The 72,089-nt window shown below is 29.8% G+C and overlaps 2 protein-coding genes across 2 annotated transcripts; one reads left to right on the top strand and one right to left on the bottom strand.

The window, feature by feature from the left end:
• Positions 1-26,713: 26,713 nt before the first annotated feature.
• LOC136985477 (putative uncharacterized protein DDB_G0271982) lies at positions 26,714-27,221 on the bottom strand. Its single transcript, XM_067282766.1, has 2 exons — positions 27,030-27,221; positions 26,714-26,929 (listed from the first exon to the last, which is right to left on the bottom strand). The coding sequence occupies exons 1-2, from the start codon at positions 27,219-27,221 to the stop codon at positions 26,714-26,716; spliced, it is 408 nt and encodes a 135-aa protein (XP_067138867.1).
• A 12,861-nt stretch (positions 27,222-40,082) lies between these two features.
• LOC136985476 (calponin homology domain-containing protein DDB_G0272472-like) lies at positions 40,083-43,992 on the top strand. The gene is made up of 2 exons (XM_067282765.1): positions 40,083-41,958; positions 43,946-43,992. The coding sequence occupies exons 1-2, from the start codon at positions 40,083-40,085 to the stop codon at positions 43,990-43,992; spliced, it is 1,923 nt and encodes a 640-aa protein (XP_067138866.1).
• Positions 43,993-72,089: the final 28,097 nt, after the last annotated feature.

The raw sequence follows: 72,089 nt of genomic DNA, 5'->3' as shown, positions 1-72,089 counted from the left end.
ACTGAAAATTCATCAATCATTGACTTCGATACTTGGAAAAATTTTTATCAAAGATTCCCAAAAATTCATTCAAACTTACTACCAATAATAAACACTGATGTTTATAACGAATATTTAGACTCCGATTTTACTATTGAAGAACTGAATGAAGCAATTCAGAAAACAAAAAGTAACTCGACCCCAGGAAATGATAATCTTCCTACTAAATTTCTAAAAATGCTTCCAAATAGCTCCAGGTTAAAATTGTTAAATCCTTTTAACACCATGTACAAAGCCACTTCGTATCTTGATTTTTGGAATACAGTTATTCTTACTATGATCCATAAAAAGGGTGATCAACTTTCCCCTAGTAATTATAGACCTATAGCATTATTATCAACTATAAGAAAATGCTTCACCTCAATACTGGCAAATAAATTTCAACAATGGACTAAAGTTACTGATCTGGAAGCTAAATTTTAATATGCTTTTACCAAAAATAAAGGAACTGAATTAGCAATATTCATGTTACTAATTGTAAGGTATGGAATCGCCAAGACGCGCGATTCCCACCTGTTTGTTATAACGAACTGTCATAACGGAAAAGTCGTTAGGATCGGCCGTTGGAAACGACCGTTAGGAACTTCCGTGGGAAGAACCGTTAAGTTTCAAATCGTCGACCATCGGACGATTGGCCGGCGGGAAGTGACCGTTGGCGGCCGTTGCGGGAACATTCAAATTTGATTGGAGCAGTGTTCGAACGCCGTCGACTATTTAAGCTCGGATCGAGCTCGTATCGGGAGTTCGGATCGGCTGGCATCGTATCGGAGGTGATCGGATCGGATCGGATCGGATCGGATCAAGGGAGATCGTCGTTATCGAGGTGCTAACTAACTCTCTCGTTGGAGGTTACGTGTTTGTGTATGAACTTGTTCCTGACGCGGAGGTTTTGTTAATTACAAGTCTGTTTGTTCGTAAGGAGTTCTTTCGACGAATTTGTACGGGAATAGTCGGTTGTTGTTCAGACTAGTGGTTGTGCATAATTAATTGTAACTCTAATTTGGATTATTTTGTACATTTTACTGTAAATATAAATTTTGTGTTTCGTCAAACCGACTGAGAGTGGTTATTTTGAACATTACTCTAATAACACAACCTATTAACAATCTATAAAATCTATTAAAAAAATAGAAAAGTATATGCTATTTTCATTGATATACAAAAAGCTTTTGATTCAATCTATATCCCACTACTAGTAAATAATTTAAAAGCCTGCGGTGCAAGTACCCGATTCGTACCTACTATAAAACAGCTTTTCTCAAATTATAACATAAAGATCAAACAAGGCAAGATCCTTTCCCCCTGTCTAACTCTTTCTCGAGGTGTTCTTCAAGGTGATCCCCTTTCGCCATATTTATTTAATTTCTATCTACTCGGCATTGATCAACTTTTTCATAATTCTACCGATGGTATTGAAATAAATAACAGAATCTTTCACTACATACTATTCGCAGATGATCTAGTAATAATAGCTCCCACCAAAATATCATTACAAAGAAAAATTAACCAGTTAAGTCTTTATTTTAAATCAATTCACTTAGTAATAAATCCGGCTAAAACCAACATTATTATTTTTCGCAATAATAGCAAAATATCTGGAAAAGAAACCAAAATATATCGTGACAATACTCTACTACAAATAGTTAATGAAGTAAACTATCTGGGAGTCGTCTTTGGAACGTAACCTTCAAAGCTCAAATCTCAAGAATCAACATCAAAGTAAAGCAGGCTATCGACAACCTTCTATTCCTATGCTCAACCCTGAAAACCTCTAATTTGAATATCCATATAAAACTATACAATTCTATAATCAACCCTATTATTTACTATGCAAGCCCTATCTGGAGTCTGGATTATTTATATAAACTCGAGCCCTTTCGTATCTATTTCCTACGTAAATTATTCCATCTAGAAAGAACAATTCCCGATTATGCTCTCCGACATGAAACAAATCGTATCTGGTCATTTCCCCTGCTGTTAAAACGTATAATTAAATTTTATTATAGACTCAAATTCAAAAGTGACAATAATATAACTTTCCTACATCAAGAAATAATCAAGCAGAGTAAAAACGTAAATTACAAACAGCTATGGCAATACAAATTATGTAAAATTTTGAACTCATTTGGCGTATCAGAACTATTATTTAAAGATATCATTCAGGATTGGAAATACGGTTATACTCTTCTATTAAACTTTGCCATATCTCAATCTATAAATAAAGACCAACTCTCTTTAAACCATAGTAATTATCATTCCTGGTGCATCAACTTATTTGAAATCCCGTCTTTCCAGCCATATATGTGGCAACCAATTGATTTGAACGTGAAACGACTAATAATCTAGCTACGCCTTAACAAATATTCTCTCTTTGTCAATAATACCTACATAATACCTATAAAATTCCCCATTGTTGTTTATGTCAATCCGAAGACTTCTCAGCATTCCACCTTCTACAAAACTGTCAAGAATTTACAAATATGCGTGAACAATATGATATACGAATATGTAACTGTAGATCTCCTCTTGAACTCAAAATAAATTAAAATTTTCTCAATAAAAAGGATTTATATAAAATTTATAATTACTTTGTTAAAATCACAGAAAAATTTTAAATGATTGGACAGTTCTGTTAAATTACGATTGTTTTATTATCAATATAATACTTTTGTAAACTAAAATTGTTAACTAATGTCATCTATGTGTATCACCCCCTGTAACAGGGAAATCTCTCTCTTTTGCTAATTCATTTGAATTGAATTGAATTGAATTGAATTTATGTTTAATTTTCTATTTATTGAAAATAGCAAATATTAATTCGATATGGTTCTTCACAGAAATAAATTCTTAGCCGTAAATAATATAATGTATCCCGATCATGTCAGCCAAGAATAAACTCTTTATCAAGGATATATGGGATCAAGATATCTTCTAGCCTCAATCACCCTTGGCTTCACATTATCACAGAAGCAAAAAGAATACCGATAAGTGTATGTATGGATAATCACAGATTCCGTGAAGTCACCAGGAAGGTTCTCTTTCATATAAAGATATGAACTCTTACACAACAATACGATGAGAGAACGACTGACAAAGAATGGAATGGATGAAAGAAAGTATAATATGAGTTGTTGCTTTATTTATTATATACTTAGTGTTATATAAATCAATTCAAAACGTTTATATTTTCTACATTTTTAATTAAATTTAAGTTATGCTATTTTTCGAAATATTCCCTAAACGGTCAATATCGAGAGTCAGTTATGTCAAAGTACATTAACAAAAGAGGTCGTAGTAAATTAATTTGACATCGAATTGGGTTCAAAAGTGAAATCATTGCCGAACATTAAGTTAATTAAATTATTTTAATTAACTAAATCTTAATATGTTATTTCGAAAATGTACAAATAAAGATAAAACTCGTGATATACAAGTTTGAAAATAACTATTATTAGAATAATACATTAAAAATTGTTTTGAGACAAGATTATCGTCATTTATTAGCGTGCAATCATTAATAATAAAAACATGCATTTGTTTAAAATAATTTAATTAAATCAAGTTTATTAAAATATTAAGAAATTATAGTTTCGTTAAGAGAATATCTAATAGTAAATATACACAAACCCTGCAATTTAAAAAAACAGATTGTTTGATTTGTTGAGATATTGCATATGGTAGATTCAATTGAATTCGTTACAAGTCGGTCTCCTCCAGAAAGGTAATCTAGGTAATCGCTGTTCGTTTGATCATTTAAATGAATATCATTCTATAATACATTTCCTAACATAAAAGATAAAATAAATACAATATCAAAGTTTCTAGTTTCTAGCTGCATTAGGAGAGACATTTAAGTAAATGCAACCGCTACGTTAAGTGTGTCTTTAGATATGAATTATTGATTTCGAATTTGTAATTAAACACAAATTTTTGTAACTATAATAGACAGAAACAAACTTCAAAGAGATTAAGCTTATTATAAAGATAATTATATATACAGAAAAAAAATGCCATCTTAGCAAGTGTATAATACATAACGCTGTTTGATTCATCATAATTATGATAAACAACATTGTCTATCTATTCTACACTTTAGTTATGATTAAAGTATGATTATCTATTCTAATAAAAAGACAGAATAATAATTTTTTTTATTGAAATTAATATTCAAGAATACTTTACAGATCTCCGCATTCGAACTCTTTTATCCTCTTAAACTATTTTTATATTTTTGTCTCTGAATTAAATAAATTTTAATGTGTTTCTCTATATGCATTTTATATTGATTTTCTTCTGTTTTTTCGTTTTTATTATTTATTTACTATGGAAGTTCGACTTAGTGTAGTAAAAGCCGACAAGTTCCTTCACCATGTCAAAAATAATTCAATAATTAATCTTGAAAGTTATTTTGTGTGAAATATTTGAAAATTTATGTAAAATATAAATCTTGATTCTTTCAATAAAAATTAAGAAGAAAAGTTGTCTGATATTTTGCTAAACTAATTCACTTTTAAGCGAATTATTATTTAATTTTTCATAATAACTTAGACAATACGATTACAGTCTAGCGAATTTACATCAGTATTCTTGAGTAGTCATAAGTTTAGCTTTATAAAATAATTTTATTAATTCTCATTACTTAAATTATAAGAAAAATCTATTTTTTAAATCTAAAAGTTAAAAATTAATTTAAATTTTTAATCAAATCATTTTAGATTTTAACAAAAACAAATCATATATAGTTATAATATTATGAATTTAATATTTATATAAAAATTAAAATATTAAATACTTTTTATACTTTTCATTTTTTAATCCTTAAAGTAATTATATATTTATTATGTGAAAATACAAATTCTAGACTTTATAAATTTCAAATTAAAATTTTTATTTAAGATATTATTTCTGTTTCCAGCTGCATTCAATCAACAGGTTATTGTTGATATAATTAAAAAAAAGTAATTTTATCTAAGAAAATAATAAGTTTAACTTTTAATTTATAGTTAAAAATATATATAAAAGCCTATATTTTTTTATTATAGATTAATCAAAATCCGTTTAACATAAATGAGGAAATTAAAATTGATTTCGGTTCAGATAATTTTATTCTAAACAAAAATATATAATAAAAGACATTATCTACTACTAGTTTTTATTTTAAAAAAGCAACGATTATATATCAAAAAAACATTTAAATTTATAAAGAATTTATTTTTATTAATTGACTAGCAGCATGAAAGAATATAATAAAAGAGTGAATGAAAACAGTTGTAGTTCAGAAGTGAGATCAGATAACGAAAGCGAACACCCAAATAAAAATATAAATATTCAAATTCTAAAATAAAACAACAATATTGAGATTTAAAAATGAAATTACATCTATATCATAAATCATTACTCAGTTTTTAAATAGGAAAAACAAAAAAGAACAGTTCAATATCTGCTGTAGCGAATAATATTGCTACCAAATACGTATACTTGGATTCAATTTTAATATTATGTGAATGGTTTAGAGGAATGTTTCTCAACGAGTCGAAAATAGGTTTCTTGAGAAAGGAAAATTAGTTTTAGGTGCAAAAAAACATTAGGAATTACACCAGCCAGACGAGGAGGGGAGAGAGAAGGTAAGTAACGTTATCAGACAAAAGATAATGGACACAGCCTATATATATAAAACAAATAAGTTAATAAATTTTTAATTTTCAATATCATGAATAAATAACAATAATATATGTTCTCTTAAATTTATTAGGGGATAGTTTAAAAAAATAAATTGACTGAAACAATACCCTTTAAGAGACAATTTTTAAGGAAAGAGTGACAAACACTGATTTAAAGAAACATTTCTACACAATTCACACGTTATTAAAATTTCATGAAATATTTGATTATTAAAATTAAATTAATAAAATAATATATTTTTCCTGTATAGACACATTAGTCATTATCGTAAGCTTAATCTTTATATAAAATATTTAAATATACAAGATTTGGGATAAAATAAAGAATCTTAAATTACAACCTTTATTTATTTTTTAGAAGCAGATGAAAAATACTGTACTTTCTTTTTTATTATTAAATTTAATAAGAAAAAATAAATGAAACTTATTAATATTTATGATTTCTTTATATAGAAATACTATATAAAATTGTAAAAACCTATTTATATATTTCTTTTACAAAGAAAAGTGCTTATTAAGATTATATATTATTAAGCTTTATATATAGAATATGATAAAATAGAAGATGCTTTAAGTACTCCTTTATATATATAAACATACTTCGAAATTACCTTCTTATATTCCACTAATACATATGTATGTATATATGCATGTAACTTATTTATGTAACATACAAATATATAACTTATATGCATATATTTATATATAATAGTTATTTGTTGATGTAGGTATTTTCTTCAGATAAGAAGGATTATACATTAATATGAAGTAACAAGGATACAAGCAAATTCACTGATTAAAAATGTATAAGATAAAACATCTGTATACAATTTATATAAACAATCTCGCTTTATATGAACTTTAGTCTTTATTCGGAGAATACATTTATAATATATTATATTATCTCACTTATATTCAGATATAATCTTTCTTAATAGAGATAAATATCCGTATCAACAAATAAATATAATATATTATATTTATTTATTTATTTATCCCCTTCATAAATAGATGTATCGTAAACAAGAAGTGTCATGTTTTATACACTTATAACTTTATAAATAAATAAAAAATACATATATATTATATATACGAATGACAATAATCCATAAAGAAAATTTATTATGAAATGTAAGCATCTGAAAAAAATATAAAAAATATTAAAATCAATCTTAAATAAATTTAAAAATTAATAATAATTAAAATATCTTTTTATAAATGTCTTAATAAATACTATTTTTATTTTTTATTTATAAAAAATTATAAGAATAAAATCAATTAATGATTTTTTAATAACTATTTTTTTATTTTTTATGCAGTTAATTTAAATATTTTTGTCTTTAACTCGTTTTCTTTTATATAAAAAAGGCTAATTATATTTTTATATAATTTGTTTACAATTTTTTTTTAATATTAACGTGATTTTTTAAAGAAAAATAGTGAGTTGCATATGTTACATTAAACTCTGGCGCCTTTCAGATGTCCGATAAATCAAATTTAAACAAAACAAATTTCGTACGGTTGATTTATTGAGCTAGATAAGTTATTTTTCTTAAATAAAGTTTGCTAATATTGATTTAAAAAAATATAAAAAAATATATATATATATTACTCAAATTGCTTCTTAGAATACAATAAAAATAATATTTTACTTAATTTTTTAGAGTAAAATAAGAAAAATGATTGAGAAATTATTACTGGATAGTTAATCATAACTAGGATATTAACATAGAATTTTTTTTTTTTTTTGAAAAGATTAAAAAAAAAGGAAAATTAATAATAAAAATATAAATTTTTTAAATGTAAACTTCATATATTGAATAACACTTTCAGTTATATATAAATATTATGTTTTGTTGCTTAGATAAGATATTATTTTTGCTTGAATAAACAGAAGAAAAATTTTAATTGAAAATATTCACAAGTTGCCTGATTGATATTAACATAACAATATGTCAAAATTTTTCTCTAAGAGTTTCTTTTTTTAACTTACGTTGGGTTTGTAAATACGCGATAAATATTCATTTTTAATTAAGATAATGGATGATGTGCTGTCAGAATACGAAAGGTTTCTATCATGCTATTTATTTTTACATTTAATTTCTTTAATAAAGTTAAAAATTTTTCATTTGTTCTTCTAATCGAATGTAATAAGAAATTAAAAAAAAAAATTTTTTTACGTTAGACTCTAAGTATAAAATGTAAATATAGTGTATAAATTTAAATATATATATATATATATTTTTTTATCATTTTAATTAATTTTTTTTAAATTAAAATTCAAATATATTATAAATTCCTCGTTTATGTCATATTAAATATTACATATTACTCAATAAAATAAACATGAAGGATTTTATTTTTCTATCATTTAGCATTTTTTTCAAACTTTATGCAAATTTTTTTATATACATAAAATAATAGAATCATATAAATATTAAATTTTCCTTCTTATTTTTTAGATGGAACTCGATCATTTGTCATTGATTTATTTTTCTTTATTTAATGTAAAAACCTTTCTAGTGTTATTGCATTTTTATAAAGTTTCGAAGATTTAAAATTAAAATTGCTCTAGGTATTATAAATTTTATTCAGAGAAAATTGAGGTAAAAATCCAAACAGGAAAAAGTTTATAAAATGTCTGTTTATGCATTGATTTCCATAATAAGATTTTTGTTGAAGTTCTCAACTGACTTAATATTGTATTGGGAAAATAATTCCTATAAATAGTAAGCAAAGAGACTGCATATTATATATTTACCATACTGAAATTTTACTACTTATTTTTTATACAATAAAAACTGTTTTCAATTTATTAAAAGTTGTAAAGTTTATAATTTCAAATTTAAATCAAAGCTATAAATCTTCCTGAGCTGTTGATAAGATTCATTGTAATTACAGCATAATATAATTTTATTGTGTTTACAGATACTTAAAATATAATGTATACATATGTAAATAAAGGTATAATGTTTATATTTATTTTTGTATTTTTATTTTAATTAATTTACTAAAGTATACAAATTCTCAGAGTTATCTTCATTTAGTAATTATACAAGTACATGATATATTTTAAAGAAGCGCTTTAATTAAAATGTTATATTAATTATACCTTTTATTGATGTTTCCTTTAATAAATTATAAATTTTATCGAGTAAATCCATTAATTAAAATATTTCTATATATTTTATTATTTAAGAACAACTTAAACTGTAGGATATTGTAAAATCGATATCCAGTCTTTTACTAAGTTTCTAATGTGAATTGTTAGTTTGCCAAATGGCAGTATAGAAGAGAAGGATTTTGATTAGAAGAAATCTTTCTTCCCGAATGACCATCTTTGTACATGGAATAATGAAAAAGAATAAATTAAATTATTCTGTACCACGTCGTATAGTCGTAAGTGTAAGTACACTAGCGTAGGAAGCAGATCTTTGTATTACTTTGTACACTGTCTTGGAATTATGCCAATGTAATCGTTTATCATTTAGTATGCACATGACAATGTAAAGTAAGTTAGTAATACATTGATCAAAATATTTTTGAAACAACAAATACTTAGTGTAAACAGTTTCAACTGGTCGGATTCTTATCCTACTATAAATAATTGTTTAAGGAAATTGTAACAATAATTATATCTTGTTTAAAAAATTGAGCCTGGAGTGCATTTGTAATAAAGATGTCTTGAGTAAACTTGACTTCTGTACTTGAGTTTGATAAACGATTTTAGCTATTTGATTACATTTTTTCTTCTGAGGGTCACTTTCAATGTAATGTTTTGTTCTAATCTTTCCATTCGTAAATCATTCTTTGTATGTTTACACGTAGTATTTAACGCCTGAAATAAACCATAAAAATCATATTTGTATTCGCTTATTATATGATGAATTACAGTTGTATATATTTCCATTTTTAATGCGAAATTGGTAATTCAATTCCTTGTTATAGAGAATACCAATTCTATAATTTATATTGTATCGTAATTTTTCAATTAGATTAACGTTAATCTAATTACTGAATTATCTTACAGTCCAATAAGCATATCTAGAGCGGTTCCATTAAGCACGAAAATGTTTCCATTATGAAACTCTTTCCTTGATCAAATATCAGATCTTTAAATTTGGTCGTTTAGGCAATTTATCAATATTAATTACTATGTTAATAACAAATTTAATTTAATTATATCTGAGTCAACTAAACGGATTTTATAAAATACATTAATTCATTAAAATACATTAATATAACAAAATACATAAAGAAACATATTTACATTTTGTTTGGATTTTTATATGTAAACTCTATGGTCTTCACCTGTACACTGATTTTTTTCTAATGTAATAGAAAGCTTAGTGACAAAACATTGATTTATATGTCTAAATATTTTACTATTTCTTCTATTTAGTTTGGTTTATTTGTTCAAACATTTCTATAAAATCATAACTCTAAATTACCTTCTATTTTATTTAGTTCTGACTCGAGTGGGCTTCATTCTTCTATCCAAATATCATAAATTTGTTAAAATTCATCTTATTATATTATAATTTTAAGTTAATACAGCATAAAATCACTCGTTTATTTTATAATAGTATAAAGTTTTAAATAATTTTTATATTTAAAGTATATTTTAATATATTTTATAATCATTAGTTTCACTCTTTTTCTTAATTGTCTATAATTCAATAGCAATTTATTTCGATTGAAATAATTAGAAATTCTGATAAGTAAATGTTTTATATTAAAATATATTTTATTTAAATTCTCAAAATACAATATTTAACTTGGAAAATATATATATGAAAATTTATATCATCTGCAAACTTTTCTATTGAGATATCTTATGAGAAGAATCGATTCATCACTTTTATGTTACATTCAAAATTGCTAAGATTAGAAGTTTCAAAGAATCTTCATTTCATTCTCCTTAATCGAAGGGATGTTTAACACAAACAAAAAAGAAACGAGAATTCAGCACATTATCAGTTCTTGTTTGGATCACTGTTTCTTCCCCCTCTCACATCCAAACTGTTTTCTCAGTCCTTGATGTGTTTTAGTATACACTTTCTGATGTTTGTTGAAGCAAATCTTATGTATTATTTTGTTTATTTTATAAAAATGTGGCTAATGGATAGTAGCTTATATTTTGGGCACGTATATCATACAGATTAGACACTATTTTTATTTATTTCTCTTACTAATGGTAATGAAATATATATACAGTGCAACAGTACTAATAGCGAGATAAGTATTTCAGGATATAGAAATATATTTTTACTGTTTAAAAACTTTATACTATCTATATATATATATAAAACACTCTTCTAAAAAAGCATATACACGCTATCTTATGACAAACAGGAATTTTAGTGGATACTTTTCTGAGAAAGTAATTGCTAAAATTTCGATTTTGTTAAGTAATTTTGTTCAATATTTTTTAAGTGTTTAGTTATTTTATCAAAGAAATAATATAAAATTATAATTATAACATATAAAAACTTATATAACATTTGTGTAAATGAATATTATAAGATATTTACACTTTAATACTGTTAAAATTAATAATAAACGCCTCGAACACATACTAAATCTTATTCTACTAACAAAGCACTAAAATTTTTATTTATTAATTTAATTTGTGCATATTTAACGTTATTAAAACTTTATCACTTTATATGAATTTTAATACTTTAAACAATTTTGATTAAACAAAAAGAGAATTTTGTTTAAATAACTTAAGGAAGTTTGACATTTATTCTTAAACAGGGAAGAAACCTCTCCCTGTCATCTCAAGACTTTTATTATTTTTGATAATTTATGTGTGACAACTATTGTGATTTTACACATAATTTATAACTTCATACATTGTTCGTTAGTTTATACATTGTTCGAATTTTCGAATAATTAATTAAATTAATTTGAATCAAAGTTGCAAATCAATTAAGTGCAGGTTAAACTTGATTTTTAAAGGGTATGAGAGTTGGAAAAAAAATCCCACGTAACGATAATATTCGTTATTTTTATTTGTTAGATAAATAATAATTATCATTCAATATGATATTGTAAATATCCAAGAGATATTTAATATATTTGTTGACTTAATTGTTATTACGTTGTGGGCAATGTTATATTGAATAAATATGTACTGTACGTATGAATTTAAGATGATATTTACATACTGTTTTGAAATAAATTCTTTGGTAGATCAAAGAAAGATAATAATGCTATACAGCCTTAAAAAATGCTTCAGCTTAAGGCAGAATTTCAAACATCTACAAAGTTATTGCTTTTGGCAATGAAATACAGACCACTATGATATGATGACATTTTCATTTTGAGATAAAAATGAAATTCGACAATAGTAAAGGAGAAAAAACTGATCCACAACAAACAAAACCAAAATTCAATTTTGATATGATTCTTTTGCCCATTTATAGATAATTTGATTTTGATTCCTTTTTGTAAATAATTTATAGAAGCTATTTAATAATTTTTTTCCCTTTCGATTCGATCGATCCGTATAGAATTAATAAATTATGACTTTATTATTATTATATCTGATTTTACTGTATAAATATACAGTAAAATCAGATATAATATACCTTTATTATCGTTTTTTAATTACGTTATCAATTAAATAAATGAAAATTTTATAATGTTAAAAATTATTGGTGGCTGTTTTAAACAGTGTAAAGCTATGGGATGCTTTAATAAGAGAAGGGGGAAAAAAGAAAAAGAAAACAGGAAAGATTAATGCAGTTGACTCATGGTTAACTCAAGAACTATCGAATAAATGATCTTCTAATATAATTGTAAAGCGTTATAAAAAGTTTTTTGCCGGACAACTTTTTCTCTTTTATCCTTTTAAGAAGTATTGGACTCCACAGAATTATCTGCTTCACCGGTTTTTATTAAATAAAAGATGATTTTAACTTATTGAATGCTCTCCATCTTTTAATTTAATTTCAACATTTTAATTTTGAAGGTAATCATCCTTAACAGAAATTGTAATGTGTTTTTCACTCAATTCTACAAGATATGACTAATTAAAATAATATATATATATTTATAAAATAAAAAAAGGAATAAATTCTGTCGTGATTTTTTTTATATATAAAGATAACATATAATTCTGCAGTGATAATAAATGTATAAAAATGAATAAATGATAAGTATAATAAGTTACAGAAAGTACATTGTGACGTATCAGAGATAGTGATTGACCACTTCTGGTACAGAAAGATCCAATTAGTTATTATGTGTGCCATGTGTATTGGTGATTTATCATCACGAACGATCTAGATTTATTAGTATCTAATCCGAACAATAGGCGCGTTGAAAGAAAAAGGCAAGTTAATAATGCATTACCTGTTTGTCATACAGTTTCGGGAATTGCAAAGATTTATATCAATTTACGAGTTATCTTCAAGTTAAGTGAAAATATTCTCCAATAATACATTGGCAACTATGAGAATAATGTATATAGCTACAGTGTGTCACGTAATGAAAGGGGTTTCTATACTCATTCAGCTGGCGTGTAGTGGTATGAGCTATTCTTATCAGAAAGGTAAAATTGTTTCATCGATATCTGTCTGCAAACATCTTCAGACATGCTCAATTTTGATAACGTCAAGCACGAACAATAGTAGAATGAGGTTCATCAACTGTTCTCTCTCCGATAGCCTGAATGAACAATCTGATAGTATAGATTTCAGTTAAAGCTAAAAAGAAAAGTAAACACAAAATGGAAGTTCAAACTGATTATTTTTATACACGTTTAGTTTGTAACGGTCTTTTAAACATAGATTCTACAACCCAGCTTTTGTTTATGGGGGAAAAAACTACCTTTGTAGTGGAGAAATATATCAAATTATTCTAAATTATCTTCGGTTTTTTTTTTTACTATTTTTCTTCGTATTTGGTTATTGTTTCATATTTCAAAGTGTTTTCAACGATTCTAGTTTGAAAAGTTTTTATTGGAATCGATAAATCGTTGAGCATTCTGTTCGGATTATATTTATTCGAACCATTTATACTTTCAAAATAACAAGAATTTCTTGAATTAAATTACACACACTTTTAAAAAATTACAAGGATATATTAAAGCAAATCTTTTATTAAATTAAGCAAGCTAATGTAGAATTTTTCCTGTAATTTAACGTGTTTTTTTTCTTTTAAAGATAAAATACATTTAAAAATTTTTTATTGTAAATGCTTACAGCAATAAAAATTATCATTTAAATGTTCGATTATAATGTAAATAAATCTATAAAACAAAAAAAAAACATTTTTAAAGTATCAAATTATACTAAAATCCACATTTTAAATAAATAAAACCATAATAATAATAATTAATTATAATTCTAAACGTAGAAGCTGTTATAAAAATTGTCTTATTTAAACAGCATAATAAATTAGGTTTTAAATGTTAAATTATTTTACATTTTGATAGGATATATTACTGTTTTGATAAGGTAAAAATCTCTAATTTTAAAGAATTTTTATTATTCTTACTTCAACTCGAGTATTCAAGCCATCATAGCACTTAAATGAAACATTTGGTTGATGTTGAAAAATGTTAAAGGAGAAGCATTTCACTCTTCTCTTATTAAATTTTTCTAACGCTGTAGCTTTAGAGAATAATATATATATATAAAAGAAAAGTTAAAAAAAATAAATTTAAAAATTAAAAAAAGTTATATTTTTTCGGTTTGTTCTCGAAATAAAAAAAAGTGAATAAAACTTTGTTAAACTCCAGGGTATATTTAGTTAAACAAGTAGCAGGAATAAAATTAAAGAGGGTATTCTTCAGCACATAACGCCCCACTGAGAAAGGAAGAAAGTTTATCTGCTGATTGAATGATTAATTTACATATTTACATGGAGAAAAGTAGCGAAAAGCCAATAGAAGATCTTAAAAGAACAAACAAGTCAAAGGAATGGATGAAAAATTGAAAAGTTTCTTGAATAAACTCTAATTACTCTTTCATTCGAAATAAATTGCCTTAATTTATTTTATTTTAAGAATAGAATGATATATATAATTTCAAGAAATCTAATTTATTTATTTTTACTTTTTAAATTTTAATTTGTTTACGTATAAAAATCCACAAAAATAGCGTATCTCTTGATAATAAAAATCCAATTTTATACTAATCAAAAGTATATTAAATATATTAATTTAAAACTTGAAAATTAGATTTTTTTAAAAAAAAGTAAGAAAAGAATATTATAAATTAAATTCAACTTAAAACTTATTTTATTTTATTTATTATTATTATTTTTTTCTAGTTACGATACATCATTTTTATGTTTAAAAGTTTAGGAAATGTTGTGAAAGGATAGACGATGCCAACATTGTTACGCTCTATTCCCGAAAGTATTGATGTCAAAATTGAAGAGTTTCGATATTTTCCACGTTACATCAAAAATAACGAAAAAAAAAAAAACAAGGTTACGGTTACGCCCTGGTTAACTAGATGATTAGACCAGGGCGTAACCTTTCGATTATTAGCTACCTAAACTGATAATTTGTCTATGTTACTCTGATGTTGTTAACAGTTTTATAAAGTTTAAAAATAATTTTTATAAAAAGATTTATGGAAAAAAAATATATTAAAAAAATATTTCTTCTTCTACTATTAAGAAATATAATTTTTTATCGAAGAAATAAAAATATGAATAATGAAAGGGAGCAAATATATATCTTGCGCTCTGAAAGAAAACGTTTCTTTGGTTTCATATGCAAAAGAAATATTGAATATCTAATATCTTATATACGTATAGGTTACTATAGTGTAACAAACGATACCACTCATCTATAAAGATGTCCAAATTTGGAAAAAGAAGAGGAAATTCTGCAGAATTTTTTCTCTTAAGATATCTAACTCCCGCTGTTCTAATGTGGCATGTATATACCAATGTGATGTATATACTTTTAGGAATTTTGAACATTATGCTGATTATTACACATTAAACAACCGACATAAGAATTCATGAGTTACTGAATAACAATATTTCTTATAAACGAGAAGTTTACTATAACATAAAATATTTATTTTCAAAATTGATCGTATTAACTATGCTTTTTATTATTATGAATGAGTTGCTGAATTTGAATAAAATAATAATAAAATCTTTTAAAATGTATATAAAATTTATGCTATTAATTGTATTTATTGATTAAAAATATATTTAATGTTTATAAATATTATTTATTTTAATTAAATTTAAAGTATAAAGTGTGTTTTAATCTGTTACAGTAGGTGATTATTTTAATAAATTTCATTAAAAATCTCCATAGAACTGGTTTAGTATTCCTATAATATATCATGCTTAAGTGTTAATAAATTAGTTAATTTATTATAAATTTAGTAAAATTATCTTAAACTTATAAAAAATAATAATATTTAATACAAAAATAGTTTAATTTAGCATATTAAAATTCTATGCGCTTGTACATTATGGTTAAATGCTATTGTAAAGGCTGTGTCAGACATCTGTAAACATTAGATTTGTGTTTAATGCAAGTAAACAGAAATTTAATATTTATAAACTATGTTAAATTATCAATAAACTAACTTGATATTTATAAATTATGTTTATGTACATAAATTGTACTTGATACTTAATAGACTACATTACATTTCTTAGTAATATATGCATATACAATATATAATATTTATAAACTAATTTTAAAATAATAATAGTTTGAACACAGAATTATAATAATATAATAGGCTGTCTTCAAATGGCTTGTGCTTTTAGATTTTACCCATTTCTCCAGATATATATTTTTAAATTTGATTTATTAATTTGTTCATAGATTAGATATTATTAATTACATTTGGTATAAAGAGATTAAATATAAATCTTACGAACAGACATACAGAACATTTGATTATTATTTTAATTAAATTTTTTAAGAGCAACACAAATTATCACCAAGTTAACACCATTTTCTTCTAGCCGTATTTATAAATAAGACATATATATATATATAATTTTTAATAGTTTAGGTTATAATTTATAATAAAATTACATTTTATTCATATAGAGATGAATATAAAATTTAAAAATTCAAACTGTTCATGCTACCATCTGGTGTTGAAATATAAAACTATTATTTTGTCATTTAAATTATAAAAACAATATTTACGGTGATAATAGATAAATAAGAACATAAAATATTATATTAATATAATTATAAACATTTTAATGTTTTATTAATAAAGGCTTTTTATAATTTAATTTATTTTTAATAAGCGTATTACAGTATATAAATTCAAAGTATAATCTAATTTAAATTTATTTTACAATTTTGTATTTATTTTAACTATTGCAGTATTACTGTAAGTATATATAAGTAAATCTTGTTTGAAAAGAAAACTTAATAATGTAATACTGTAATAGTTAAAATAAATGCAAATATATATAGGCTTATATATAATTAAAAATAGTAAAAATATAAAAATATAGATTTAAATAATTTATCTTATTCCATAGAAAATTATTATATTTAACTTTTAAAATATTAAATTCATAAAAATTAAAATAGTTTAAAATTTCCTCAACAGATGGAGACATGGAAAAGTCGATTAAAAAAAAAATGCAGCAAGTTTCTATCCCGGAAATAAGGTACGTAATTTCTTTTTTGTTAGAAAATATTTACATTTTACGTACGAAGCAATTAGAGTAATGATATCTGTTCCAATATTAATAATTTTTTATTAAAATTTTTATAATATTAAAAATAATTGCTTTGTATTATTTTACAAAATAATGATGTTTGAGCTAATAAAGATTTTATTTTTAATAACAAATAAAGTAATATTTTATAATTATTTAGTGTATTTTTAACCGAAACATTATTTTTTGTATGCTATTATTTATAATTTCATTGATTCGTTTTAAAATTTCTTAGTTATTTTATAAATTTAAAATGTTAAATATTATATTATTATATATTAAAAGTATATGAAATTTAATTATATTTAGTAGATTATAATTAAATTATTTAAATTAAAGTAATTACTTTTAATAAATTAGTAAGTTAAATAGTATGGAATAATTCTATCAATAATATAATGCTGCTAATTTTATAAATTATAATAATAATTTATATATTAATATAAATTTTTAAACTATTAATATATTTAGTTTTTCACAAGGGATGTTTTAATCTGAATCACTTGAATAATGCACCCTTCTGCAGTTTGTTTTGTGTGGATGTTTAATAGTGCACAAATTTAAAAGAAAAATACTCTTACTGTCTCGAATCGTTAATTTTCGTGGAATAGTCTATGTAAAAAAAATTATATATTTCTGTTATTACTTTGTCTTATTTGAATACTATTGGCATAAATAATCTTAACCATTCTGTAAAAAGAAAGAAAAAATTCTTTAATGATAGCTCTCTTCAGTTCCTTTATTTACATTTAAGTGTAGTAGAAACCGACATAACACAAATCTAGTAAAAAGTTGGCATCGCCCATCGTTTTCTAGCTCTCATAGACATATATCGATCTCTATAATAAGTCTGGGTCCAAAACTGTTAGTGTCGTCCTTCCCTTTAGTCATGGTTTAAAGTTATTAGTATGGTTTAAATAGCTATGATTTAAAGCTGTTAGTGTGAAAATGCCATAGATTTTCACATTAACAGCTTTAAAACGGACCCGTTATAGAGATGTGCAAACATATATGAGAGATAGAGAACGATGCTCGATTTATAAGATGCTCAAGAATAAAAATCACGAATTTAATCTTGGATTCCTCACTAAAATATGCTCTATAGGGATCAATTGAAAAGTTTAATCTTATAAAAGAACAAGTGATTTCGAGTTATTCATTTGTCTGTACTAATTATCTTGTAAAAGGACATACAATATAATGAAAATATCCTTCCATTTATTATTACACTATAATTCAAAATTAATTAATGCGTGAATAATTATAAAACTGAAACGCGAGAACTTCAAATCTAAATATAACACTTGCATTTATTATGCACATATTGTGTTTAGATTTGAAGTTCCATGCTTTTAGAGTTTTAAGTTCTCGAGGCATATTACTAACGAGGGTAGTATTTTACTTATTGAAATTTTAAGAACAAAAGATTATTGAAATCTTCTTCAGCTCCAACTAATTTTATATCTAATTAATGAGAGAAATTCGCCTAAGAGAAAGAGAACACCATAGAGACTAGGAATTACGGCTACAACATCACTCATTTTCAAGATGAATCTCAAAATGAAAAATAAATTTAATTACATTTGGTCTTTTAATTACGTCAAGATGTTACGATAATTTTATTTCTGAGTGTTATAATTTACAGTAGTCTTAATTTAGTTTTCAAAAAATTAAGAAGGTAGAACATAATATCTACAAAGTTATTTTAAATAATTAATTTAGTATATATTATTTATCTTTATTCAATATCAATCAAAATCAAATGAATAAATGTAACGTAATGAACTTAGATTTAACCAAATTTAATTAAATTATATATAGGTGTCTTTTATAAATTTAATTAAAAACTTAAAATTTCAATCATTAATAATTGGAAAATTTATTGCTAAAATATTAGACAGTTAATTTATTTTTGCAAGTACATAACATCAAATTATAAAACTGGATTTAATCCTTGTTTTAAATCATTTTAAAATTATTTTTCTTAATGATTATATATATATATATATATAAATACAAACAATAGGTATTAAGAACAACTGAACAACTTTTCATGTTTATAATTGAAAGTGGGACTGGCATTAATTTTTTAAGATATTAAATGTTGATAAGTGATTCTATCTGTAAATATTTAAGCATTCTTCCATGTACTCTTCAAACTTGCAAATTTAATTGTGTATAAGGACTTACATGTATGCAGTACGTACAGAAGCTAGCTCATGACGAAGTTATCTGTTAACTTGTGAGGAGGATAGTGTTTTCGTTTTCTTTGAAAATCCTTTCCGGGAGCACTTGCAAACAAATCAATTCATAATTTACAATAAAAACTATACATTTTCTTACAATAAAAGTCCAGGAAACTTTAATAGGAAAAAAATAATAATTTAAAGAAAAAATATTTTGGAGTTAAACATTAAAATTTTTGATTTAATTACATTTTAAAAGCTTCCTTTAACTACTGAAAGAATGAATTCCCAATAGAAATTTTTAAAATCGATTATTGTACGCTATGTTTAGATTTTGTATGAAATTTTTACACGAATTTAAAGATTTCCAATGCTACAGTTGGGAATAGACCAACGACTACATTTCGTTCCATTGATTTTACTTATCGAACGTAGAAGATAAGTGAAATCAATAGTTCAATTTAAAGAGAAGAACCTTTGACCCTCTTCCTTCTTTTCAATCTGTCTCTAAACTGGCTGCATTACAGAAAAAATAGGATCGGTCGAACTCAGTTTAACTTCCATTTATCATTTTATCAATCTAGAAATAATTTATTATCGATAGAAAGTAGCAACATTTGTCCAAATCTGTAAATAAAATTGAATCTTAAAGGTAGGTTTATGTTTTCACTAAGTTGCAAGAAAACTTATTTCTCGTAGATGTTTCGGAAGTAATACAATATGTATCGTGTAATTCAACGAATATTGCACTTTATCCGGTAAATTTCTTCCACTCCATCTAACAAAAGAGCGGTATACCATATTGGTTTAATAACCTGATATATTATCTTCCATTTCTTCTTACTTGTTGATCCGTAGCATTGACTTCTTTTCAATTTTTGTAAAAAATATATAATATATAATTAATTAAACTGTCAATAATTACATTTAAATTATATATTGTAACGCAAAGTTTTCTATAAATAAGTTGTATGGTTAAAGTCTTTTCTAGATTTACGAAATGTTTCCTTTCCGATACGTTGAACTTCCTAAACCACAACTGAACAATCGTATGCCTTAATAATATATATACATATTCATATACTCGAATAAATTTATTTATTTGCTCTCTACACTTTTCAGGTATTTATGAATTAAAGATTCACGAAGCTAATAATTATTAATGATTTATATAATTACATAAACTGTTCTATCTTTTCTGTTTAAACTCCATTTCGAAATTCCAATTTGAAATGCTATGAATTACAATTCTTTTTTCGCTTATTATAAAGTTTAATTTTAAACTCTGATTTTTGGAATTTAATAATTTTTTCGCTGTTGGCTGTATGGTTGAGCTGTAAAATGTTATTCTATCGCCTGGAGGCTCGGATTTCGAATGCAAATCGAGTTCCATAATTTATAATGAATTGGACGAATCGTGATACTGTTTCTATTCTTCGTTTATGCTGATTGACTTCATTTCGGTTCAGGCTTCATTCTGATGGGCTTAATTATAGCCAGCCTTTACAGCCTTAAGGTATTTGTATCTTGCGTTGTCAAAATCAATTAGAAATTTCTTCAATGATTGAAGAATTTGTTAAACATATATGACACATAGCACGTGGCTTATGTAAATAACCAAAATTTAAAAAAAAAACAAAACAGGTAAATAATACTCGAATCGGAAGATAATGTCAAGTTGTACTGATAAATCTGAATTGATTTGCCAATTTTTTTCGGACTCTCCTAATCTCGATTAGACCAGTAAGTGTAACAATGAGACAGAGAGAGAAAGAATGAGAACTAGATAAGAGGTATGATCTTGAAAAAAAAAAAAACAATCTCTGTATAATCCCTGTAAACGTTCTATGTCAATTTGATGATCCAATGAGACAAGCGGAATCAACTGTCTACTAAAAAGAAAGTTTGTGGAGACGTTTAAATGGAGAATTGAAGAAAAATGTAGTAAATTTGCATGTCGAAAAGATCAGTCTTCATCGTTGCATCTAAACGGGATTAGTCCTTGTTGTTCGTTGAGTCGAAAAGAGTTTTTAACAAGTCTTTTAGAAGTAAACTTATCATAAATGGACTTAAGACGAGTTAATTTCTTATGATTTTCGCTTAGTCGAATCTATCGTCTCATTCCAAATTATGAAAATTCGTGAAGCGATTGCCATTCTTAGACATCCCAGTTCGTCTTTTCAGTTTTTGAAGTAACTAATTCAAGCATTGTAGTTTGAAATTCATATATTTATTGCTAGTACTTCGATCTACTGGTTATTCTATAATATACCCCTCCCTTTTTTTCTCTCTCGATTGTATGCGACAACCTGTCTTGTAGTACGATGCTACTCGTTTATAACATAAATGAAAATTGAATATTTACAAATAAACTGTGATTTAGACTAAAATGGTCTGCCTCTCGTCAGTTTTAAGAAATGAAATATATTAAATATCTATAGCATAAAATAAAAATAACTCAACTAAAATTTTGACATGAAATTTAAAAATATTTTATTCTTTCTTATGTGTGTAAACTACAAAATGTACACGAACAAAGCCAAATTAAAACGTAACATTTTCAGTTCTGTGGCTGAAGGATCATGAAAGCATGAAAATATATTATCATATATACCTATATATGGTAATGTTCCTATCATGGCTTTTTGAAAAGAACAGATAATGTCTTGATGAAACTATTATTTTTCTCATATATAAGATTTCATTTTGATATAACCTCAACTAGATTTAATATATATTATAGAATTATAAATGGTGTTTGCCATAATTATATTCTACAAAATTATTGTCGAGACTTCTGTAAGTTACTTCTGTACCTGTCACTAACCAAAAGTTCTCTAGGTTAGTTTCTTTGTCTATTTTTTGTATTCATTATTTGTGAATTCTAATGTATTGAAAACAGCAGAATTTCTGCAATAAATTTATCTCCACAAGTATCAATTATATCAGCTCTTCTTTCTTTCTGTCAATAACTTGATATTGGTATAGCCAAATAACTAGACAGTAGAGGCCGTAAAGACACCATCTTACTACTGTATGGGATCTGGTTCGATTCTAGGTCTGCTTATAAATTTTCATGGGCAGGTTGGTCCTGATAAAACATAGCCCGTTTTTCATCACTCGGATGTCTCTATTGTGGGTTTAGCCGAACTCACAGCCAGTAAGGAACAAAGTTCTTCTAATGCCTACAGAAAAATTATTATGAAAAAACTTTACATATGAACATTAAGGCTATGAATGATTTACGAATGACAATACATACACGATATTGCAAAAATCATAATATCTATTTGTAATGCATATAAGAGACATAATTTATACAGTAGAGAGTCGTTAATCGGAACGCCGGTAATCGGAACGATTTTCAGTCGGACTGTGTCATGCTGAATCGAACGTTTTTGATACTAGATTTACTTCTAAAGTATAATTTTCATGATTTTATATTCTTCAATATATTTATTTTGTGTGTACAAAATAAAGAAATAATTTTTAACGATACGATAGCCTCGATTATTATTATAAAAATTTTCGTTAGGCTTAAAATCGACGAAAATTCAACACGAAGCGACACGCAACGGAGAAAAATTCAACACGAAGCGACACGCAATGGAGAAAAATTTGAACATCGGACAGGTTAATGTATTTTTTCGTACATAATGGGTAATCGGAACAAATGACTAATCGGAACAACCCCAGTCCCCAATTGATTCCGATTTTCGACTCTCTACTGTACATTTTTCTATATTATTAGGTATGATATTTTTAGCTTAAAAATTGTTTTATGATTGCAAATTGATCACGTAACATGTAATTTATTTGTATCTAAATGTAAACTATTACTATATTTATTCTTTCGGCTGTCTCAGCTGCTAGATATATTGAACTAAAGCTGCAAATATATGTATAAATATGTAATAGCCATCGGCCTTTATGTTCAGTTATCGCTTAGATCCCCATTTACGTATTCTATTTATTTGAGTTTTAAAAATTTAGAATAATGCACGAATATTTTTATTTAAATTTATTCTGGTGTTTTAAAATATTTTATTCCGAGCGATCGTTGCTTTCAATATCCATGACCCTGTGAACATCATATAACTAAGACTTCTGGCCATGTTATTTGTGTATGTAATCAATGTAATCAATTTGACCCGATACAACTTTTCACCGCTGTAAAAAATCTGGTAAAAACTGTATTTACAGAAACATCGTAAAGGCATTGAAATTATCAATATATTTAACAAACCATCTTGAGGGATTACAAATTAGCAGCGTGCTTTTCGTAAATTAATCAATTAAATGATATTATTAACAAGATTACAAACGATCAAAACATAAGTGAAAGTTGATTATTAAACATGTTTTCTGCTGGTGTAAACATATAAAGGACTTAAATGATAAAATTTTGATTGCATAAACCTTGAGATTTATTAAAATTCCTAGAAAATTCCAAATATAATTCGAAGAGGAAATTCTTGACATATAAAAGTATTTGGTTAATATAACTTTGTTTACGTCAGTAATATAGTGTTTGTTTAATTCAAGAAAAGAAAATTATCGATGGTGTATATTCGTGGTGCCAAACAGCGGACAAGTTTGTAAAGTTTAGAAGGCTTCAAATGGAGTTGCCTGTATCTTTTAGATCCGTAATCAACACGGATATTATTTAAATCTTGCTAAATATTCATAATATGTTGAGAAGAGAAATATTTACAACCTACTAAGAAATAATGTGAGATAGTCACAAAACGTATTGATTTAATATAAAAATATGTTTTATTCAGAAGGTTAATAACACGGCGTGTCCATACAGTACGTGTCATCTTGCAAAAGTTTATGATTTGGAATTGTAAATTCTTTTCCAACTCCATACAATTTGGATTTAGTTTCTAGTAATTTTCATGTCTGCTCTGCTTTTCACAACAGATGAAAACATTCGCATACCTTCTGAAACAAAATTGAGGAGGATGGGTAGATTTTATTACATTTCTTGGCATTGATATTCCGATATTTTTAGTGTTTTAGTTTTGTTAAAACGCTTTTGTCTTCACGGATATTACGAGGGTTTTTTTATTCAATGCTCAATGCATATTCAGACTCGAATTCGAATTTTTCAGTAGGTTGCTTTTTCCGTCTCGGCTATATTGCACTTCGTCCAAATATATCCAAAACTATCTCAATATATAACTGGTCAAACCACCTTAATTTTCTAGGAATTATCACATTCACAGACGCCGTAATTATTAGCCAATTAACAACTTTATTGTACCTAGATGTATTTCAGAAATTACAATATTTCCCTCCTCAGTAATTACACAGAAATGCGTACTCTGTGTGATTATTCCGACAACGTCAATAGTGGGTGATAAGTCCTCCACAGCGTCAAAACTCAGTGCTCATAGATTCATATAGTATTATAAGGACAAAAAGAAAATCACCAATGTATGACAATGAAAAGTTTGAATAAACAAGGAAATATTCAAATGTTTAAAACTATTGCAATTGAAATGGCTCTATGACTACGACCTTACATAAAATATCTATTTTGATGTTATTCAAAACAGAAAAGAAAAATCAATTTCGTATACAAGCATTCTACAATCTTAATTTTATTAGGCCTACTTATATCAATAATAACAATAATTATAAGGAAAACAGTTGTAAAAAATTTTCAAATCTAGAGAAAGAATTCACTGTTCCGTGAAAATCAGTATTCTACAAAATGAAAAACCCGTTAATAGTTCCGACTGGAAATATCTCAACACTCGGTGTGAACTGTTCCTAGTAGTTCCGAATCCGAAACTGTTCCTTTGGAATGATTCAACCGGAACTATCCATTTCTGTGTCAGACGCCATTTCTTAATCTGATTTGTGTAAATATGCAGATCGCATCAAAACAACTGTTTTTTTTCTTATTCCGTCGTTCGTCTACTTTCTAACCACTTTTAGTTAAGAAATAATTCTATTTTTAAAATTATTTTCTATATAATTTGATGTAAAAACCTAAAAATAAACATTGACTTTCAACTCTACCTGCAGTGTTAAATTACACCTACATCAGTTTGTTATTGCAATGAAATCGAAGTATCATATTTAAAAGCCAGGGAAAGAAAAACTTTACTACTTTACATGAGAACAGAAATATGACCCATGCCACACCCCCTCATAAAGTAAACAAAAGGAGAGAAGATTTATGACCTGCAAAATAAGAGTGAATTCGTGGCTTCTAATTGCTTCCATTTGTAAAAATTTTGTGCTGTCATCTTTATAAAAAGGTTTTCTGTACTTATTAACAATTATTTTTATGAGACACCGTTCCTTAAATTTTAAAATTAACTTGTTAGCAATCAACCTTTTTTAACAAAAATCGCTTATCTTATTTGAAAACAGAGATTCTCAAACCATGTTCCACAAGAAAAAAAAGAAACAAAAACAAGATTTTAAAGTTTTTATTGCAAATTTATTTCAATGTACTAAAGCTTATTACTTTATTCATAGATAATTCCATGTTTATTGTTTTATTCGATATAATAAAGTTTATTAGTTTATTGCCTCGTTGTTTTGTGAGAATAATAAAGACGGAATTGTTTATCGATTTTTGAATGTATTGATGATAAGGCATCGCGTAATAAAAAGTATATAAATGTAGGAATAGTAATTGAGATAGAAATAGAGAGAACCAGAATTGACAACAGTCTTCCAGCGTCTTGCAACCGTCTTGATAGAACGATAATCTTCGTAACGTCTTTTGTCCTTTCTTCCTTTCGCGCCGTCACCAACTGTCGTCTTCCCCACTTCTCCCCACCCTCGTTCTCCTCGTCTCCCCCGCAACTCCTCGTAAATCCCTCGGTTTAGGAATGTCCAAACCCTACATTCGGTCATCCTGACAGCTGACTCCGATGTCCTCGTCTGACCGGTCGAATACTTCGTTAGTTAAACGGACTCACGCTTTTATGCTGTTCGCTTGCAGTTTCTTAATTAATTTAATGTTCTCCTTTGCCATTGCTCTAATTTCTGGAGATCTTCTAGACTGTCTTTGATATTTTGAATCACGTGATCGAGTGTGCTTGTCATATCGTCTTTGATCAGTACCTCTTGATCTAGATTTATATTTAGATCTTTCTTTCATTTTTTCTCTTTCTCTATAATATCCTCTTCTATTATAGTAAGATCTGTCTCTTCTTCTGCTTCTATGTTTTCTACTTCTTCTACTTCGCGTCTACTTCGTCTCACGTCACGTTTTCGATCATCCGATCTACTATGATAATTTTGTCTGTGTTTCTTTTGTTTTTGTTGCTTTCGTTCTTCTCGCTCTCTTCCTCTCTTATGAACAATCTTCACCTGCCGATTTTAATCTTGCATAATCATCATGCTGTTTTTCCATTGAATGATTATCAACGCGTTGCTGTGCATCACCAACTATCAAAAAGGAACCACAAACTTCCATCTGTTTCTCCTGAACAACTGCAACTTCTGCTTGCTTAACGTTTGATGCATGACGTTGCTGTAACCAATGATTAGGTTCTGAAGACTTATGTGAAGCTTCTCTTTTTTCTTTTGACTGGTCACAAAGTTTCATTATTTCTTGTGCTTCTGTGGGTTGTTTAGGTGTTTCGTGTAACCATTCTTTCATCTTACTTCAGCCTTCTTATTAGTAGATAGCTGTCTTGGACATTGACAAACTGGAGCATCATTTTTTAAAATAGTGTTCATTTTGATCTCTGTTTCTTGTTCTCTGACTGCTTTGTAGATTTTTTTTGATCTAGAAACTCTCTTCTATATTTTGCGTCATTGGTGGGGCTCAAACCAACACCACCAACATTAATTAACGTAGGCAACATCGATATCGTATACGTCTGAAATGTTCACTTCTGCACCTCTTGCTTTAATAATTTTTACAACACGACCTTCTTTTAAACCGATATGAACTTGTTTCAGAAAGTCTGCTCCCAACGATAACTGATAAGCAAGGAATGAACTAGGAACCACATGTATGGGGACTGAAAATTGGTCTCTGTCAACGCTTACTACAGTCCAAAAACTTCCCAGTGTAGAACTCTTACGCTCACTTACTCCATGAAATTTTAAGGAACTACCAGTTAAATTTGGTGAGCCCAACTTTACGTAATCATCGGCTCTCATTAGATTTATATCACTTCCTGAGTCTATAAGTGCTGTGAAGCTCAGTTCCTCTATCTTGACTTCTTTTACAGGCTTTGACTTAAATTCTTCTACCTTTACTTCATAACTCCTCTTCTCAACATTTCGAGGACATTGAGTCGAAATATGACCAAAATTATTACAACTAAAACATTTCATTCCTTTGCCATTCTCCGGACAACTTTTACTCACATGGTTTTTCCCGCCACAGTTATAGCAACGTTTATCTCCACAAGCATTATTAGGCTTAATCTCACGTTCTAGCTTCTTAGATACCACCGACATTTTAGCATTTAGCTTACGACTTGATTTCATGTTTTTATAAATTCGCAGATTTTGTCGAAAATTCTTTGAAATTAGTAACACCATAAAGTACTGTTTTACTTACTTGCTCATCCTGAATTCCATCGATCATGTATTGTATCACTGATTCTTCCTCAATCGTAATTTGTGACGAAATTTCAATCATTCGATACATACATTCCTGATACGTTTCACTCTGATGCTTCACTTCCATCGAAAGTTACTTATGAATCTTCCAACTGTTTAGTTTCGGAGAAAACTCGGCGCAAAGAGCTTCTTTTAATGCTCTCCATGATTTAATACATTGTTCATAGTTTACGTACATTCTTGCTGAACCTCTGAGTAGTCGTTAGTCGTAAATTATCTTCTGCATGCCATTCCAGTCACACACTTCCGCCATGTCTTCGAAATTAGAGATCCACTTAACAGCATTCTTTCCGTCGTCACCAATGAACGTTTCAAGGGATTCGTCAACATCTTTAAAGATAAACATTGGCTTAGAGTACTCACTTCTATGTCGCATAATATTGCTATCTTCGTCCTCACTTTCGTCAGCGTCGTCGTCTCTGGCATTCTCAATCAAAAGTGCCGCTTCCAATCTTTGCACCAACTCTCTCTTGCTACCCGTCGTTTTCAATTTTCGTCGTCCTAGTTCAATTTCCAAATCAGCGCACTTAAGATGTTTTACATCCGTCATCGTATTGTCCTTAGATATAACAGTCAGTTGTAGTTCTTCGTCGTTCACCGTAACGTCACTAGTGAGGTTGAGGCCGAAGTTTTAAACGCGAAAACATGCACGTCGGATGTTCAGTGCCGCTTTCCTGTAAGCCTAGAAGTTTGACAATTGCGTTTAGAAAGTCAGTGGAATCATGCTCGGCATTCCAAACGCCATTGCCGAACTTCTAGGTTTACAGGAAAGTGGCGCTGAACGTCCAGCGTAATGTTTTCGCGTTTAAAACTTCGGCCTCAACCTCGCTACTAACTCCGCCATCTTGTCTGGATTCCATTGCCCTTCTAAAAGTTCTCGTATAAATTTTTTTCAATATCCCGGACGATCCTCCAAAATTTGTAAAAATAGTGATTGAGATAGAAATAGAGAGAACCAGAATTGACAACAGTCTTCCAGCGTCTTGCAACCATCTTGATAGAATGATAATCTTCTTCGTAACGTGTTTCGTCCTTTCTTCCTTTCGCGCCGTCACCAACTGTTGTTTTGGTCTTGCCGTCACCAACTGTCGTCTTCCCCACTTCTCCCCTTTCTCGTTCTCATTCCCTCGTTCTCCTCGTTACCCCCGCAACCCCTCGTAAATCTTAACGGTTTAGGAATGTTACTCGTCCAAACCCCACATAAATGGTGCTCTGCGGCCTCAGGAAGGCTGATAAGCACTCCTTTAAAATTTAATAATTCTCTAAATATGAAAGACAAAGTGAAATTCTGTTTCTCAATCGCTACTTTGAAATATTTTGTATAAAGTGGAAATAGACGTTTTTGACCAACGAATTTTGACATAATAAGTGACAGCAAAACTGCACTGCATCAGATAAAAAAGGGAAACCGTAAACTCCCCATCATAAGTAATTGTCTGGACACATTATGTGCCCTTGCTGGTGTGACTCTCATTACCTTTTACTGGGTCAGGGGTCACTCCGGCAACATCGGAAACGAAACTGTGGACAATTTGGCAAAGAAGGCTCATAAAGTAGCCTCCAAGTACTCCTACACTTCCGTTCCCATCTCCTTCCTCAGAAAGGAACACACCGCCATCACTATGTCAAGATGGCAAAATGACTGGGACAGTAGCCACACTGGACGGAATACCCACAACTTCCTCCCGGACGTCAACAGTAGGTCCCGCTCACTTTCCTGAGTACGACTCATTCTATTACAAAGATTCTCACAGCCCATGGCAATTTTAAGTGCTACCTTCGTCGTTTCCTTAAGAAGGGAAATGGACTTTGTGACTGTCTTGTAAAGGAGAGGGACGACCCTTTCCATCTAATATTTACTTGCACCAAGCTCATTCAGCATCGCACAACTGAGAGACCTGACAATCCATAAAGGGCACACCTGGCCTTGTCACCTTAGCGTATTCCTCGAGGACAAGGACATATACACCAAATTCGTCAAATTCATTAACAACCTAAATTTAGCAGACTATCATCTTCCAACTGCTACTCAATACAATACGCCAGCTAACTCACCGGTTAACCACAGCCAGACTCCATAACATCAGGCACAAGGTTGGCAACCATCAAAGGACCACACTTCAAGGACTTATTCAGTGTCTCCAAAAGGGTGCTAATTCTTCCTCGTAACTCTCACCGGCACCCATCCTATGTCTTCAATTGTAATGTAAGCCAAACCAAGGTGCCATTATTGTTGTTCAGTTATTTCACCTATTAATTCTTAGGTACAGAAATTGTAATTTGTAATTTTGCTTTTCTACGTCTTAACAGACGGTTCCCAGAAGGCACCCTCATCCTCCTCTTCCCTCCTCTATTTTCTTTCCCTAATCCCCTTCCCCACCTCTCCTTATCCCACCTCCTGACTCCTCCTTCCCTCCTTTCTTCTTCTAGGGCTATATCTCCGAGTAAGGCCTCACCCCCCTTTCACCGCCCTTTCACCAACAAGTGATTACGTGATGTCAATCCTCTACATTAATAATGCTTATAAATTAAAAATAATGCAAATTTTCGACATTAAAAGCATTTATTACGATATAAGATTAATAAATTTATATATTAATTCAATATTTTGAATAATTTATACTTTAAAATAAATTATTTTCGAAATTTTGAACTTTTTTCGCCTCCCATTGTTCTGTCTCACGCTGGACAAAACAATTCAGTGAAATTCAGTGAGATTTTGCTTTAGAATTAAAATTATATATGAACTAAATGAAACAGGAATAAAGTATGTAAAAGTATTAGTAGTCTACTAAAAGTAGGTCTACTAAATAGAGTAGATTCGAAATACGAGTATAATCAGCAAAAGTTTTAAGTGTTTAAAGTGTTAAGACCAGAGAAGTTACGCAGGGGCGCCAATACACTGGGGTATATAGGGTGCCTTTTTTTCGTCTTGGTTGTCCTTTTTCCTCATATCAAAGAGGGCTTTAATTTTCATTATCAACAAATAATAGAAAATTTATGACTTATAGCAAGGCTATTCAGCAAATATAAAAGAAACTAATGAACGATATTTGTTCATTGTCCCATGCAACTTCATATGTTTATTGAAACTACAATCCTTAATTTCAAGGCCAAGTTAGCCCCAGTGCAACCAGCACCACAATATGGACAAAGAAGTTTATAGCTCAAAACACAAGCGATAAATAAGAGCAACGTATTTTTTAATTAATCAAGTAAACCATCTAAACAATAAAAGTATATGTATTAAAAGAATAACACTAAAAACACGCAATGTGATTAACAATATACAGTAAAATAAGTTCTTGTCCCATACATTTTGACAAGGAACTTAGCATCTGGTATTAGTGTTTTCATTTTACATACCTAACACTGTTTTCTGATATATATTTTAATAACGACAATCTCAATCATTGATGCTGAATTTTAGTCATCCTTGACTTCTGGTGACGTACTCGAAAACCTCTAGAAAACTTTTAAATTATGAAATACCTAGAATTGTGATAAACTCCAGGAGTCCTCACAAGCGTGTCGCTTGTGCGGACTCCTGTAGATTTAAATCATTCATATATGTAGATTATTTAATTTTGTATACGTTACCCTCTACAGCAGGTGTAAGTAACCTTTTTGTTACTAAGGGCGCAATAAAAATTTTAAAAACCATCGAGGGCGCATAATTTAAATTTGACAAAAAAAAAAAAAAAAAAAAAAATATATTGCAATAAATAAAAATAATTATGTTTTGAAGTATATGTATTTATACAAAATAAAGATTATACATGCATGCAATAATTAAAAAATGAAAATTAAAAGTACGTACATAAAATAACACAAAGTCAAATTAAATAAAAGTACGAGTAGATATTTGCGCTTTGCGTGACCATGATTCTATAGGGCGGATCTGAAATGTTCCATGGGCGTCACGTTGCCGACCCTATCTATATAGAAGTGTTAACCTTTTTTCAATTCTATGCTTTTTTAACTTATATTTCTCTTGAATTTACATCTTTTCTGTTTAATTATCAGAAAAATAAATTACTGTACTGATCACAGAATATTGAATTGTATTGACTACTGTATTGTATTATTGTACTAATTGTTTTTTTTATAATAAACACATTAATAAATTTATGTTTCATAAATAACAATGCAATGTTTTGAGGATATTAAGTACTAAAAATTTGTATTTTTTGGAGGAAAACTCTCACTTGCGCGTGCCATCTTAGGGCTCATACATGGCAATTCTCATCATCATATTTCTTTCAAACTATTAAAATGATTTAAGCATATAAACTATACGAACTGAATTTAGTGTGACTACAAAGAAACCATTTTTGGACTGAAAGCTTTAAAATAGTTTTAAAAAGATGTGTTATCTGTTCATATATAATCAAAGTATATATTTTTTTAAATAAAGGTTTAAATTTGGATTATTGTACCATCAATTATTTGAATAAGATTTCTTGCACATTTCTATTATACTTGTCTGAATTTCTTTTGAAAAGTTTATTTCTTCCATCATCTTTCCAAATTCAAAAGTAAAATACATCTCACTAGTCTGCATTATATATTTCTTAAAGTCAAAACTTTAAAATGGTTTATACAAATTTACAAAATACAAACTTACTGTGCAAGATTTCGACACGAATCTGGATAAGTTTCACGCAAATGCTCTTTTAATAAGACCATTGATTTTCTTGCGACTTTCTTATAATTGTCAACTTCTTTTAAAATTAATTTGCTTGTAAGACTCCTCACAGAGTCCGAACCCATCACAAAAAATCTGTTTTGAAATGTTTTGAATATAGGAGAAACTCTTTAAAAAAAAAATATTGTCGGTAAAGTTTACTTTACGAAAGGAACGTATAAACAATATAAGGCGATCGACATCTCTCGTTAGAATCGGAATGCGGCGCCGTATTAAACTTTGACGTCGACCTCTCTCCTGAGATTTAAGTTGTTCTCGAGTGATATTTGGAAGCAGGCAAGAGACCAATAAAAAACAAGGACGTGGGTCCGAAACCAATCGGGACAGGCGATCGAACAAATGTCCGTGTCTCAAGAATCCGAACTGATCCTCTTTCCGCTGCGATAAGAAGGTGGAAGGAACGCTTCGTTCCGTAACATTCTTATCGCAAATACCCAGAAATATTTCTACAGAAAGGTTTCTTTCGCATAGTTTGATATTTTAAAAGTCTTTGACAAAAAACGAAGTTCTTTGTCTCGTTCTTTTCGCCAAGATTCGTCTTTTCTCTCGAAGAAGTTCGGAAACCTCACGATAATTTCCATTGGCCCAATTCGAACAGTTTTCGTTGATTATGCACCGATCTGAATCGTAAGACTCCAAGCATCGACTTCACCAAAGTTAAGGTGTCCTTCCCGAACTAGGACCGCGTGACCATCACCTCAGCCTTCAAACTCATCTTAACAGTGCTCTCTTGCCGACTTATCTTTCTCCATCTGACAAAGCGACATAGACGACTCTTCAATCAAGAAAAATTTCTTGTAGTATTGGGATCAAAACCGAGGATATTCGCTACAATATTGTAAGCCTTGTTCCCTAATAAACAGTTCTTTCGTAAAAGCTGAGTCTTGCCTCAGTATCCGCCACCACTCGACCTGAGTAACTGATCTCTTCCACAACAAAAGAGGGTCGACCGCGTTGCCACAAGCGATGCGAGGTCCGTACGAAATTCACGCAATACTCACATAATTGTTATTATTATTATTTAAATTTAAATCTCTCTATCAAAGAATGAGGACAGATTTCCTTTACCTGGTGATTAGAAACGTTTGTGTAGTACAATAAAAGTTTATTAATCCGGCACCTATGGGACGAAATGGTACCGAATTATCAACAATGTCAGATTACCAAGCGTTTTTGTATTTCGCATTAAATTTAAAGGTATATTCGATCCAAACATTGCAGATGTATATTTTGTACCAGCATATGCTGCTCCATGTTTACAATTTGATTACAAACACTTTAATCTGTCCGAAGAAGATCCAGTTGCCTGCATGACTATATTGTAATGAGATTGAAAAACCTGCAAAAAACGACTTAATGAGACGTTATTATACAAAATCAACATTCACGATATCTCATGCGCATATATTGTAACAGAGTATTTATTTTTCAGACATATACCATATACATACGATTCAGAAAAGCTATCTATGCTCTGAGTAGAGAAATCTGATTTTAGGTATGCTGTCTTTGCATTGCCCTGTGGAAAAGAAAATACATCAGAGTGTGCCGGATTACCGGACATTACAGTTGTCGGGTGCCAGATTAACGGATTCCATTGTAAATCTGAAGCAGGTGTTTTAGTGCTAGTATAAAATTTCTTATTGTTTCGAAAGATTTTGTTGCAAGTATCTTATTCCGAGTAATTTATTGTAAATAATTTATGATTAGATATAAATGTTTATCCGCATATTGTTTTGTTAAAAATTTGTAATGAGTCATTGGGATTAAATATATATTTGTTCTCAAATAAACAACAAAGAACGTTGTATAGATAAATACATATACTGTATAAAGTTTAGGTGTTAAAAATCAACAGACACATTCTCAAGAATCTCGAAATGTCAAAAAATATCTTGATACTCAAAATACAAAAATATTGCAATAAAAAGAATTCTGTAATCTTCAGAATCAAACACTCCAGAATTCTCAAATACCATCTCAGATTTCTTATTTTTTTTTTATTTAAAGAAGAGACAGGATAGAACAAAAAGAAATACACTAGAGAAATTTCACAAAAAAATCGTAATGTATGGAATTTTCTTGTTTTTCTCATAAACTTGACATTTTATTTAAATATTTTAAACTTAAATCCTCATGAGAGAAAACAGAATATATTCCGAATAAAATGCAAATTTTGTTACATTTAAAATATAAACGTGGCAAAAATTTGCAGTCCGAAATTTACAAAATCATAAAAAAAAATGATATAATGCAACATTAGAAGAAACTTCTACATATTATTTCCAACGAACATTAACAAATTACCTCCAAAATTTATTTTATATTTTAAACACGATTTAAAATTGTCTAATATTATTAAAATTATCAGGCGAAATATTTCTACGCTAAATAACAGTAATTAATAATATTTTAGTATTAATTTAACACTGATTTTACTTTATACACAATAAAAAGCTTTATTAGAAAGGAAAAAATAGGAGAATGATAATTATAATTACTTTAATATTTAATTATTTTATGTCCATGAATATTTGGAAAAAGTATTTTCTTCGATGTTCAAAAGTAATATCTGCGAATAAAATTACCTCGAAAAGAATATCTTTAGTCAATGTGTCTAGAATTTGATTGTGCAGCCATCAATACATGGCTTTGTTTCTTTTTGAAATATGTTTTTTTTCCACATTTTCTTTTGGAAATGTTAAACATTAAACATAGCTATCAAATAAGGCTCTATTGCAATATTATTATATTATATCCTATATATTTATTAAAAGAGAATAATTGTGTAATGAATAAACATTTTATAAAAAGTTCGTAAAGTTAATAAACTAACAACATTTGAATAAGTGCGTTCTATAACTTATCTGTAATGATTAAAACGTTTTAAGTTATGAAAACTGATTTAAAGTATGAAATACTTTGAATTTTTTTACTGTTAATCAGTTAAATGCATTACTATTCTGATGTAACTAAATGAGAAAAATAATAAAGTTTATTTTCAAAATGCTTATATTATTTTACATTTCTTTTTTATTTTCATAAAATTAAATATTTAAAAATGTGTTTTTAGCTATAAGTAATTGCATACAACAGTGTAATTTTTGTATATTTTATCCACGAAAATTTAGAATAATCACTGTTTTTAATGAATGTAAAGTTTGAAATTACTAATAATTTTATGTAAATATTTTTTAAAAAATTATTGTTAAAGTATTGTGTAGGAATTGTAATAGTAGTCACAATATATTTGAAGGGTTCTGGGTCCCACAGAGCAAAGAGTGCTCTGTGGGACCTAAGAGGGTCTGTTTTTTAACAAGCCCGTTGTGGGTTCTACAACGGTGGTCAGGGACGAGACCCAAAATATCTACACAGTTCACACCCCGAAAAATTCCTGGGGTTTTTCGATTGTTTGTTTAGTTACAGCAACCAACGCAACACTTGGGCGATCTGCTTGGGGATCTGCTTAAGGATAACTGTCCCTATTGAGGCGTTACAGACGTGGAGAAAACCGGAAAACTCCACGAGGGGCAAATCCACGACCGAACTTTCAATGTTCAGGGAATAGAACCTCTTGGCCACTGGTGGACCCCAGGATTTTTGGATCCATTCGGTTTCTATCCTGGGTCTCTCAGAGCAGTAGGTGCTATTTTGACGGATCGGCCATCCGTACGTTTTATAAGAACCATTTCCATTCGTACGTTATAACGCGTGCTAACAACTAAACAGCAATATATTTCATGTTAAATATTACATATACTTTTTAACTATAACATGCAATTAATTCTGATTAAAGAAAACAAAGCAGAAAACTTCTTAAGATGTTTAATTTTTCCATTTTCTCTAAACTTTCATTAACGCACTTACCAGTTTTCGCACTATAACCCTTTATTTATTGAGAACGAATTCATTAATTGAGGAAGTTGTTCTTTCATCGTAGAAAAAAGATGCTCCATGATCTTATTCACATCAGAGTGGGTGATATTGTGATGAATAAAACTGCTCTTATTAATTATCATTGTATTGTATCAGATTACAGTTGAGGTAGAGGTTAATAAAAGGAACTGAAAATTACAACAGTTAAGAAATTATATAATACAATATAAAATTTAAATAATAATAAAAGCTTGAAAGAAGCCATTGTGTTGAATATGAGAAATTTAACGTTTAAAAACGGATTATTGCATTATAGGGGAAAAAACACTAACAGCACGGCTAATTTTAAAATTGTGTGGCGCCATCTGTTAAGAGATTTATAAAATAATTTCTTTTATAATAATTATTGTAAAAGGCAAAAGCCTTATTTTGGGGTTAAAGCGAGTTTTTTAAAAATTGTAAATGACAATAAAAAGTGAAAGTTTTATTAAGTCTGATCTCACACTAAATATGTCTCGACTCCTGTATTTTCTTCCTTTATCTCCAAAATGTAATATTAACAATGCCCCATACATAAAAATATTCTTGTCAGATTTTAAAATTTTTGCTTATTGGAGTCCTGAGATATAAAATAAAATACACGCAAATACATAAATATACGTCCAAGCATGCAGAAGTTTGCTTCTTTTTGTTGTTGCTTTTGGTATGGGGGGACTTTAAAACCTTTAATTTAATCTAAAACAATATACTATGTTACAACATGAAGTGGCCTCAAATATTGAAGTCAAATATATATATATATATATATATATTTACATATTTATTTATTTTCTTACTCGTTCCACCTAGTGGGCACTATGAGGGTCTTTTTTCAAGTTCCTCGTGGGTTCGGCAGGCCCGCAATGGAACAGATGGGTGGTGAGAAATGGGGTCTGACATCCAGAATAGACCACTCCCGAAAAATTGTTGGAATTTTTCTACCTGAATTTTGGTAATTTGTTTCGGTTTTTTCCTTTGTTTTTAGGAGTAAAAATATTTTATTTAATGCATTTCTTAATTTAAAAATGCATTTAAAAATATCTCATTCGCAATAAAGGATAATTGCTTAAATTATATTGTACACTAAAAAAATAATATTTTATTAATTTATAAATTTAAAAACTGTTAAAATTTTAAGTATTATTCACTGTTTACTTATGTTAATTTGACAGTATTAAAATTTAGAAAAATTCCACTTGCACCGTTCAAGAAGCTTTCGTAAAGTAATGAGATACTTGAAGAATATTGAAGATCGATTCTCAAACATTCTTCTAAAACAGGGGTCGCAAACTTGCGGCCCGCTGGCCGGATGAGACCTGTTAAGGCTGCCTATCCGGCCCACAGCCTTGAAGATTACTTTTCTAAAAATCAATGTTTCTAACATCTTACGGGAATTAAAACAGAAACAATTCTGTTTACATAAGTCATAAAAGCCTGGAAATAAAAGAGCCTTTTTATAAGTTTACAGCATATTTTGGTTTACCAAAAATACGACCCTTGTCTGATATACATCTATTTGAATGGCATTTTGCTGCGTTTTGAGTTTGAGACCCTTGAGACATTTGAGTTTTATAAAATATATTACTGAATTTTGTCAAATATGGTATAATTTGACAGTATGTTTGATATTATTAAATAACATTTTTTATTAAAAAAATAATAAATAGCATCTTCGTTGTGAAATGTTAGTATTGATCCAGATAATGACAAATTTCACGAACCCCACTTTTAGTGCCATCTGTTGAATTTGTTCAGAATTATTTGAAAAACACTAAGTATTTATTTACAACTGTCTTGGCACCTGTTATCGAAACGTATTATTAACTATTTATATTGTTTTTCTTTTGGGAAGAATAAAATATGAATAAAGTATTTTAATAATGTATATATAGAGAAGTCTTTTTTCTTCTTTTTCCTCATTTACTGAAAATCTCAAAAACGATATCAACTACTAATTTAATTAAACACTAATTGATTTTTTGATAAATATTTTTAAGATTAACAAATTTATAAGGAAATAAATATTTAAAAATATAAATTCAAACTTTTATTCCATTTTTGCTAAATTAATTGCGTATAATAGATTTTGTAGAAGTAAATTTGATTGATTTACAATAATTATTTTCATTTTACATCGACTACATTTTAAAAGTTATATATTTATACATTTAACTTATTTTCTAAATTAAAAAAATAATTTTGTATAAACACATAAGCTAAGTAAAATAATCTTTCATAAAAATACATTTTATCTTATGTACAGTTTTACAGTGAACTTGAAAAACGTTATATTAGAACCTTTCAAATTTTCTACATTTTACTACTTTATTTAATTTAAATGTACTATTAGTTTACATTAAGATAACACTAGAAAGAAATATAATGACGCCAATAGAGAAAAATATTTTTTAAAATTACAATTCTTTAAGAGATAATATAGAGCATGATCAGGACGTATTTTACGTTATATTTACTGGACGTTACAATTATAAATCATAACGTTAGATGGCTGTAAGGTATGGAATCGCCAAGACGCGCGATTCCCACCTGTTTGTTATAACGAACTGTCATAACGGAAAAGTCGTTAGGATCGGCCGTTGGAAACGACCGTTAGGAACTTCCGTGGGAAGAACCGTTAAGTTTCGAATCGTCAACCATCGGACGATTGGCCGGCGGGAAGTGACCGTTGGCGGCCGTTGCGGGAACATTCAAATTTGATTGGAGCAGGGTTCGAACGCCGTCGACTATTTAAGTTCGTATCGCGATCGGCTGGGATGGTGTGATCGTATCGGAGGTGATCGGATCGGATCGGATCAAGGGAGATCGTCGTTATCGAGGTGCTAACTAACTCTCTCGTGGGAAGTTACGTGTTTGTGTATGAACTTGTTCCTGACTCGGAGGTTTTGTTAATTACAAGTCTGTTTGTTCGTAAGGAGTTCTTTCGACGAATTTGTACGGGAATAGTCGGTTGTTGTTGGAATTAGTGTTGTGCATATTTAATTGTAACTCTAAAGTGGATTATTTTGTACATTACTGTAAATATAAAATTTGTGTTTTCGTCAAACCGACTGAGTGGTTATTTTGAACATTACTGGCGCAGTCGACAGGATATTTTGGATACTTTGGATTACGTTGGATTATCCTGGATTACACTCCAAAGAATCGGAAGAACTGAGCTACGACAGAGAAGCAGACGTACGTACAGAGCATCACCAGCAATTAGACCCAGGTAAATTTTTTGTTTCTCGCTAGCACACAGAGATGCCTAGACGCGCGAAATCGCGGCAGCTAGATGCTAGGGACTGGGAGGATGACGAGCCGAGTTCATCGCGCAGGACAAGCGGGTCGGGAGACGACCTCGAAGCGCTTAAGATACAGCTCGAGATCGAGAGAATCAGGTCCGAGGCAGAGACAAAAAGAGCGGAAATCGAGGCGGCAAGCAAAGAGAGAATCGCGGAAACCGAGGCAGTGACAAAAAGAGCAGAGATCGAATCCGAGGTGAGGAGAGCAGAGATAGAGTTAGAACGACTTAAGTTACGGCTGGGGATCACCGGGAAATTAGACGATACGAAGCGGCAGGAACAGCAAACACGATCCGAAGGACTTAAAGTCGAGGGGAACCGCGACTTCGGGGATAGAATTAGCTTGTCGGGAAACAAGCCGCAGGGGGAATTGGATAGGCCAAGGGAAACTGACCGGCAGAAAAGAGGGTGTCCTGATAGGCGGGTAGACGACGAGGCCGAACGCATGCGACCCAAGGCAGCGGACCGCGTGGTGGTGGAGGTGAGAGCATCCAAACTCTCTTGCCCACCGGGGAGCGGGGAAGCAAAGGATCGGGTCAAGGCAATGCGGGGAGAAGGAAGGCCCACGTACGTAGCCGGATCGAGGACGGGAACCGCTGGGGTCAGGGTGGCCAAAGTCCCCATGCTAAGAGTAGAAAGTAGGCGCAGCTCACAGGTAGACCGGGACATTAGGGAGCCTAGTGGAGTCGCGGCAAGACGAGAGGAGGCAGTTCATAATATCCAACCCGAAGTCGGGAGGTCGCTGAAGGAAGCTGAGACAGTAAGCGGCAGAAATGGTCCCCCAGTTAAGGACGTTTCGGGAACGGAAGCGTCGGCGTTAAGGGAGTCATGGGTCTCTAAAGTGGTGACGGGAACGAAGGAGGAAAGGCAACTCGTTGGAGCCTTCGGTCACCAGGTAGAGGCAGGCTTAGCGTCAGTACCGCTTGGATTGTGGGAGGAAGGACGCGAAGAAACGCCAGGATCGGCACGGGTGACGTGTGCGATCACCAATAGGTTAGGGAAAGCGACAGACGCTCTCTTAACGGAAAGGGACTTCCGAGCGCTGGTAGAAGCGAGAGAGAAAGCGGATTCCGAGGCAAGAAAAAGGGAATTAGCTGAGGAGCAGAGTATATTAAGTGCGGTAGCGGGGATGTTCGTGGAAGCGAGCGAGGCGGTTAAACGAGAGCCGCCCGACGACAAAAACCGGGGGATGGTCATAGGACCGCTTGACCAGACACAAGAGCGGCAGCGCACGGCCCAGTGTGAGCGGAGGGCGCAGTCTGAGCAAAATAAAGCAGGGGACGCGACTCCTATTGCGAGGAGATATTCCGGTAGCGAATCGGATAGCCAAAGCGAACGACCCGCCGCGAACAGGAAACTGGAGGGCGAGGACGCTGATGAAGGGAGGCCGGGAGTCAGAGCAGTAAAGAATGGGGTAGCTGGGACGCCTCAGGGTCAAAATTGTGGCGTCGGGGAAATAATCGACTTGGGAGATATCGGCCGGGAACCCGCGACGCAGTTGGCGCAACACGCCGATGACCAAAGACGAGCGATCGGGGAAACTAGCGAACCGCTGCTAGGGTTACTGAATGCGACACGGGATAAGCCCCTGGATGCTACGAAGGAGTGTCATTCCGTGGACGACTTGGCCGGATTGATTGGGCAACAGGCGAACGTGATCTTGGCGACCGTCACTCGGGTTCAAAGAAAACACAGCGGTGAAGAGACCCGGAGGTCTCGGGCCACGGCGGGCGCGGCCAGTGGCCAATCGGAACCACCCACACACGTGCTAAGTCCGGAGGGAGGCATATCGCCGGTCCGGAAAACGACGGACAACGGTCACAACCGAGCTCGCGGTAAGAAACCCAAATTCCGTGAGAAGGGCCGAGCGACATCTGGTGACCAACAAAACCGGATGACGCGCCGAAGGCGACGGGGACGACCTCCTCGTAGGGGGACCCGCGCGGATAGGTCTCGGGGATCCAAGGGGTCCTACACTATCGCGAGGCATCTCTGTGCGCGGGTTATAGCGAGTTTGCCCGGTTGTACCGGAGGTAAGGGTCAGTCCGCACGAACGGACATTTGTAAAATTGCTGAGTGTTGTTGGATCAAACAGGCTTGGGCTAAGCTCAGTTTGATCCTTGGCCGCGGAGGTGTAAGGTATGGAATCGCCAAGACGCGCGATTCCCACCTGTTTGTTATAACGAACTGTCATAACGGAAAAGTCGTTAGGATCGGCCGTTGGAAACGACCGTTAGGAACTTCCGTGGGAAGAACCGTTAAGTTTCGAATCGTCAACCATCGGACGATTGGCCGGCGGGAAGTGACCGTTGGCGGCCGTTGCGGGAACATTCAAATTTGATTGGAGCAGGGTTCGAACGCCGTCGACTATTTAAGTTCGTATCGCGATCGGCTGGGATGGTGTGATCGTATCGGAGGTGATCGGATCGGATCGGATCAAGGGAGATCGTCGTTATCGAGGTGCTAACTAACTCTCTCGTTGGAAGTTACGTGTTTGTGTATGAACTTGTTCCTGACTCGGAGGTTTTGTTAATTACAAGTCTGTTTGTTCGTAAGGAGTTCTTTCGACGAATTTGTACGGGAATAGTCGGTTGTTGTTGGAATTAGTGTTGTGCATATTTAATTGTAACTCTAAAGTGGATTATTTTGTACATTACTGTAAATATAAAATATGTGTTTTCGTCAAACCGACTGAGTGGTTATTTTGAACATTACTATGGCGTTTGCGCATTCAAGCTAGTTATGTTGTAAAAATATAACAAACATGGACGCTATTGAAGCGCTCGCTTTGTTTTCTCCTGGAGATATCGAAGGTTATGTCGTCGCATTGGCAATTAAATAATAGACGATAACTAAAACTAAGATTACAAACACATGTAACGAAGCAAAAACAATATGGACGACAAATACCAAGCGCATTATTATTTAAGTCTGCGTAATGATGACGATACACTGGCATCAATAAAGGATCGAATACAATTAGTTCCACAATTTTATAAAATAAACTTCTAACGTGAAACTTTTCTTATGATTATACAGGTATGTTATGCATAAAGTTATAACGGACGTTTTTATAACGTAAAATACGTCGAGTGCAAATTCTGTAGCTTATAGTTTTCAAACTATATTGTTCAAACTATAATTAAAATCAATAATAAGTAAATAATGATACTAAGACAATACATGAAAAATATTTTATTTATAGTGATGATATTCTAGTAATTGATTTATTGTATGATGTACAGTACATACAGGGTGTCCCATAAATATAGAATCATAGTAATTATGTTGAACTTTGTTTATTATTTTACATATAAAGATTATTTTTACGCGCATGGCGATAAGCAAGAAGAAACGAATTTACATTATTTTGATAATGGAGACCCACAGCCTGCATAAAGTTACAGTAGGACCTCGATTATCCGGACTAATTGGGGATGAATGTAGTCCGGATAATCGAGGTCGGGATAATTGAGGTTCTACTGTACTGAAAAGTTTAACAGATTGCATCCAGATCGTTATAAATTATGTAATTGGCCGGAAGTTTAGACAGAGACCGTTAAACTTTTGATTATAAGTTTCCACCATCAAACTAATTAGATTTATTCGACCTTACTAAGTGCCATGTTTTACATGTAAGAGAATAAGCAAAAGTCATATAATTGTATGATTACAGACTTATGGAACACCCTGTATATAGGCTATTATTAAATGCATTAAATAGAAACATTAATAAAGTATTATTCGCTAATTATCTAAAATTTATGTAAAAATTACATTAATTATGTAAAAGAACAAAATGTGAAGAAAATTTATATTCAGTTAATAATCAAGCTATTGAAGGAGCTGAGGTGATTGGAATTAATTAAACGTAATTATAAAAAAATCTATTAATTAAAAAAATTAAAAAACTATTGGATGTTATTTTTTACATCAGAAAATAGCTTTAAATAACTTTACCGAAGTAAAATCGGCGCGCTAGAACTTTAGAAGGATGAATAAAGTTCCATAAAAAAATCCCATAAAAAACAATTAAGCGTTAATCGCGCATCATTAAGGGTTAATTAAAATCGCAATAAAATTTTTTCGCGCGGGTAAAAATTTTTCAAAAAATTTGGGGACTGAAAAAACATCCGAAAATTCAAAAAAATTTTTTTTTCCCCGAGTTTTTTACCCCGAGGGTCTAAAAGACCGTTTTCTGTGTAACGCTATGTAAACCGCTCGAACTAAGTTCGATTGCGGGTACGAAGGGTTTTGGCGCATGGAGTAATGACTGAAAGATATGATTGATCCATTCTCTCAAGAATTCATTGTATTTACAATACGTATATATTTTTACTCTTTATTCCTGTGAGCACTTAGACGGGTTCTTTTTACAAGCCCATTATGAATTCGATTTCGTGTCCCCTAGAATGGTAGGGTACAACCTTGACCACTCGGTCATCCGGCCGTTTACATTCGTATTGAAGTGAGTTTTTAACTACGTGAATATATAATTTATAATTCAATTATATTTCCGATATTTTCATAATTTTATATTTTTAAAGAAATTTTAAAAATATAAGAAATGTTATATAAGTAAAATATAAATGATTTAAAATTCTGTGAACTATATCACAAATAATATAACATTATATTAAATAATATCTACTATGAAACAACAGTAATAATGCTTTAAATGGAAAATTTAAGAGTTTTTCTTTAATATAGATCAAGACCTCTTAAACTTTTTCATTCTTTTTTACCAGAGAAAATTTTACGTCTCCCGTTATATAGGTATGTAAAATAGATATACAAATAAAATCACTTACTGATGATAGATCATAAAACAATTTATTTCAAAACGATTCTTTGATATACAGTACAAATTATTTTACCATTTATTATCATTTATTAAAGACGAAAGCAAACCTGCATACTGATGAGATGCATGTGCTTATTTATGTTTTCATAAAAAATTAAATCTTGGCCGAATGTTCAATAATGCAGAACACAGGGCCTTCTCAACTTTTTTTCGAGTTGCCAACATTTCGATTTATAATCGTCAATGCTGAAAACGCTGCTTCACTTAAATAAGTAGCACAAAATTTTACTATTGTCAAATTTTCGTGACCTCCATATTTAACCCTACTTTGGGGTTGCGACTTAGTTTAAGATGTACAGTACTGTACCTGATATACATGGTAGGATCCAAAAGTTCGGGACCTGACGTATAGTTCCTTGCCTTGAACAGTTTAAACTATCGACGCACAACCACCTTCAAAAGAATCTCTTTGGGTAACGATATACCTTTTCCAGCAGTCGTACAGCTTCTGGAAGCATTGCTGCAAGTCATCTTTTGCAACATTTTTAATGCCTACTGCAATGCTGTTTTTATTTCATTTGATGACTCAAAATGATGCCTATGAATCTATTTCATCAGTGAAAGAGAGTGAATCGCAAGTGGCTAAGTCGGGCGAATATGCCAGATGTGGAAGTACAGTATATTATTTCTGTCATGGAGAAATTCTGATCATTATGGACCAGTGTGCAGGCATGTTGTCGTGGAGATAATTGTCACGGAGAAGATACCGTTATCCATTTCGCCACATATCTGGACATTTTACATCATTTGAGTGGCCATCAGCCATAAACAGCCTGAGATGTGACGAAGTGGACAATGGTATCTTCTCCATGATAATTTTTTCTATTATCTCCATGACAACGTACAGTACCTGCATATTGGTAGGCCTACCAATGTCCAAGCAGTCTTCGTTCCCTAAACACTGGGAGTTCGGTCGTGGGTTTGCGCCTCGCTCGGACGGGCTGGCCACGTGGAGTTTTCGGGTTTTCTCTACGTTTGTAACGCCTAAATAGGGGCCAGTTTCACTTAAAAGACCTCCCGGAAGTCATCCCCCTTGGCAGATCGCCCAACTGTTGCGTTGCCTTAACTTAAAACAAACAACAGCATATTGGTCCATAAAGGTTACAGAATTCCTTGCCAGAAATAATGCTTCACATCACGCCTATTTATCTGACTGGTATAATCGTAAGTGGGTCAGTCTCCACTTATGAAAAATCTGCATAGACATTATTTTGAGTCATCAAATGAAGTAAAAGCAGCATTGCAGCAGGCATTAAAAAGTGTTGCAAAAGATGACTTCCAGCAATGCTTCCAGAAGCTGTACGACCGCTGGAAAAGGTATATCGTTTCCCAAAGGGATTCTTTTCAAGGTGGTTGTGCGTCGATAGTTTAAACTATTCAAGGCAAGAAACTATATGCCAGGTCCCTGAACTTTTGGATCCTGCCATGTAGATAACTGTAGTATTAATCAAATAATATGCTAATTGATTTTGTGCAATTTAAAGTTATATGTTAAATATGTTAAAAGTATAATCGATAACATTTATGTAAATAAAAAGTTATTTGATGATTACATCGACAAATTTACATAAGAATAGAAAAGTCAATTGTAAACAGTAATTACAGAAAATTTCGACAACTTTTCATTGTAAAAATTTTCATTTTTTAATATTCGATATTTCAATTTCTTAGTTAATATTGTTTAAGCCTTAATATAATGTTACATTCTTAAACTTGAAGGTATATATTTATATATTTATTATTGGGAAGTCGTTAGTATAGGACAACTACTGGTATCAGACAGTGTCATTATCTGGCAACGGGCGCAAGAATGGACCACTAGACAGTAATCTGTTTTTAGCTTTATTTAAGGAAAGCATAGAATTACTACCTCGTATATTGGAAGTTCCGGTTGTATTGTTCGGGAACTGTGAGACATTTTGTTGTTTTTACGGCGTAACCAAGTGCTGCTAGATAACTTCGTAAAGCTGTTTCGTAAATACGAGAAAAGGAAAGGTTAAGTGTTATTATTTCTGGTGATAGAAATGCACATAGTGTGTAAATACGCTATAAAACACCAATGTGCAATTATCGCATTTTGTTCAGTGATACGTTTTTATGTCGCGTGACGGTTGGGTAACATCAAACAGTCAATCATTTGACAATTTTGAAGCAGATTTTGATAGTTCTGTTAATTGTTTTTGGTGAAGATAGAGAAAAAACGTCCGAAGGAAAAGTAAGAAAAGTAAATAGATGGAGGAAAACATGAAAGTAGCAATTGAAAATGTTGTCAGTGATAAGGAGTTTGAGTATACGTGAAGCAATTGAACAGTTTTCGCCGAGAGCATATTATGTAATAAAACTGAAAATGATTTCCAAAAGAGAAGAGACGAAAATCAAACCAGTCATGGAAATATTTAAGAATATTTTACCGAAGAGAAAGAGGGACAATTGTACAGCCATTTTAAACAACTGGATAACTAGCTATGCCACTAAGCAGGAAAGAATTTGCCTAAATTGTGAATTTACGTTTGCAAAACATTTACAATTAAGCAATCGATTTAACAAGAAAGCTCGTCCAACTGGTAGACTTCAACTATCATTTCATGAACAAAAACTTGGAAACATGAGAGTGTCCGATATACCCAATAATTTTTGAAATGTTAAAAATGTAACATGTTACAAAAGTCGAAATTACATAACTTTATTGTAATTGTTTTCTCGCAGGCTTCTGTCATCAGACTTTCTCGGCTTTTATGGGGAACATAACAAGGGAAAGTAATGAAATCGTGTCAAATTTGAACCTCTGAGTTTTTATTTGCAAATCTCCACGTTTTGAGAAATCCTGAATCCGAAGAAGTAAAAAAAAATTCTGTAGATTTGTGTGTATTGGTGTCTATTTCGTTTTATATCTCAGCATGGGGTAAATATTAAGAAACGAAATTTGGCATGGTAACCTGTATATAAGGAACATTGATGGTATTAAATTTTGGTGATTAGAGGTCCAGCGGAAGAGAAAATAGATGAGTTCATGTGTCATGTCCAGAGAAATGGGACTTAATGAAGATTTTACTAGTTATTATCATTTACAATTTTTTAAACATTACCACTACCTTTAAAATTAAGCTTTTGCCATTTCATAATATTTAATTATATTAAAAGTTTTTATAACAAAATTATATAACAGATGGCGCCACACACTATTTTGCTTATTATGATTAATAATATGAAAACAAAAATTATTTTTAAAACAAAACCCCAAAAGAACCGGAAAAGTTAAGCAACTGGTTGCTGAATTTTTTAACAAAAGATCAGTTTCCAAAATTGACACCATCATTTTCTACCAAACCACAAACTTGTACCTCCAAAAAACGTAGTGACCAGTACTGCACGACTTACTCTTATATATTTCTTTTACATATAAATAAATATATTTGCATTAAAGTATTTTTGTTCAGTAGTTATCACGAGATTAATTAAAAAAATGATCTATATAAAAAATTTACTGTATTAGAAAAGATAGTATGATACACTGCAGATGATCAAAATATAATAATTTACGTATATGTGATAATATGATAAATAAAGTGCTTCATATTTCATGAAATATTTTATCATCGAACCAAGATTAGTTTACATTAAAAAATATATATATTATTAGATCAAGGCGTATTTGAAATTCTGACAGCGTGGTAACGTAATACTTTGTGCAAGAAGGAATATGATTGAATACTGCTCTATAGATTATCGAGTTTCGAGTTGGCTGTGTAACTTTACCAATTCAAATTTGAATGTGACAATATGCTTATCTATAAATTCACATGCATGAAAAGAATTTCTTATTTTTGTCCTTTTTTTTACTTTTTATTGAACTATAAAATATCCATCTCAAGTATATTCGTTGTAACGAGTCACTATAAATGATTTTTATCGCGTTAATAACACGTGAAATTAATTAATGAAAATTGTTTGATTACTATTTTAAATTCAATTTTTTTAAATATATGTTTTTTTATACGATTTTTGTTAGCTTGCCATTTATTTCCTTATTCTTAAATAAAATGGGAGAGAGACTAAGTTGGCAGCTTGATTAATACTATTCTGGCTGTTATATATAACAGAGGGAAAGTATGGCGATCCGGCAAAAAATCGTCCACTTTCAGATTTTTACATTTTTTGAAACTCGGGAATCTTGAACGTAGAGAAATGCAAAAAAAAATTTGGGTTTTTTTTTCTATATGTATGGATGTTAGCGTGTGTGGGAAGGAACGATTTTGTTCATCCTGTTTGAAGTTTAATAGCTCTTATGCTTTTTGTCGAAAATTTCTGAAATTTGACAGGGAAGTTTGTTTATTAGGGGTATTGATGCTATTAAATTTTGGTAAAGGTCGAGGGGTGAGTTGATAAAATGTGTCGTGTGTTATATCTCGAGTAGGACCGGACTTAATGACGATTTTACTCGTTATTATCATTTACAATTTTTTATAAAACCCATCTCTACCCTCAAAATTAAGCCTTTTGTCATATTATAATATTTAAAAATATAAAAAGTTTTAAAATATCATAACAGATGACGCCACGAAATGTTGCTCGTTCGTGATAATTTTTACCGTTCTTCTCAAAACATTTGTAATGTACAATTTTTCATTTGAATTATTTCATTTAAATACCTAAGTAAACGTTCACTGTACAATATGCAATCGTCTCTTGGTCTGTGACTATTTTCTTATTTTATATGTAATTTTGTTTTATCTTATTGATTTTTTCCACTCAATTGTTTGTTATATGTATATTTTTTTCTTTTGTTATAGCTTTTAAGGGTATTTTTTTTATCTGGAGGAGGAAATTAATTGTCCAGTGACATTTCCTATTCTATTTGTAAAAATATTTTAAAATATTAAATTATATTTCCTAGATTCTTTGCTTTTGACCTGTTTTCGACCTGTTATGGATTTAAATGTTGTCGAGAGGTGGCTTTTGTTAAGCTATAATACCTTTGTTTTAGACTCTCTTTGTGGTACCTTTTGTGGTGCGAAGATTGAACTACTAAGCAGTGTATGAACTTTGTCATATGTTTATGTCTTCTATAGGCCAGTCTGCTTGTTATTTAATAAATTAATGAAAACATGAACAGAGCCCACATATTGCTTATTTTATGAGAAAATCCCTGTATTTTAGCAAAAATACAGGGATTGTGCAAAAACAGGGATAAAAAATGCATCTTTTTTTAAAATTTATAACAATTCTTTATGGACAATGTTAGCTTTATATATATTATTTACAATTATTCGATCTATATATATATATATATATTTTTAATAAGAATAATCGATTTAAAAAGAAACTTTTTAACTTAAAGTAATGAGTACATTAGTAGCTATAAACTTACTCAAAAGTAGACAGCTCATAGACCATTTTGTTTCGCAGATATTAAGGGTTAAACTTTGACGTCTCTTAGGACATAAAATATTTGATTTTTTGAGATTTTGGATTCTTCTGGTAATCTACTGGAACTACTTTTTTCAATGGACCATTTACTTTTTCGATAATACATGAATTATTTCAGTATCCTTCCGTTCCAACATTTTAAGCCAGTGAATGAATGAATTTGGCCAATATATATATATTTTTAATAGAAAGAAAGAATAAAACAACATATACATATAGGAAATTTATGTTTAATAATTATTATAAAGACAGATTGTGAGAAATTCATAAATTTATTATTTGACTTTGTATAAAATGCTTCATATTTCAAATATTAATAATATAATAGTTAATTATTAATAAGAGAGAGGCGAAGAGTATTTTCAATTATTTGAAGTTAAAAAATATCAATAATAATGATTTTATTAATTTAAATTCTATAAAAAAAATACTTTATGTTTAAAATTATTTGCCTTCTTAATCCATGTTCCATACTAACATATTTGTCTTTATACTGTACTTTAACAGACTAATTTTCATATAATGATTTATTATTGTTTGAAAATTAGTTTAATAAGTTAAAACTTATTTATATTTTATAATAAATATTTTTAATATATATTAGTTTGAACGAAATATAATTTAAATTCCCAATAACTTCAGCTAGCTAGCTTTAAAAATACATTTCCTTCAAGTTAAAAGATTTTATTGTTATTTATATTATTCAAAATTCGATGATATTATATCTTAAATTATGAAATTGGTAATGAAGCATCATAATGTGCTACAGCTAGGAATTGCCTACCAATAAAGTTGTAAGGAAAAAAAACTATTCTTTTTGCATCACGATAATAACTTACACAGCTTTTTTATTATTGTTGTTTCAATTCTAGCACTAGAGAATTTTTCTCTTCGATTTCATTGTATTTTACAAAAAAAAAAAAAAAATATTATATTTATTATATTATAAAATTATATTTAAGGCAGAGCTTTAGCGAAGCTTTTTCTATGTGACTTACAGAATTGAGTTCGTTCTCAAAATTTCTCTACCGCAATACGACAAAGTCGCGCGACGTCCTAGTTAAAAAATACAAATACAGAGAAACCCGTCTAAAAGAGAACGCATTGGCACTGGTCAGACTTCCATGAAGACAGAACCGCCATTTTCCGGAAATTACGAGGCATGTTCGGAAAGTAAAGTTAAATGGCCAGTAGAAATTCGAGAAAATATATTTTTTCACCGATTTCTGCACTGCCATGTCTGTTATAGTCTGAGTTATGTGACAGAAGTCACTCGACTTTAATTGCATCATCGTTATGTGTTCAAAATGGCCATATCAATTTGTAATGCCTCCAAGTGCGAGGTTCGTTCAGTGATTCGATTCCTTTGCACAAACGGAGAAACTGACGCTGACATTTATCGGAAATTTGTTTCTGTTTATGGCAAAAACGTTATGAATTGGCAACACTGACAAAATGGTATCCTACTGCTCCATACCGCCCATCCACACACTGCTCGCGTCATACAAGAATTGTAGTAGACATTCGAGTGGGAAGTTTTGGAACATCCATCACAATGCCCGGATCTCGCACCAAGAAATTATCACTTGTTTCTGAAGTTGAAGGAGCATCTCTCTGAAAACAAATTTGATGACAACGATGAGATTCAAGACGTGTGACGACTTGATTACGAGAGCAGGCGGGAGATTTTTATGATGTCGGCATCGAGAAAGTCATTTTCTAGCTCATCAAATGCATTGAAGTCCGTGGTACTACGTTAAAAAGTAAATAAATAAATACATGTTCTAAATTTATTATTAGTCAGTCTAAAAATAAAATTATTTGAAATATTTTTTAGACTTTGTGTCTTCACTAATATGCCTCGCATGTTTCTTGAAAAACTGTCTTCTTATATCTTACTAACAGATAATTTCAATTGTTTGATGGTTTGATATGCAGTTTTCTATGCTGATTCCACTATGTGAGAAACCGTGGGCTCCCGGGAATGCCCCTAGGAACCACTTACTCGGCAACAGTCTGCATAGACCGCTCACTTATCGTTTCGGTGGCTTTTTATCGAGTGGCGAGGGAGGTGAGCAAGTCAGCAGGTGTCCTTGAATGGACAGGAGAAAGGTTTAACAAATAAAACAGGCATTTATTACTAACTATAAGATACAGGATGCTACACAAAGTTCGATACATAGACAGGTTATATGCGTCTACTTGCGATTATATAGTCTAATACTTTACAAGAGTACTATCTACTAGCTAGGCCTATTTTGCGAGAGAGAGAGAGAGAGTTCGCTGTCCGCTGATAATTACATCTAATGTTGGAGGAGAGCTATATGCGGCGATAACAGTCCTATATGGAAGCATTGGGCGTCCTCGATGTCTTCTCGCTCAGGATCGGGACGGGAGACCAAGATGAACACAAATACCAAAAACAACTTCCGAGTGCGAACTCACGAGCTTCAGGTAGTTCTCACATTTATACTATTGTCGTGGAAAAGGGGTCACGTGATCGTCAAATGTTGACGATGACGAAGCATTTTTGACAGCTAAGTGTCAACTTTCCCACTGACTTGTTTTACAACCGGTGACCTCCGATCTGATTCTCCATTTTTTCTATCGGAAATACCTGTATTTATATTTTGAAAAAACGATTAACATTAATTTTAATTTCGATTAACGTCAATTTTAAAATCCCCCTTTAAAATCCGCGGGTTTACAACTATATGTATCAAAATTTAATTTACTTTCACTAGTAGTAAACAAATAGGAAGTTTTAAAAAATAACTCAGGTTATTTATATGACCATCCCTGATCATAATAGTTGCAAATTAGTCATAGTAAAGAAATAATGCAAACATAAAAACAGAATATTTTACTCCATTGTCATTTTCATTTGTAAAAACAATGATTATTTGTTTCTTAAAACAATATTTTTTTATTTAAAAAAATTTAGAGTGAAGAAACAGTTACTGTATTTCATTTTAATTGACTTTAAGACTGCATTTCTTATTGATTAATATTTTAAAAATTTTATTTTAAGAGGGAAAGGAAATTGGTGGACATATTAACTTCATACGCTTTTGATATGGTACAAAGTTAGACTATTCGAAATTCAATTTTGTTATAGTTTCGAATGAATGAAAAGTCTGATTACTTTCTCCTTATTACTAAAGAATTAAAATACATTGTCCCATAAAATGTTATTGAAAATGGCGCCATGAATATTCTATAAAGCTGAGCATGGATATATTTCCTTCAGTTGCCTCATATAAATCTTTTAATTATATTTGTTACTTTATTTGAATCTGGTTATTTAAAAAATATTATATAAAATTTACATAAATAAAATGTTTTTGTTTCAATTCTTTAAAAGAAAAAAAATGAACCGTTTATTGATCTTTATTTTGAAATCATTCAAATATTTTTATGCATTATTGACGAAAATAAAGATTTAAAAAATTCCCTTTATGAAATTCTTATTTGTTTTCAAAGCTGTAATAAGAACTTATTCTGAACATCAGTTATTCAATACTGTAAGGCAAATCTTATTTGTAATAAGAATTTATATATTAGAATTTCATCAATTTTCTTTTATTTACAGAAAAATAACCCTTATCTTTAAAAGAAGATTAATATTCGAATACTTTGATCAAAAATTTATTAAAGAAAATGAAAAAAAATATATGAATATTCAATTATGATTTTCTTTCAAAAATCCACTATTAAGTTTTTATATTTAAAATGCGTTAATCAGTCAATGAAAAAATATTTTTAACTTAATATGTAGACAAATATTATAGAAATAGAATTTAAATATAAAAATATTAATAAAATGTTACACAAGTTTTACATCAATATAAAGTTTCCAATTATTAAAAATAATTATAAAATGAAATTAAATTTATATGCAAACTGCTCATTAAAACTGCAGCAGAAAAATTTAATTAAATAACACTATATTAAAAAATTGCTGTCAAAATTTCAAATTTGCTATAAAATATTTTCTTACAAATTATTTTCAAAAGACTTGTTGATTAAATTGAATATTTATGTCATAATAAGCGTATATTCTATAATAATACAAAACAATGGAAATTGATATAAATTAATCTTAAATATTTAATTAGTCAACTATTTATGTCCTTAATAAGAATTTCTCATTTTTAATAAACTTGCAAATATTTATTAATCTTAAATAAATAAAAATTTCCCTTATAATAAAATAAATTTCTTTATTTGAAATAAAACTTTCAAAATAATCAATCAAAAGTACTTAATGTACCATAACATGTTATTAGAAAAAAAGAAAAATTACAATATTTTTAAATAAAAATTATGGCTTAAAATTCGTGAATTATGATAAAATTGCATTATTATTAAATTCCCAATATTTATCTACAACCAAAAATCATTGAAAAACTAATTTACTATAAAATATGTCGAACAAATGAAAATTTCCAGAAAATTTCTAATATAAATTGTAATAAAATTTCAAAAATGCTTTTAAATCATCGCATTATTAAAAATTTAAATTAAATAAATACTTTTATATATTTATTTTATTACGAAAGATTCAAAAAAATATTTAGAACTAAGTAAATATGTTCGGCAAATTTTCCTGTTTCCCGTTTCAATAAAATTCTCTACGTGTTTATTTTTAAAAATATCTTTGGGATAATCTTACCGTTTAATTTAATTACATGCTTTTTTAGCTACAATTATCGGATAGCGATAAAATGCCTAACTTCAATACAAATACAGTATTTTACCACGTAATCATCCGCACGTACCGTAAATCATTATTTAAACACGCGATAATGGTAAGCTTAAACTTAAAATTGTATCCAATTTAAATTGATATGAGATTTTATATCTGCCATCGACTGTTTTAAGAATCCAATCCTCTATCGAATCCAATGGCATATTGTTGCAATCGGATCAGCATCAATTTCAACAAGTGTTAGAGAGACGATTTCCAAGAGATTTTCTGCTCAGTAGATTCAGAAACCGAACTTGTTTCCTTTCAGATTTTTCTTATCGACTTCCGATAGACTTCGTGTATGGTCCTATTTGCCCTCTCCTAACATGTCGATATCTTATAATCCCGTAGCAATATTATCAACAGCTGCGTTAAAGCTTACTTAAATTAATCCGTCTGTTTTAGGAGTTATAGGAATAACGCTTAAATCTATATTATTTACGTTTTAAACGCACGAAACGAAGCTTAATTAAACGAATGTAATTTACTAATCTCTTCTCGTGTAATATGTGACAAGATTTATAGATTTATAAATATAATATATTACTCAAACGTTATTAGGAGATATGAGGACAGCGATGCTGTTTTGGGATAAAGAAAATATAACTGTCATAAATCTCGATTTCAGTAAAGTGATATAACGCATCTGACCTTTGTACCGTCATTTTTCAATGATCGGTGGAGAAAAACACAGTTCAAAATTCATCCTCTGAATAAAATAAATACTTCGCTTTAGGTTTATTTAATTTTTTACTCATATTAGCCTCAATTAACGATTAAAAAAATAACTTCAAAAATTATTAATTTTACATGTGGTGCGGGCTAATATGGCGTTTAAAACACTTCCACGACTGTAATTGCATAGGTTTAATAATTAGGATTTATTTAAAATGAAAATTTGAAAGGAAAAGCATGTAGCTCCATCTCGTGCACACTTTCAAAAGTATTTATAATTTTATACATATTTATACAAAAATTCGCTTTAAAACGTGTAAACACGATATATTATATTTAAACTTTACATAAAAATCAATTTCAATTTTTATAAATATCTTTACGCCGAAAAAACCTTTTGCTTAATTAATCAGAAATATTTGACAGAATGCGAGTCAACATCTTAATAATTGAGAAAATTTAAAGAACAGAACGAAATTACAACCGTTTTCCTTAATTTCTATTATTTTACTTATATAAAATTTACTTATAACTTATTCATTTCTCTGCCGAGTTGGACATTAATGTCAAAATTATTACGTGCAAAATAGGATTTCAGACGATGAATAATTACACATTAGATGGAACCCGAAAAACTATGAAGTAAAGTTTTGTTTCAACGCTCGTTCTTCGTCTTTCCTGTTCTACATCTACGTGTACAAAATAGGATTAAAGTTACATATGTTGTGTGCTGCTGAAGGTGAAAGCTAAAGACAAAATATTGATTTCTTTGCTGATATTCACCTTTGCATTTTCTTTTTCTCTACTTAATAAAATTAATTACGTTCTATTAGTCAAAGCTGCGAAATAAATTGAATAGAAAATCTTCAATGCTAAATCTATATTTTCTCGTGCGTTTGTTTGAAAATTACAGCGAAAGCACTAAAAATAAAATTTGCAAAATGTGTTTTTTAAATATTTTTTTTTCCATTTCAGTTATTATATAAAGTAGAATTACAAATGTTGATTATTGAAAAATTTACGTTCAGATTATATCGATTATTATCCAGTCAGCTCTTCCTGTATAAATAATTATATGCATTTATTATAATGTTTATATACGGGTGTCAAAGTTTGGATAAGTTCAATTAAAAAGAGGTTGAGATTATCGCTTTGTAATTAACAATTTCTTTGTATTGTATGCATTATTAAGAAAATTGCTTGTAAAAGTTGAGTTCAATTATGTAAAAATATTATATATCGATTAAAAATACTTAACTCATTTTGAATGGTTCTCTGTACATATAACGTTTATCGGTGAATTAATTACTTGTTAATAATAACATATAAATAACTATAAAACTAGATATTTTAGCCATATTGAACCAAATTCAGCCGTCACAGATACTTTCTAATATGACTCTCGTTACATTATTTGTTGCCTCTTTCCTAACTCATTGTTAGTAACTGACCTATTTCCCAGCGGTTTGCTTAGATGAATTTTATTGCTGTTTATGTTTCGTTTCAAACGACTTTCCAACTTTATTTTTATTGAACTAAAAACGAACCTGAAAAACCACTCTCCATTTTACTATTAGATGAAGACAAACTATCCCAAATAATATTTATTGTGAATTGTTCATGCGTCTAATCGACAGTTTAGACAAAAAGGTAACAATAACACTCCTAAATATTAAATATACTATATTTAATGTCGTATATAGGTCATAAGAATTTGTTTAATTTATACGTTTGGAATTATTTTTAATAGATTTAAAAATATTAAACGAAATTACGACTAGAACTTTCATTAAATTTAAATACGTTTGGAATTATTTTTACATAGATAATGTCAATTTAAATAAAGTTCTGATAATTGAAGATATTGAAATGACTCATTTAAAGCATCCGAATACTTTTTAAATTTATAATAAAGGCGCATTTGTTCTTTTGTTGCATTTTCAATTAATTCTTCTAAACATAAGTGAGTCGCGGAAATTTTCTCTGTTTATTTCCTTGTAAAAAAAATAGAATTAAGTTACTTCATTTAATGTATAATTTTGAAAATCGTCGTCTATTTTTTCGGAGATAGAAATATCATCTGGAGTAACAAAGACGGAATCTTAGCTGCTTAATACAAGAGCAATAAAATGCTATTATATGTCAAAGATCACAAACATCTCATCTGTCAAAGATATAAGGTTTCTTGTAATTGAGACATAAAAGAAAATTTTCTCTCCAACTTGTTTTCTACTTTTCCTAACCACACCGACTGCTACACCGTGATTTATATAACCTGAACCGAGAATTATCAAAGTGGCATTTTTACCGAAGAGAAGAGATTGTTACACATCTGATACAATACCATAAGTTACGCTACACGTCGCCAAAGCCCTCGAGCTATAAATATTATTGCACGCCAATAAATTACCGTTGTGCGATTCGCTTAATTTACTTAGAGGAGTTCTCGAAACTAAATCTGAAGTTAAAGATAATAATAATGATATCGACTAAATAAACACCGAACTCATTTAACATTCGATAGAATTTTGTACTTTAAAATTATTCGCTTGTCTTTCGACCTCTGTGAATTTTGTAATTTTTTATTAAAGTTTGGAAAGAATAATTTCTTGAATAATAATTTCTGTTATTTGAAGCTTGTTTCTTATTTTTTCGTTTATAGTCGAGAAAAGTGATGAATTTTTGTCTTTTCCAGTAATATAAATACAGAATATCGTTATTGAATCTAACAGTTCTTCGCAGATCATTAAATTTAATTAAAAACGAATCTCTTTCTATTCAATTCTTTTAATTGCAAAATCGGATATTGGATTATTGGACTTCGGGAATGAAGATTCACTCGATTCAATGAATCTCGACATGAAAAAAGAGAAAGAAAGTACACGGATATTCGCGGTTCACATGAGTAACCCTTCACTGCTCTCATTATTAATTCGATATTTGCCTGAATTTAAATGCTGTACTTGTCGTGTGTTTGCTGTCGTATTTTCTTTAATTCTTGATAATTTTTTCTGCCATAAAATACTTCATAAAGATTATTTGTAAACGAATTCGATCGATTGTAATAAAGAAAATGTTTGTAATTCGTGTAACATTAACACGAAAGTGTTCGTTCCTCAATAGCAAATCTGACACAAATATGTTAATGTAATTAAGGAAATTACTCATTGATTTTCTCATTAAGTATTGATGGAATATTTTTAAACTTGATCATTTTAAGGCAATTTTTCAGAAATTATCGCGTAATTTTAGTGAATATTCTCCTTAATAGTTATGTGTTAAATCAATTTAATTAAATGTAATAATTCTTATTAAACGTATTTATAAATGACTATCTTTTATGAATATCGTAAATTATTCGATACGTTAATTATTGCTACTGAGTAATATTATCGTCGAGTTTTTGTAGTTACAACGTTAATTAATTGATTTTCGTGGACGGAAAAAGTGTATTTTAATATGTGAAGAAAGTTTCGTTTGATTTATTTTTTGTGAAAATTGCAAAAGGAAGTATTGCCCTTTAAAGGCGCCAATCAATTCTACTTTACTTGGCCTTTACCGACCGACAACGGTGGCACTTTCATTCTCATTTCAATCTGAAAGTATGCTTCTGCTGCACTCCATTCATTCCTAAGCTATTTGCATAGTTGCAAACTCTTATACTTTATCAATATTTTATTTTTATTGCATTACTATTATTTGCTTTTGGTGTGATGTAATAAAGAAATTTCTAGATAAAGATTATTTACTTTAGCTTGTTTTATTTACCGACGCCTTTTGCTGTTTTCAGACATTTACAAATAAAAATTTCAATTTATTCTTGGAGTCTTTTTTTACTTTTTGTTTTACTTTCCACTTCACTTGTTATCGAAAATCTTATTTTCTGTAAATATAATTGTATGGAATAAGTTTTATTTACTGTTTGATAGATAAAAATACGTTTTCCTTATTATAATAAACAATTAATTATGTTAATTTAATGCAAAAGATAAGTTTAATTAAAGTTCTGTATATGAATATTTATAATGTAAGAAAACTATTATAAATAAAGTAATTAATAATATATTTTTGAATGAAACTTTGAATTCTTTATAATGAATACGCTTAAAATATATTTTAAAACAATTTATTTAGGCTATAAAATTTTATTAAACTATTATAATCATCAATAAGTGAGGTAATTTTTCGACATGGTTTTTTCATATAAAATATATTTAAAATTAATTGTTGACAAATTTTCTTCATGATTTTATAAGTATAAATTTGTACTTTTGAATGCAAAGTTATTCAATTTAGTTTTGTAAGGATTGTAAATTGTTTTCTGATTTTATTTCTTGTTTTAAGTTTCTGTGTATAGAGAGAAGTAACTAATATTGAATATTTTCGTGTGATATATAACAACGAACACATTATGAAGTTTTCAACGTTAATATTTAGTAGTTTATAAATTGTGAAATAATGTACTAACTTACAAGTTATCGTGATTGAAGTGAATTGAAAGTAAAACATATTATTTACTGTAAATAATATAAATGTATGTATATGTATATATATATAATTTGTAATAGTAAACACTAAAAATCTGTAGTTCTCAGATTCACAACTGTATACTTACTTTTGCACCCCCTGTATGTATATATATATTAGAGATTTCGGTAGGAACTATGAAATATTCAGGAATAATCATTAAAAATACTAAAAAGCGTAATATAGTATATTTTAGTTTTAGATTTAGTTCTTAAAAGTTAAATATTTTAAATGTAATATATAATTCATCCCGCAAATGTACGTTATCTGATGGAATCAGAATTATTAACAAGTTTTGCAATTTGTTGCATTTTACTTTTTATTATTTTGAATAAATTAGTTTTTGAAAAAATATAAATAAATTTAAAGTATTTGTAAAATTGAGAACTTTTTATTCTTGCAATAAAATTATTTAATATTTTACCTGTTGATATGCTTACACTTATTCTTATTTCTTCTTGTAATGCTAGAGAATTACAAAAACTTTTATTTTTCGAATAACTGTCTTATACTGAAATTTTTTATTACAATTGTGAACGAAGTATTTTAATTGAAAGCTTCTTTCGTTTAAAATACTTAAAATTGAGTCTTTAAGTTCTAATCAGTATTTACATTAATGTAAGGAAATATTTCATATAGTAAATATATACAGTAAATCTGATTCATTTAATAATTGTGCGTGTTACACAAATTTCCAATATTTAAAAATTTATGTAAATATATGGAAATCTGCCAAAAAAAAAAAAAAAAAAAAAATAGTAACAACGTTAAGAGTAGGCTATATGAATTAAGCGGAAAGTAATATTGACAACGTTCTGTTTAATACAGTAATCCGTCATTTCATCGTTCATTCATATAGTATACTGTATCAGGTTATTTTTGTCTTTCAAATATAAAAGCGTTTTAGCCAATAATGGATACGTACTGTACAGTACATACATTGGTTATATTGCGCTATCTGATACAACGTTCATTTGGTTTGTCTCCCGAAATGCTTGTATAACGAGAGGCTACTGCTTGCCATACATCGTCCGTTGTCTCTAGTCTCTCTCTAAAAAAGAAGAATATTCTTAACAGTGATATTGTACAAAATTCTTCTATTCCAATAAAGTATTGCCACCCATCAAAAAGTTTCCACATGTAGCATAATGTATACAGTATGTAATGTACTGTACAGTACGTGTAAGGATGACGTAATATCGTCCTTAAGGTTCCTTCTTTGTCTGTTGCCCGAGTATCCGCAGTCTGTGCGCAAGGATTGACGCTCTCGATCACCACTTCCCCGTGTCCTTGGGATCTTGGGCTTTTATATCATTTTTACCCGAAATTCCGAGGTTTTGGTTTGTCCGAAAGATGGTCCCCGGTAATTCTATTGGTCCCTGGTCTGTTGCAGGGACGCGATTCGGGCCGTGGGGTCGCAAAACATCCCCGAACTCCCCCGTCCAGGCCGTTCCCCTCCGGAGTCGGGTCAAGCCTTTCCCCGGATGGTGGTACCGTAAATTTTACTCTAATGTTTATTTTTCTGTCCCGGAGAAGAAGATGCAGCTACACAGGTCCCGCTTTGAACTCTCTGTAAGGTGACCATCCAAAGTTACCCCGGCAGGCGGACGATCCCTCAGTCGTTCTCACGATGTACGATCGGGGATCTGTCAATTAGGTCGGGAATGCGACAATTAAATTGTCTCGCACTCCGTTCCTCAGCCACACTGGCCCTGTTTACGAAATAAGTCACCGATTTAATAAGTCTAACTCGACAGGGGGAGTGTGAAGTCCCTGCTTCACATACGGTATGTAAATATGAATAAATTTCTATGAAGTAAATTATTTTAAATCTTTCTTTCTAAATTGGATTTCGTCGAATTTTTCAGTATCTATTGAATTACAACAGCCTAAAGTTTGCTGGGAAACAAATTTGATCAGTTAAAATCAGTCAGCAGGGTAAGAGATTAAAAAACAGCGTCAAGTTAAACTACTTATGATTCAAATTTAAATCCCTCATGGGAGCTGAAATAATTCTTTACTCAAGTCATTCAGTGGAGTTGAAGCATCTATAAGAATTGTGAGAGGAACATCAAGACCTAGTAAAAGATTGACTTAAGAAAAAAAATATATATATATATTTATATTTATATGTTTTTAGTTTAGAACATATAAATTAGAACTAAAAAATTTATTATATACATATACACACACACACATATATATATATGTGTAAATTATTATATACATACATACATACATGTATTTATACGTGGTACGATCCAAAAGTTCGGGGAATGCAGTAATCTATGACAACAAAAGCATGTATTTGAAGTTACAGCGTATGAAATGGATTCTACCAAACCACTTCTACGTGTTCAGGTTAATTTCACCCAGTCATGTGATTAAACCGCGAGCGCTGCTGTTTCTTTCCGGAGATAGTTACCTTTGTCCTGCGACGTAATCAAAGTGGAGTTTCAAGAACAACATCCAACATTTCGACTTCACCGTGACCTTTCACCGTAGAATCACCGTACACCTTTCTTAGCAATTTTAAAATCTCCGTAGGTGTTTTACCTAAACGCTGACAAAATTTAATGTTGGAGGTTGTTCTTGAAACTCCACTTTGATTACGTCGCAGGACAAAGGTAACTATCTCCGGAAAAAAACAGCAGCGCTCGCGGTTTAATCACATGACATGGGTGAAATTAACCTGAACACGTAGAGGTGGTTTGGTAGAATCCATTTCATACGCTGTAACTTCAAATACATGCTTTTGTTGTCATAGATTACTGCATTCCCCGAACTTTTGGATCGTACCACGTATATATATAACATAATTTCTAATTTAAGAAATGAGTACAGTATTTAATTTAATCAGCAACTCTTCTACTAAGTGCTCTTTGGGTTGGGCTGCAATTTGAAAAAAATTATACACATACAAATTCCCACGTCGTCTATATGTCTGTCTACCGGCCTGCCTTAATCTAGACCTTAATCTAGACAACGGAGGTAGATTGATGAATGCAGCGACCACGTATAGAAAGCTTCGGGGCAAAACGCCCCGATTAACTATACACGAACTTCTGATTTGCACTGAAAGTCACATTATTTCAATTCAAAACACTTCTCTTGAAAGGAGTTAGATGGATGACTGGCACAACTCCATTGCTAACGGAAAAGTATGATGTACTGGGACTAGACACTACTGTACTAATTTGAGGTGGAGAGCATATAGCCTATAATTAAAAATATAATTAAAAAGTGTAGCCCGGCATTGTGACGATGTAACAATAAATAGTTGCCCGATATTTAATAAGATTTTTGAAGTAAAGTACTAATATATAATGTATACTTTCTGTTATGGCTATGCATAAATATTTTAGGCAGCCTGATTATTTGGAACAGCGTATAAAAAATAATTTTAATATATCCAAAATCTAAATTACTGGGACAATTTATATTGCTTTCTAAATTAAATCTGTAATTTAGGAAACAATTTTACTTGTGTTATAACTACTTATATAAGAACCGAGTAGATTATTATATTAAAAAATAACATATAAATCTTTATATATAAACATTTTAAAAGCAGTTAAGCTTACTTGTGAAGAGTTTAGTGCTGATAATGTCATAAAAGTACATTAGCTTGTATCTCTGGAGAGTCCAGGTTCGAATTCAGATTAGGAATCTCATTAATTTTTCAGGGATGGTCTGTTCCAGATATGTTGACACTGTCTCTTACACGCAGCCGCCTTCATTGTGAACCTCGTGATGAGCCTGAATAAATGCCATCTTAGTGCACACAGGGCAGAAAGAATTAAAAAAAAAAAAAAAAACATTATATTTCAATACCTGTTGCGATACACTGTAAGGACAGGTGAAACTATGATTTGTTGTACTAAATGACAATTAATTTAACATATCTTTGCAGCTAAAAATCTGCTTCGAAGTGATAAGAAATATTAAATGGGATAAGAAGATCGAATTTATTCAGGTAATATGTGAGTTATTCATACATTATGTTGGATATAACAACATTTAATTATTAACTGCAAAGAAAAGTATTTTTATTCCATTCATTATTTCTTATCATTGCAAAATAGCTTTTCAGAAATAGTGAAGTCTGAGTATTTTTTGAATAAATGTATAAATGGATGTGTTATTGTATTTAAAAGTTTCTTACTTTTAACTTATTATATTATAATAAACAAGCATACCTATTCTGCTAAAAATTTGTAACAATGTACCATTAAAATAAAACTGTTAATTTGTTTCATAATGTAAAACTTTCTTATTAATATCTACGTCAAGTTTTTTCATTCTTATCATTCAATTGCTATTTAATTATCTTAATTTTTGCTGATCTGATATTTAATACATATGTTTAAATGTATCTATATAATTAAAGTATTCCATTTCTTAATTGCTTCATTATTAAGACATTTTGAGGCGTGATGCATGAAAATTGATAAGGTTCGAAGGAGATCTGAATGAAAAAAAGTTTGGAGACCGCTAGTCTAGAGTGTAGAATAAATTAATCATTTTAATCAGAAACCTGTCGAGAAATAATTATATACTTGCAAGTGTACAGAATTTGATCTTCATATTCATTACAATCATAACTGAAATTAATATGATGAAATAATAGGCTATTACAGCAATTGCATAAAAATTCGATGAAATTGCAGTAATCGCATTCTCGCAATTATACTAATTTTCTTAAAAATTCACAGAATTCATTAAAGAAACGTTTAATGCATCTTTTATTTCTTTACTAGTTTATTTTTGTCTTAAAAATGTACAGAAAGTTTAGGAATGTTCTGTTTGCTTTGGGAAAATTCACTTCCTGGATACATATATATTGAATCAGTTTATCTATTCGGAGGTCAACTTAATATATACATACAGGCGTATCCCAGGTTACATACTGTACTTACTGTACATAATGTGTACCATTAAATAGGAGTTGTATCGTGAATTGCCATTTACCATACATATACATACATATTTTATTTCGATGGCGATTTCTGTGCTTTCTTGTCGAAATTTTCTGAAATTTTGCAGGGATGTTTGTTTATTAGGGAGATCGATGCTATTAAATTTTGATGATTAAAGATCAAAGGAGTGGGAAGAAAAAAGGGGAATCGTGTATCTCCAGTAGGGTCAGACTTAATAACGATTTTACTCGTTATTAGCATTTAATTTTTTTTATTATTATAAAACCTCTCCCTATCCTCAAAATTAAGCTTTTTGCCATTTTATAATAGTTAAAAATATAAAATTTTTAAAATAAAATATCATAACAGATGGAGCCACCAAATGTTGCTAGGAAAGTTAAGCAACTCGTTGCTGGATTTTTAAAAAAATTAATGCATTTCCGTTAATTTCGAATGTTTTGATTAGTATTTGATCGGGTGTTGTATCGTCGCCTGTGTCTTCATCAGTCATCCTTAGAATATGTTCATCATGTAGTATGTCCATCAATTCTGCGTTTGCTAATTCTTCCTCGTTGGTTTCAATTAACTTTGTCTGATCATGGGAGGGGTATATGACGGTCGTATCTGCGATTTGTTTTATCGTGAGATGGTCGTAACCTGGATACACCTGTATATATATATTAATCTTGTTATAAGCCATAGTGACTTTCATTGAAGAGATAGATTTTATCAATGCTTTCATTCTCCATAAAATCTTTCTCTTCAGTCAGTTCTTTTCTAGCAGTTGTATTATTTTCTTAAAAATTATTTATTTACATTATTTTCTTCAAAATTAGAATTTAGGAGACGATGTAAAACTGATGCTGCCGGGTTTCACGCCTTCTCTCCCAATTCAGCCTGTTGACAGATGTGACTAAAGTCTTACTAATATTCGAAAATGTCAATTGACATAGAAAAAGGCGTTGACAGCATTCTTTATGTAATGATAATATAATAAATTACACTAGGAACAAGCCAAAACATTAAACTAGGTTTTAATAATAAGATATTTATTTTTTACAAATAGAAGACAAAGTCGCTCCAAAATTTAGACGATCACCATTTCCTCTGATGTTCTAGAACAGAATTAGACAGCTGGACCTTCCTTCGTCACCAGAGGGATGTCTCGGCCTAATCTACATTAAACAGCGCTCACTCTCAGTGGATAAAAGGAGCCAGAACCCCGGAAGGACAGGATAACTTAAAAAGACGTCGTAAGATCTACCATACCAATTTTAAAGATTTTTTAATTTTATTGGTTTTTCTGTGTTTTTAAAGGAACTTTTTAGAGAGTAGGCAGTTGCGTAGCTATAAAGGAAGGTCCAGCTGTCTAATTCTGTTCTAGAACATCAGAGGAAATGGTGATCGTCTAAATTTTGGAGCGACTTTGTTTTCTATTTGTAAAAAATAAATTTATTCATCCAACGGAAAACCAACGGAAAACCAAAAAAAAAAAAAAAAAAAAAAAAAAATAAGATACAGTAGTGAACCGAAAATCGGAATCAATTGGGGACTGGGGTTGTTCAGATTAGGGATTTGTTCCGATTACGGTTTATGTACGAAAAACTATATTAACCTGTCCGATGTTCAAATTTTTCTCCGTTGCATGTCGCTTCCTGTTGAATTTTTCTCCGTTGCGTGTCGCTTCGTGTTGAATTTTCGTCGATTTTAAGCCTAACGAAAATTTTTATAATAATAATCGAGGCTATCGTATCGTTAAAAATTATTTCTGCATTTTGTACAAACAAAATAAATATATTGAAGAATATAAAAACATGAAAATTATACTTTAGAAGTAAATTTCGTATCAAAACGTTCGATTCAGCACGACACAGTCCGACTGAAAATCGTGCCGATTACCGACGATTCTGATTACCGGGGTGCCGATTTACGAGTCTCTACTGTATTTATATTAAATATTTAAACATTTTCATTACGTTTCTTTTAAATTTCATTAAAATTACTTCCGTTTTATTAATTCCTTACCAGCAAATACCTTTATTTTCACAGAAGTAAATAAAGATATTTTGTTTTCACTTTTGATTAAGTTCTCCTCCATTTGCTAATCAGAAACTATACAAGTAGGCCCTATAGCAAGTCCTATCAATAAACAAGGTTCAAGTAGACAGGAAAGAACACATCTTATGATCTAAATCGGCATTATTTAATGATATAAGAAGAAGTTTTTTTTTTTTTTAAATTTAGTACACATTTTTTAAAGAAACTATCAGTCAAAATGTGCATTTATAAATAAAGGATATTTTAAAATAAAAATAGTTCTACATAATATTGATAAGAGATATTTACATATTGAAATTTATCTTAAAAATGATAGTAATTTTACTTAAAAAAATTGCTAAATATGCAAAATAATAAAAATAAAATAAAATAAAATAAATAAATAAATAAGAAAACACACATTTTTATTTTTTGTATTGTAGTCAAGAATAACAATTTACATTATCAGAATGACTGGCATTCAAACTAAAATATAGGTAAATGAAGAATTCGTTATCTCTTACATGATAAAATAATGAAATGGGAAATCTCAAAACAAAATTTAGGAATTAAAGCATTAAATTTAGAAAAAAATTATTTTCATATCTTGACTCGAAACTACCAAAATATAGGAACTTGAAAAAATAGATATATAAAAACTTTAAACTTCCAAAAAAATTTTTTAAAAATAATAAATTTAGCACTTTATTAAAGTCACGAGATTCCATAAATAATCTGATACTTTTTGACTATTCTTAACATCTAATTAATTGTAGAGCTTATGCACTTCTGAAAACAATAAATTATTAGAATTAATATAGAAATTGAAGAAATTTTAATATCAAAACATATCTTGCCTTAAATTTCATCGAAATCGTTATTCTTTACAAAATTCACAGACTTCAGTTTAGAATCGCAATAGACGACTGCAACCACACTTTGGAAAGCTTTAAAAATGAAAAAATAATAGATACGTAAACACAGTTTTGGGTTTTATTCTAGAAGAAACTTCGAGCAGATTAAAAGTACTTTTTCACCAGAAAAACTTAACTTTGAGCTGTAGCTTATCTTCCAAAGTGCATCCTGCAAATACAATGGACTTGACGTAGGGTCGCTAGGCAAAACTTAGAATAAAACGTGTACCTATAATATATTAAAAATGTAACTGTATCCTGAAGAAATAATATTTTCAAAGGTACATTGCTACTGTAAAATGTTTTTAAAATATTCCCATTTACACGGTCTAAAACAGTACACAGATTCTTTATAACACAACAACAACAAATTTGAACTTTAATTTCTCCACTAGCGAGTAACACTCTGGCACTCAACAAGCGAGCAACACTCAGGCACCCGACAATTAATTTAATAATCACAACACTGGTTCTTTACCAGCCACACAGCTACACACTCTGGTCAGCACTGACCCGACACATTAAATGGAATGCACCATTTCTCCTTCTCTAGGCGGGAAAATCACACCCCGCATTCTTAAGTCTAAGTTATATAACACACATGACACGTGTAACAATTCTGTAAACTATACATCACCGCTCGATAACATAAACACACCTGATACGTGTTACAATTTTGTTTAATTGAATATCGAACTGAACATCTACTTTCTCTAAAGCTACACTATTTTTTCTCATTAATTTTATAATATGTACATACTGTATATATTTTTGTGTGTGTTGTTATTCAAATATTTATTTTAATTGATAAATTGTAAACATAATTAATTTGAATTTAAAAATAAGCATACAGACTTTTTAATATTGAATAATTATCTAGTGATGATTCACTACGAAAATCTGTAACTGTTAAAACATTGCGATAAACATTGATTGAATATTCAATTAAAAATGGATATTCGGTTTTAATTGAATTTAAAATTTAAATTTAATAAGTTAAAATAATTTAAATTTAAAATGATTATATATTGACAGCCAAGAAATAAATTAATTATGGTTTTTCAATACTTTAATTTAGCCTATATTGAAATAATACCGGTAAAAAACTTTTTATTATTTAATTATTATTTAATTAGAGGAAAATATTTTATTAGGTTTAAATTTAAATACTTTATTATTTATTTCGATACATTAAATATAATGGCATAGAAACAACTGTTATAATATTATTCGCGATTATAAGAGAGCAAAATGTTTTATATTCAATATATGATTGCGAATTCAATTTCCCTTTTCAAAGGCAGAAAATTTAGTTTTATACAGAAATTTTTTGGAAATTAAAATATAAAAAGATTTTGGTGTTCTATTATCAAGAATCGTTTTTGAATGACAAAATTTAATGGTTTTACAATGTTATATTTAGAGTACAGTAATTAATTATTTTAATTTAACTTACCTACAAAGATGTAGCTATGTGTTATAAATAAATAATTTTCTAAAAATTTTTGTTTGCTTAATTTTAAATATTAAAATTAATATTTAAAATTTAATAAAAGAAACTTACGGATTATAAATAAATTATTGATCAATGAGATAATTGATGAAAGTTTTATTCAAGAGAATTTAAAATTTGATAATTAATAGTGATCAATAAATTTAATATAATTACAGTCAATACAATAATATTAATATTTAATGAGATAGATTTAAGGTTTAACAGATATAAAGAATCAAAATACATAAGGTTTAATAAGTAATACATATTGTGTAATATTATCGTTTATAAATATGTAATAACTTTAATGAATTTTATGTAATTAGGCTTATGTTAATCAATTCATTTAAGTATTAATTACATTTAAATATAACTCTGGAAACAACTGTTATTTTGTCAGTTTGCTAATTAAACATTCAATAGTTTGAATCGGAAGAAAGACTGTCATCAACGAAGACAAACATTTGTTCTGTTATATTGTTTTCGCAAACTAGCACTGTTCTAACAGCAGGATGTTGAAAGTAATACAGTTAAGAACGAGCGATTATTTATTGACATCGTCGCAGTTCTAGAATGCAATTTTTAATAATCATTTAATTTAAAAAAAATCACGTGATTTTCGGTCCACATGGACTGGAAGTATTTATTTAATCGGGCACCCCTAATCTAGTAATCTTCCTGTATCTAGTCTCGATTTTAGCGGTGTCTTCATACTTCTGATAACAATTGAATCATGCCGGTTATCAATCTTACCCGGTTGTCGAGAAAATTTTGAATTAAAATCACGTGACTTCCAGTCCGGACCGGAATTACGTACATAGTTAATCGGGGCCTCCATTTCCAAACTTTTCATTTCTGGTCTCGATTTCCATTTATATAACTCCGTTCTCGAGATTAATAAGGACAGATAGACAGGAAGACAAAAAATAGGAATGAATATGTCTGTAATTTGAAAATTGCAGCTTAAACATCTTATGAAAAACTAACAATATTATTCGATAGTTGCAGTAGAACTATTATTGTAGCATTAATACAGCCGAGATAAAATTCTCTTTTAAGAATTTCAATATCTTCGTCTGTTACCTGATTACCAAACATATATCTAGAATCTTCTGACCATAAACGAGTTCGAAAATCTATGAACTTTTACGTAACATTTAGGTTTTTACGAAACTTATTCATAGTAAAGAGACGAGAATCATATTTTCCGCCCTCTGGTCTTAAATATTCATAAAACGGTATTAAGCCAAAACTATTGATTATAATATCAAATTATCTTCTTTATAAATATTAAATGAGTTTGCTTAATCTTTAAAGTTTTAAAGATATCAAGAAACGTTTAAAGTTTAAAAAGATTGGCAAAATAAGTTTTTTTGTCTTTGTCGTTACAAAGTCAAGCCAGACAATTTGAGAGAATTCAACTTGGTATCGAGAAAGTGATCAGGCTTGTCTATATAGACGATGCAATCCCAACGGATTTGTTGGTCCTGGGATTTAGGCGCTGATGTCTCAAGCAACGAAAGAAAGCAAAGACTTAGCTTCTAGGAACATATGACAAAACTTGATTAATCCGCATTACCTTTTATTTCAACTGTAATACGATCAGCGTTTAATCTATTCAATTATTTTATATATTTTCAGAGTTATGAAATAATTTCACATATTTATTAAATAAATTATTAATTATTAAATTTCTTTAATTTAAACGTGTGCGGCATGCAACGTACATTTTTAATGCCTAAATGTACGTGTATTTCATATCCAATGCGATTACAAAAGAACTATGTCGGAGCAATTTCAGAAAAAGTTTCGAGATTCAATCCTTAATATGTCTTAATTTATTCAGAGAATTCTTATTTACGTGATATTCCTCCAAACAATTTATGAGAGTATTGCACATTTGAATTAGAATGTATAATCAACACAGAAGAATGTCGTATTTTACTTTTTATGTCATTCACTAATTTATTGTTAATGATTAAAATGTAAACTAACTTATAAAACATTTTGAATTTGATCATAATTTACTAAATCACTGTTAATAATATATGTACTGTACTGTACAAAGATTCAATAAACGATGAAAGCCGGATTCGTTTCTATAACACTAAAGATTTGTGCTAACAAATGCGTTAAGTAGGAACAATACATATTTAATTAATTACAAAACAAACGAGATTAATTAATCAAATTAATTAATCATATATCTCATCTATTTTTATATTTTTTTAGTAACGATATATAATTAATGTTCGTAAACACATACTGTTTTCAATTCATTAATTAAAAGCTCTTAATTAATAATATTCCTTGTTAAATACAGTAAAATATGAACGACCCTAATATTGGTGGACTTGT

The sequence above is a fragment of the Centruroides vittatus genome, unplaced genomic scaffold (assembly GCF_030686945.1).
Source record: "Centruroides vittatus isolate TY-2023 unplaced genomic scaffold, ASM3068694v2 contig_970, whole genome shotgun sequence".
Taxonomy (NCBI): domain Eukaryota; kingdom Metazoa; phylum Arthropoda; class Arachnida; order Scorpiones; family Buthidae; genus Centruroides; species Centruroides vittatus.
Note: the sequence above shows the minus strand (reverse complement) of the source record. Positions and strands in the feature narration are given on the sequence as shown.

Bases quoted from the DNA above. Each gene is read 5' to 3' on its own strand.
- LOC136985477 (XM_067282766.1), bottom strand. From the start codon at position 27,221: ATGAAAGAATGGTTACACGAAACACCTAAACAACCCACAGAAGCACAA. The intron at 26,930-27,029 runs GTTTGTGGTTCC...TAAAATCGGCAG, and splicing joins TTCAGGAGAAACAGATGGAA to GTGAAGATTGTTCATAAGAG.
- LOC136985476 (XM_067282765.1), top strand. From the start codon at position 40,083: ATGCCTAGACGCGCGAAATCGCGGCAGCTAGATGCTAGGGACTGGGAG. The intron at 41,959-43,945 runs GTAAGAAACCCA...ATTTATATTCAG, and splicing joins CGGTCACAACCGAGCTCGCG to TTAATAATCAAGCTATTGAA.